Source organism: Coenobita brevimanus, chromosome 111, assembly GCF_032717465.1.
Source record: "Coenobita brevimanus isolate Jiangsu-jjx chromosome 111, ASM3271746v2, whole genome shotgun sequence".
Classification (NCBI taxonomy): Eukaryota; Metazoa; Arthropoda; class Malacostraca; order Decapoda; family Coenobitidae; genus Coenobita; species Coenobita brevimanus.
In genome coordinates this window covers 25,749,143-25,821,231 of record NC_137064.1, presented here as the reverse complement: position 1 = coordinate 25,821,231, position 72,089 = coordinate 25,749,143, and the positions used below count along the sequence as shown (strand labels likewise).

Genomic DNA, 72,089 nt, shown 5'->3' with positions numbered 1-72,089 from the left:
TTCCCCTGCCTGAAAGAAAATATGCATAGAAATAATATAGACCGCTTTTAATGATTCATATTATGTTAGTTCCTAGTCTCAAAACTGAGACCCAAGGAGTATGAAAGACCTCAATTTTTGACGGTCACTAATGGGAGACGTGTGCCTCAGATACCCAAGCCAGAATGCAACATACTGAGTTCTTAATTAAAATATCACACATGTCTATCTATCTATATATAGCCAGACGCCATAATCCCGAAAAGGATGGCCATTTGTCTTCAGTCAGTGGTTTTACTGGGAGGGAAACAAACCCTCAGCCAACCCACTTGTTGACAAGTAGGGAACATGTGCGGGTTGGTTATATGGTTACCACCCAGTGTTGTAGATGGATTCTTGACTTACAGAAAACCGTTAGACATGTCACTCAATGCAAAAGCACCGGAACTGGAAAGAAGAGTAACAAATATGACAGGAAAGATGGAAGAAATAGGAAGAGGGGATGGCAGACACAGAAAAATTAATGATAAAGATGAAGGAGGAAGCAGACACCAACTACATCGTGAGTGGATGATGGTCGCCACCACCTACCACAATCATACACGTACAATCTATAAATGACATCAAAACAGTGCATTAATATTTGGTTTTACGTTTTCCTTTAAATTCCTTACTTCTTCAGGACCATGACGCCTTTCTATTTTATTTTTCTTGACACACTCTGATGATTATAGTTGGCTTAGGAGTAAATCCAGTAGGTAAATGGATTGTAAACAGTCCCCACTAAATTTATCAGCTACCAGAGATTTCTTCTAAGATGGATAAAACTTTACTGGATGGCTTACTCTTACGAACAGAGTTTTAGAAAAGTCAGAAGATGAGGCTGTGTGTGTGTGTGTGTGTGTGTGTGTGTGTGTGTGTGTGTGTCTGTGTCTGTGTCAGTATAAAGTGTAGTAATGTGTGGTACTGCGAAATGTGACAGTGTGAAGTGTGATAGTGTGAAGTTGCCTGTCTATCTAGTCATCCATCCAACCATCTGTCTATCCACCTCTCTCTCTCTCTCTCTCTCTCTCTCTAACTGCTATCTATTTGAGTACACCGCTTCCCGTCCGATCAGCGAAGTTAAGCAACGTTGGGTCTGGTTAGTACTTGGATGGGTGACCGCCTGGGAACACCAGATGCTGTTGGCATCCCTATGTGTCAGATGGGGTTGGTGGAGGATTAGTGCCCCTCCCTGTAAAACAATTAACTCTAAGCCGTTGGCCACCCCGTTTGGGATACATGGCGTCTGGCAATGAATGAATGAATTAATCAAACAGGAGAATGATAGTGACATTTTAGCTGACTGACTTACTGACTTTTTAACTTGCTCTCTTCCTGTCTTTTCATGTCTTTTTCCTGGCATTTTTACTGGCTTTTTCCATGGCTGTCTTCCTGCCTTTCTTCCTGGTTTTCTTCCTGGCTTTCTTTCTATCATTCTTCCTAGTTTTCATCCTGCCTTTCTTCCTGGTTTTCTTCCTGGCTTTCTTTCTGGTTTTCCTCCTGGCTTGCTGTGGATTTCCAGCAGTTCCGTACGTCTATGTCGACAAAGATCAGCATCATCATCGTCATCATCATCGTCATCATCATCATCATCATTATAATTATAATTATTATTATTATTTATCTATCTATCTATCTATATCTATTGCCAGACGCCTCAATCCCGTTTGGGGTGGCCACAAACAAATCGCCTCCAAGTCGCCCTGTCCCCCGCCATTTCACTCCCCTGCTCCCAACTCACACCCCCCTCTCTCATATACCTCTCCACCCCATCCCTCCATCTCACCCTCGGCCTCCCCCTCCCTCTTCCCCCCTCCACCTCACTCACATACACTCTCTTCGTCAGTCTTTCACCCTCCATCCTCTCCACATGACCAAACCACCTCAGTGTGTTCCTCATAACGCTTCCTATCACATCCACATCCACACCACAACGCTCCTTTATATCCTCATTCGTCAGCCTGTCTCTCCACGTGACTCCACAGGCTCCTCTTAAATAACTCATTTCCACTGCTCTCACTCTTGACTTGTGTCCTTCCAACAACGTTCAAGCTTCGCTTCCGTACGTTAGAGTTGGTATCACAATACTGTCATGTAGTAACTTTTTCACTTCCATGCTCACTTCCCTGTTTCTTATCACTGCTTTCAAGGAACCAGCAACCTTTCTTCCCTGCTGTACCCTTTCAAGCACTTCACCCTCCAAACCTCCATCCTTACTCATCACACTACCCAAATACTTAAACGTACTCACATTTTCCAATTCCTCACCATCCAACCTCGCTGTACATTCACTAACTTCACCTCTCTCAAAGACCATCACTTTACTCATCCCTACATTCACCTTTAGGTTCCGTTTCTTACACACTCTCTGAAACTCATCCACCAAGCCTTGCAGCTCCCCTTCGTCTTCACTCAACAACACAGTATCATCTGCAAACAACAGTACAGGGAGTTTCCAAACACTATCCTCTCTCACCAGGGCCACTCCAACATCCACTACCCTACCTTGTACCTCTTTTATTACCCCATCCATGTACAGATTGAACAACCATGGAGACATGACACATCCCTGTTTCAAACCAACTTTCAAAGAGAAAAATTCACTTAGTTCACCATCCACACGCACTGCAGCCTTCGCACCATCGTACATACTCTTCACAGCATTCAACAACTTCCCATCTACTCCATATATTCTTAACACTTTCCACAATCCTTGTCTATCCACCCTGTCATATGCTTTCTCCAAATCCATGAAAGCCGCATACAACTTCTTTCCCTTCTCTAGAAACTTTTCCACTAAAGATCTAAGAATGAATATCTGATCTACACAACCTCTTCCCTTCCTAAAGCCTCCCTGTTCTTCTCCAACTAATTTCTCTGTTCTTTCTCTAACTCTGTCTATAAGTATCCTACCATACACTTTTCCTATTATACTGAGAAGACAAATGCCCCTATGATTACCACACACTTCTTTTTCCCCTTTTCCTTTGTACAAGGGAATAATTATACCTGACTTCCAATCCTCCGGGACTCTACCTTCCTCCCAGGCCAATCTGCACATCTTCCACATCCATTCTACTACTATCTCTCCCCATGCTTCAGCATTTCACCACACACTCCATCAATTCCTGGGGCTTTCCCCGATTTAACTTTCTTCATTGCTTCCACAACTTCTATCCTACTGATTTCTTCCTGTCTTCTCACCTCCCTCCTTCTCCCAGCCATTCCCCAGCCACTTATACTCGCATTACTTCCATCCTCTACGTTCAACAATTCCATAAAGTGTTCTCTCCATCTGCTCACTTTTTCTCCCTTCTCCACTAGTAATCTACCATTTTTATCTTTCACTCCCCTGCTAACTTCACTTCCACCCTGTCCTACTCTTTTCACTTCTCTCCAGAACATTTTCTTACAGTCCCTCCACTTTACACTCAAATTCCTTCCAAATTCCTCATCCACTCTCTTCTTACTCTCTCTTACTAATCTTTTCACCTCTCTCTTCCTTTCCACATATAACTCTCTCTTCCGCCTCTCAACTTCTTCCACGCCCCTATTTCTCATCCATTCATTGTATGCTTTCTTCTTTTGTGCCACAGCCTGTTTTACCTCTTCAGTCCACCACGCTGTTCCTTGCACCCCCCTCCGTCTTCTCTTCCTTCCACACACCACATCACATGCTGCACATATTTCTTCTGTAAATATCTTACACATACCTTCCACGTCTCCCATCTGCTCCAATTCATATTATTTATATTATTATTATTATTATTATTATTATTATTATTACTGTTATTATTATTATCATCCATCATCCAATTCTATGTTGTCTTACGAGGAACGTAGGAGCCCGGGACAAAGCAAGTTGGTCCTGACATTTAAGATGAGAGTGACCGCCTCACTCATCCCTTAGTGGCATTACTTGAGCAATAAACCCCAACCATCCCTTGGATATAAACGTGCACAGGCCCAATCGGATTGGAGCACCTTAATTACCCAATAAACCACCAAGCGACATGATTTGGTTATATGTTTACTGCCCAACGTGGGAAATGGTTTCCTGGTGCACAGGAAACCATTTGGTTTGTCACTCAGTGTCGAGTCACCCACAGGCAGAAGGAAGAGGAAAAAATGAAGGAAAGAAAGACAGAAGAGGGAATGTAAAGTCACCTGTAGGCAGAAAGATGAGGAAAGAATGAAGGAAAGGAAGATAGACGAGGATGGAAGGAAGAGAGGACAGGGCAGACACCCAAAGCAGCACTACATCGAGTGAGTGGATGGCGAGTGCCCACGAATACCATTAAATTATTATTATTGTTATTATTATTATTATTATTACCATTGCCCTCTCTCCATCTTCAGTGCTGAGAAGTAACAATAGACTAATGCTAGAATATAATGCTAGTCACGAAGAATTGCTATAAAAGATTAATTCTCGTTATCACTCTCCCATTGATTAGAAGGAAAGGTTCCCAACAGAAGGAACCATAACAGTAAATCAATAAAAGAGGAGTAGACTGTAGCACCAGTCGAACAGGGCAGTACTCCCGAGGTTGATGGCAAGCTGGTGATAGGGAGAGCTGGAGCTCCCGTTTCACCAGCCCTCAGGACTTGATCCTGACCATCTCCCTTTTCTGAACATTTTCAGTGCATTCATTTACACTGAGAGTAGGCAAGCATGCTCTCATAATACCTCTACCTTCAACTGTCTACACCACACTACATGCACATAACATATCACACCTTCTATTCACATCTTTAGTAATGGCCGCTGCAACCTTAATATCAAATGAGGTGGTACCTCGGATTGCCACCACCGGCAGGGTAGGGCTGGAGGCACAGGGTCGTCCCGGTCGCCATCAAGCGACTGTGCCGGCAGCGACTGTTGCTATTTCCGGGAATGCTCGTCGGCGAAGAGGCGACGGTGCGGCCTTATTTTTTACCAACATCCGCGGCCTTACCACAAATTTAAACTCGGTTCATTTTTTCCTTCAGTCCATATCCCCTTTGGCCCTTTTCCTCACAGAACCACAAATCTCGCCTTCTACCGATATATCTCCATTTTGTTTTCCCGGTTACCATCTCCTTACAAACTTTCGTAACAAGGGCGGCACCTGTTGTTATATCAAATCCCAATATGCAGTTGACACTATTTTAAACTTCACTTCATCCAGTTTTGATTACTCATTATATAAATTAAATTGCCAAAACATTACCAAATATATCTGTGTAGTTTATCGTTCCCCCAATGCTTCTTCGGAACCCAGTGTATTTGATTCCATATCCACCCAGTTGAGTAACCTTGACCTTGCCCTTGGCAATGAAATTACCATTTTGGGTGATTTTAACATACACAATGTTGAATGGTTATTGCATTCTGCCCGGACTGACGACGCTGGTCTAGAATGCGAGCTGTTTGCGGAATCATTTAACCTCACCCAGTTGGTAAAGCAACCAACCAGAATACCTGATAATCCTGACCATAATGCCCATCTCTTGGATTTATTCTTGACAAATAATCCAGATCAGTACAGGATAGAGGTACTGTCACCACTTGGATCCTCTGACCACAATCTCATCAAAGCCTCATTAGTTAACCCTCCTACACCTCCCCATTCTGAACCTGTCACGGTGACCCGATGGCACTTTGACAGGGCAGACTGGGATGGATTTAGAAATTATCTTGCTGATATTCCATGGCAATCTTTCTTCTCTAGTGATCCCAATTCTACCCAGTCCCACATCTGCGACTTAATACTAGCTGGTATGGATTTATTCATACCAAGTCAACAATTCACTAAAAGATCAAACTCTCCAAAATGGTTTGATTGCAATTGTGCCAGAGCAACAACCCAAAAGTCATTAGCATATAACTCTTACTTAAAATCAAAAACATCTGAATCACTCTCCCAATTTAAAATTGCTAGAAATCATGCAAAAGCTGTAATAAATCTATCTAAATCAAACTTTCTTCAAAAGCAAGCATCAAAACTACTTAACAACCCTAATGACAATAGAATATTCTGGTCAACTCTTAATTCTTTCAATAATAACTTTAACAAGTCAGCTTCCATTCCCCCACTAAAATCTTCAGATGGCAATATTACAAATGACCCACGTGGGAAAGCAGATATCTTTGCTAGTACCTTTGCCAGAAACTCTACCATAGATGATACCAGCCAGAATGTCTCAGTACTGGAACTTGATTCTCCCGAAATTGCCCCTCTTAAAATACAGACAAGATATGTAAAATCCATCCTAGACAATTTACCTACCAACAAAGCTCCAGGCCCAGATGGAATTCCACCAATTGTTTTGAAAAAGTGTTCCCCTGAACTTGCCTCTGTCCTAGCTAAATTATTCAGACTATGCATACGTACTTCTTTATTCCCAAATTCATGGAAAGAAGCCAATATCCACCCAGTTCCGAAGAAAGGAAGTTCGTCTGACCCCTCCAATTACAGACCAATAGCTGTCACATCTTCTCTTGGTAAGGTATTTGAAACTTTAATTAATAATCATATTGTTAAACATCTTGAATCCAACAACTTAATTAGTGATAGACAATACGGTTTTCGCCACGAAAGATCCACCATTGACATACTCAATCTCTTAACTCATACCATCCATCAATCAATTGATCTTTTTGGAGAAACTCATGCAGTAGCTCTTGATATCTCTAAAGCTTTCTGAATGGGGACAAAACAACCTTGTCTCTTTTAATGCTAGTAAAACTAAATATATACAGTTTACTAATAGACAGATATTGCCAGATTCGTACATTACATTCAGTGCTACTAATATTCCCATCTCCAAAAGTATTGAAATTCTTGGTGTCCCACTTAACAGTGCCCTCAGCTGGACCTCTCATGTCAGATCACTTGCTAAAACCGCCTCAAAGAAACTTGGATTATTGTACAGAGTCCGTAACTTCTTCGCCGATGAGCAGTTAGCTATAATTTATAAGAGTCATGTGCGCTCTCAGCTTGAATATTGCTCACCCTTGTGGAATGGTTGTGGAGAGGTTGCATTAAGACAACTAGACAAAATTCAGAATAAAGCTGTTAGAATCATTAACAACCCTGCCATTACATATAAACTACCTCCCCTGCAAGTAAGAAGGAATGTTGCCTCCCTTGCATTATTTTACAGATATTTTTTTGGCAAATGCTCAGACGAAGTTGCGTCCATGGTGCCACCTCTCTATGCCTTCCCTCGTGCTACACGGGCATCTGGTAGCGCTCATGACTGGAATGTCGCTCAACCATATTGCAGAACTTCTGCCTATCAGAATTCTTTCATTCCCCGAACTGCATCTCTCTGGAACTCGCTTCCCCAGAGTTGTTTTCCTCCAAATTTCAACCCACAACTGTTCAAGTCTAATTGTTACAGATATTTTATGAACAGAGGACACCAGTAACCTGGTGTATGGATTATTTTTTTTTTTACCCATTTGTTTTTCCTTCCTCCGTTCTGTTATTTATAAAAAAAAAAATATATGGCTTTAATCAACTGTTGACGTAAAATATATATATATATATATATATATATATATATATATATATATATATATATATATATATATATATATATATATATGTATGTATTGCCAGACGCCTTAACATCGGAAGGAGTAGCCACAAACAAACTGCTTCCATATCATCTTGTCCTCCAGCATCAGTCTTTCCTCCCTCCAGCTCACAATCGTCATTCATACACCTCTCCGCCACATCCCTTCACCTCTTCCTTGGTCTCACTCTCCCCCTCTCACGCTTCATCTCACTAACATACAGTCTCCTTTTCAGTCTCTCATTCTCCATTATCTCCACATGGACAAATCATCTCAAGGTACTTCTCCCAGTACTTTCCAGCAGATCCACATCAACCTCACAACGCATCTTCACTTCCTCGTATGCCTGTCTGTTTGTCTCTCTATGTAACTCCACATCCACATCAACACCACAACGCTCCCTCACTTTCTCGCTTATCTGTCTCTTTCAATGTAACTCCACGTCCATATCAACACCACAGCACATCTTTACTTCCAGTTCTTCATTTGTCTGTCTCTCCACGTAACTCTACGTCCACATCAACACCACAACACTCCTTCACTTACTCATTTGTCTGTCTGTCTCTGTGCCTAACTTCACATATTCCATATCCACATCAACACCAGAACGCTCCTTCACTTCCTCATATATCTGTCTGCTTCTCCATGTAACTACATCTCCACATCATCACCACAACGCTCCTTTACTTCCTCATTTGTCTGTTTCCACGTAACTCCGTATCCACATCAACACCACAACGCTACTTCTCTTCCTCGTTTACCTGTCTGTCTCTTCACGTAACTCCACTTCTGCATCAGTACTACAACGCTCCTTTACTTCCTCGTTTGCCAGTCTGTCTCTCCCAGCAACTCCGCGTCCACATCAGCACCACAACGCTCCTTCACTTCCTCGTTTATCTGTCTGTCTCTCCAAGTAACTCCACATCCACATCAACACCACAAAGCTCCTTTATTTCCTTATTTGTCTGTCTTTCTCTTCACGTAACTCTAAATCCACGTCAACACCACAATGCCCCATCACTTTCTCATTTGTTTGTCTGTCTCTAAGTAACTCCTTATGCTTCACATCCACATCTGCATCACAACGCTCCTTCACTTCCCCATTTATATGTCTGCCCCTCCACATAACTCCACATCCAAATCAAAACCACAACTTTCCTTTACTTCCTCATTTGCCTGTCTCCACGTAACTCCGCATCCACATCAACACCACAACGCTCCTCCACATCCTCATTTATCTGTTTGTCTCTCCACTTAGCTCCACACTTCCCACAGTAACCTATTTCCACACTACTTTTCACACTAATACAGAATATTTGGCTCAACTAAAGGAACTGGCAGCTATCAAAGAACTGATGAACAATATCCTCGTTTACCTTTCCTCGTCTCGGCAAGATGGGGAAGCTATTTTAAATACCATTAACAGTGAAACAATATACCGGTAGACGCAGCTCCAGCGTCCTCCTCCTCGCACGATTAGAGGGTGACTGGTGCGATTCGAAGCTTCTATGTTTCACTGAGCTCCAGTCCGAGACCAGACTCGTTTTTATCATGCTGAGTAATATTTATCTTTAATATCATTCCAACACTACTTTCTTCATTTTAACTTGGCCTAAAATTGACTTCTCTCCTTCCTAAATGCCGAGCTGTACCAGTGGACTAGAATATGATGCTAGCCACGATGAAATGCTTTTGAATGGATAGAGAGCCGTCTTTTCTTTTTTCTAGTTATCTATTTGTCACTGAGCGGCATGAATGAAGTTACAAAGACGAAAATCTGGACCAAGTTAAGGTGAAGTGAGTAGGATTATGCTAACCTTACCTTCGCCATGATTTGCCCCCTGGACATTAAATTTTCAGCTTTGGCTAGATTTCTTCAAGTTACTCATTTCGGTTCCAACTTGATTATTAAATTCCAGTGCCTTTACTCCAACCTCTTATATTTCCGTCATTCTTGCTGCTTCCAGGCGATTTTATTCAGCTTAGGACAACCCTCCCTCGTAGTAGAATGGTTAATGAAGGCCGTATGTAACCCCTCCAGTTTCGAAAAATCTGTCGAGAAAAGAAATTTCAGTACGAAAAAAAGTTAAAGTGAAAAATTTGTCTCAAGAAGAAAAAATATCTAGAAACAGAATTTAAAATGAAGTCATTGGAGATAAGAACGTAATTTTAAGATCAATATATACTCTACTCAAAAAATGTAGTTGCAGATTTTAGTGTTCAAAAAATCTATAAGTGACAGACAACGAACCAAAATTTACTTTTTATTTATTGATGTCGCACCAAAATTTTCAGATCTTCTCTTTTTCAATCTTCAGTTCATTGATTTTTTTTTTTTTTCTAATATCAAAGTTACTGGAGCCAGGCGGTTAGGAATAATCTCTCGTAGGGGAAGGGCCCATGAAGAAGTATTTAATATGTTCAGTTCAAAACGCCTCTTCAAAGCTTACTAAAATCTCCTGAAGCAAGAATAATAGAAAATATTAAAACATACAAAAAATAAAATACGGCACATAATTGAAGTGAAGAGCTTACTAATATCATGTAGTTTTACCTGTCTTTACTGCCCCCTCCCCCTCTCCTTACTAGGTTTTACTGAATGCCATATGCCCTGCCCTCTCCAGTAACAACAACTAATTCCAGGAGCAAATGCATTCACTTCCCGGCTTTCCAAAACTTTCATTTTTTTTTTCTAAGTATCTTTGTATCCTCTGTCAGAGGTCTTACAATATATTGATTCTGTACTACTGGAAGAAAATATTATTATGAAGTAGGGAGTCCACCATCTATTCACTTGATGTTGTCCTACCTTCCAGTGACTCTGCACTGAGTGACCTGTAAACTGGTTTCTTTTGGTCCGGGAAACCTTTTACAGTGCAACGCTGGGCAGTAAGCACATAACCAAATGAATGCCTGGTGGGCGAGGGATTAAAGCAACTCAACCTGTGGCTTTTATGAACCTAAGTGTAAAGAATGGTTGGTGTTTATTGCTTACATAGTACCATACAGCGGCAGGCAGTAAGTCACTCGCCTTGAATGCATACAGTAAGTAGTTGAGCCCCGTGCCCTTACTTGCTGATGGACATACCAGTTTGTGTTGGTGTAACTTTAAAACACAGGAAAAAATGTATACAAACTTTATTACAAAAACTATATACACATCACAGAAGTAATGTATGTCATCCTACCTGTAAATAATAATACAGAGTTTAGCACCTTGATAATATTTTGTTGCCTTCATCTTTGACGATGCCCCATAATTCCTTTCTTTTCTCTCAGTCCTTTCTCTCTTAACCTACTTTCTGCCTTTGCCTTCCCTCTCTCCCTCTCCTCCCTCACTCCCCTCTGTCCCTCTTTTCCCTTGCCTTTCATACCTCTGTCTTCCCACTCTCTCTCCTCTACCTTTGTTTTCTCATCCCACTTCCCTTTCTACCTCTCTTCCTTCACCTCCCTCTCCCTCCTCACTCACCTCTCTTCAACTTCACCTTCTCTACCTCTGTTCCTGAATCCCACCTCTCTCTTCCCTCGCCGCCCTCTCTTCATCCTTCACTTCTCTCTCTACCTATCTTCCCACACACTCCTCTCTACCTCTCACATCCTTTCCCCCCTCTCTATCTCTCTTCACCTGCTTTACCCCCCTCTTCCTTTTCCTGTATATCCCCTCTCTCTGTCTCTCTCCCTTCAACCCCACCACTGTACCTCTTTCTTCCTTGACTCTGCTTTCTACCTCTCTTTCCTCACTCTTTCATTTACCTCTCACTCTTCTTGCTTTCCCCTTCCTCACACACCACACTCCTCTATCTCTCTTCCCTCACTCCTCTCTCTACTTTTCCTTTGCCTTCCTTTTCACTTCCAGTAATTCTCTCTCTCTCTCTCTCTCTCTCTCTCTCTCTCTCTCTCTCTCATCTCAAACTTGGTTCAACTTTTCCCACTACTCCTGCACTTTTTTCCTCTATTTTTCCTAACCTTTTTCCTCTCCTCCCTCCCTTCCCTCTACCTTTCCTACCCATCCATCCTCTCTCTCTCTCCCTCTTCTCTTCTCCCACTCCCCTTTTCCTCTCCTCCATCTTCTCCCTTCCTTCCTTCCTTCCTACCTCTCTTCTCCCTTTCTCGCTTTCCTCCTTCCTAACGCCTTGCCTGACTCCCTCACTCTCATTACTTCTTCTTTCACACCTTTTCCCCTCCACACTTTTATCTTCCTCCCATCTTCCTTGTCATTCACACCTTGTCTTTTCTCATCATCAGTAAAATTCCCATCTCTTGTTCCCTCCTTTTCTCTCCTTTATTTCTTTGTCTCAAGCTCTCCTCAGACATTCTTGATTTTTATTTATTCCATCTTTTCCTTGTTCGTCAGTACGCTTTTTTAAAAATATCTGACACCTGTGTTTCTGGATTTTCCCCATGCATTTGTTTTCCCCCATTCATCATTCGTACTTTCATTGTTCGTTCATCTTGACTCATTCGCACTGATTTATTGCGTCTTTTTACAGTGTTCATTCCTGCACACTTCGTTTCATTATTATGTGTATTTTCTGCGCTCTTTCTCTCTCTCTCTCTCTCACATAAACATACACGCACACATTATCAGCTTCCTTTCCTTATTCCCCTCTCCACCTTTGTTCATTCACTCTTCCTCCATCTTTGCCACCTCAGTTCACAAGTTTCTAATCTATTAAAGTTCCAGTTCCTACCTTATCTTTCTGAACCTCTAGCCTTCTCTCCCGTGCCTTCAGTTCTCTCCTTTCAGCCTTCTATCCCCTTGTCCTCTTTCCTCACCTCCCTCTACCTCTATTCCTCCTCTTCCCTGCCCTCTACCCTTACCTTTAGCCCGTATTCCTTACCTTAAAATTAAGTCTTCAGTCCTCATCTCCTGCCCCTCTATCTCCACTTCTAGCCCCTCCTCCCTCCCTTCAGTCCCATTTCCCAGCCCACAGTCACGACCTTGAACCCCTATCCCTACCCTTAACATCAGGATTTAATGGCCGTAGTCTTAAACTGTGGGAAAGCGTTCACCTTGCCCTATCCGCCTCTTTTGGTAGTCTTAAAGCACGAAAGGGAGAGCGTTCCCCGGTGAACTGGAGAGGATTACCACAGTGTAGTACTGGAATCCGCGGGGGGTCTCGTAGCACCCCTCCGCATGCCCCTTCGTCATATTATAGCAGCCTTGTGCAAAGAAAACTATGTAGAATTTGAAGGACCCTATGGTGCGTGTGATAGGAATTTTAATTTAATGATAAAAACATCGTGTAAAGAAAAAATAAGCGTTTAATATTTTTATCATTTTAAAAGACTTCACCACTTCTCCGGGGATGGTTAATTTACGACGAGACGAAAAAAAAGATGAGATACTGTATCCACTTCCATTTTATTTCTCAATATTTCTACCAAGTTGTTTATCAGATATGATGCATGATACTTTTATAGTTAGCTTGATTAGAACGTGAAATAATTCCTACAGTACAGAATGGCCGTGTACTACGTAAACAGACCACTATACTCCGTTTTTTTTATCGAGGCGAAGATGAACTTGACAGATTGGTGATTATTGGCTGAATGCAACATTACTTCACAATCTAGCATTATTAACTGACAACAAATATCTGAGGGGAAAACTGGGGCTAGTAAATATTTTTTGGACATGTTGCATTCAGCCAGTCATCATCAACCTGTCAAGTGCATCTTTGCCTCAATAAAAAAAAAAAATGGAGTATAGTGCACAGCCAGTTGGTTTGAATTACGAAGTCTCATGTTTGCGTTCGGTGTGCTTTTACAAGTCCGCACTATTTTGTTTTGGTTAATATATTTTTCTGGTGTATTTTGGTGTGATCTGAACGAATTTGGCTTTTATTTTCGGTGTTCATGATTGGTTTTCAAATTAACCCCCCCACCCCGCCTCTTGGGGGGTGGGATTGCGGGGTTCTGGGTAAGATGAATGGCAAAAACAAGCATTTGGGGCAGAAATATAGTCAAAAGCGGTATGACCAGCCAAGGTGTATTCGTAGGGTTATTACTGACCGCATGAACCCCTTTGAAGCTATGTCTGACGCCGAATTTTTCCTGCGGCACAGAATCTCCAAATCCTGTATGCATACTCCTATACAGAGTATTTAAGAACAAATGCCAGTCTTTAATAAGTGAAGAGGTAAGACTTGCAATCACTAACAGATTATATTGTGGGTGAATCTTAGAAACTGTCATATGTATTGTTTTTATTTTAAGATTTTGAATTTTAAAATTAATCAATGTTACCAACTCTTTGCCGCGCCTACCCACACGAAGGGGTGCGCTCTCCCGCTTTCAAGATTACCACTGACGTTGAAGGTGTGAGCTTCCACCTCGAGTGGGGTGCGGGAAGGGTAACCCCTGCCCTCAGTTTCAAGACTACGGGCGTAAGTCCCCTCACCTCAACCCTCGAACTTAGCCCCTGTCCGTCCCCTGACAGTCCTCAGTTCCTACCCCCCACCCTTCAGCCCATACCCCTGCCCTTAAAACTGTATGTCCCCTCCCCCCAACCCTTTATCCTAATCCCTATCCCCTATCCCCGGCCATTAGAGACCCTTCCCCCTGTCCTGAAAAATGTATGTCCCCTCCTCCCAGCCCTTTATCCCAATCCCTGTCCCCAATCCCCGACCATTACAGGCCCTTCCCCATCCCTCCAGTCCCCTTTTCCTATCCTCTTGTCTCAGACGGGTCCCCAGAGTGCGACTAGAGCAGGTGAGAGAAGGGATCCAGCAACCAGGCCAACCCCCAGTACAGCCACCATGATAGCGCCACCAACCTCTCTCTCACCACTCTCTACCAACCTGCGGGGAAGATAACGGGGCAGGTGAGGCTGGTTAGGTTAAATTACGCTACACTGGATTAGGTTAGGTTAGGTTAGGTTTGGTTTGATTTGATCAGGTTAGGTTAGGCTGAGTTGGGTTAGGTTGGGCTGGGTTAGGTTAGGTTAGCTTGGTTTAGAATAGACTGATTTAGGTCAGGGTAAGTTGCAACACAAGGAGCAGCAGTATCACAGTGGATGTAAACAGCATCTTTACCTTGGAAGATATACGGGTTACCTGCATATCCATGTTAGTGTTGAAATACCCGCTAAAACATCGATTTCGTTGATTCCCTACAAGCACTCCTAAATTTTACTCTGGGGTTACAGTAATGACATTAAATAATAGCAATCCTGGAGCAATTAGGTTGTGTGTGTGTTAGGATGGTGGTGGGCTGGTCCTTTACCAAAGTGTGTCTTGAGCGACCACTGTTTCCCATGGCTCATTTTCTAAGCTTTCACTTCCCCCTACTTTCACATACTTATGTGGCCTGTAATTCTTTTGCCCTTTCAAATGACTTCCCATAGCTCATTTCCTAAGCTTTCTCTTCTCCCTAGTTTCACATACTTCTGTGGCCTGTTATTCTTTTGCCCTTTCAAATGACTTCTTTTTTTTTATATATATATTTTAGCTAATGACAGAAAATAGTACCGTATTCAGTTTTACAAAACTCATCTCCTATTGAAAGTGCATTTAATATAGTACTGTATGCAATTTCAAAAACTGTTGTGATGATTTATAAGGTATGTTGCATTTCAATGGATAGCTTACCGGATGTAAATTATATTTACGCATGGTTTTTCCTTGTGACTGAGTTTAGATTAAAAAACTTACAATTTTTAACCTGCATATTTTTGCATGTATTTTTATGGTATATTTTTAGTCGGGTGGGTACTTTTTTCAGGTTTTAATTTAATTTCGAAAGCAACATATTTCGAGTATTCAATATTTAAATCCTTTTAAAATAATTTATGACAGGTTTAAATTTTATTTCGAAAGCAACATATTTCGAGTTTTCAATATTTAAATCCTTTAAAATAATTTATGACTCAACAGCTATATTTTCATTTGCTGTTTGGAGACATGTCCTTTTTTCTAGATACTGTATACTGTGGATCCTAGTACTATGCACATAATTTTGTACTTTTCGCAGATTTTTAGTTTAATGGTGCAATCAGTAGGAGGTAATTACCATGTTACACTGTACAGTACATTGTAAAGTAATATGATTAACCGATACTACTTGTACACTACTATGTTTACCATTTTACTGCCACCACCACCACTATTACAGTACTGTTATCACCCATGCTACTATCACCACTGGTACCACTATCACTTCCACTGTCATTACCACTACCATTACTACACCTGCTCCCACCGCCACTACCACCACCAATACTCACATGGGGTAGTAGATGAAGGTGAGGGTGATGATGTACCCGTTGGTGAAAGAGAAGAGCGTGTTGATGATGATGTAGTATGCGTCGTGGTTGAAGATGGTGGGGAAGGTCTTGTTGTCGCCATAACAGAGCAACAGCAGCGGTATGAACACTATACGCGCAAAACCAAGGATGTGAAGCAGCCAACCTTCTGGACCAGGCTGTATGGGAGCAGTGGTAGAGGTTAGAGGTGGTAGAGACAGAGGGTAGAGTTGTAGAGACAGAAGAAGTGGCATAGAGAGAGGTTAGAGGTGGTAAATATAGAGGTTCGAGGTGGAAGAAAAAAAGTCAGAGTTGGTAGCAACAGGTGGGTTAGATAGAGGTTAGAGGTGATAGAAACAGAGATTAGAGGTGGTAGAGATAAAAGCTTCGATGACAGGAAGGGGGAATAGATGCCTACAATACACTCACTAAGGTTAGATGTTTACAATACACTCGTTAAGGTTAGATGTTTACAACACGCTCGTTACAATCACGCAGATGGAGAGAAGAAATAGGAGTTTGGGGTGTTATAATAGAGGTTAGACACGGTGCAGAGAGAGGTGGTAGAAACAGGGGTTAGACGTGGTAGAAATAAGGGTTTGGGAGGTGGTACAAATAAGGGTCAGACGAGGTAGAAATAAGGGTTTAATGTGTACACTACCAAAAAACCGTCAGAAACACGCTGCATGGGATTAGAAATAGAGGTTAGAGGTGTTAGACGTTGGAGATGGTAGAGATAAGAGTTAGAGGAGCCAAGGGAAAGGTTAGAGGTGGCTGGCTTAGGAGGAGGAGAGGAGGTGCAAACTGTAAATTACCTGAGCAATGATAATCAGCTCAAGGTCAATGGATCTGCAGCAGTTCACATGGATTTTACTGGGACACCACATACCGAAAATGAGCATGGCATTTGAAACGTTTTACTCATTTATTTATTTCAGATATATAGTCAACAAAAAATTATGTGCTCTTAACAGTCCTGCACTAAATGGCCGGGAATAAGTTGACGAAGTAAGGTTACATGTCGCAATCACCAACGAATTCTTATGCTTAATCTGCGTTTTCTTTCTGTATACTTGATGTCTCTTGTGCCCGAGACGATAAGTTACCAGGCAGTGATACGTTTGATGCGGAAAGGAAACTTGGTAAGTATGATGAACACGTAGAGACTGCTGTTTGTTCCTTTCACAGTGACCCCACACGAGAACAAACCTGTCTACATCAGGGTCATCTGTACCCCAGTAAGGGATAGAAAATGGGGGTCCACGAGCCAGCTTAGTGACCAAAAAATTAAGGATCACTTTACTAGAGGTAAGGTGGAAGTTAGAAGTGGCACTGGTAGAAGTTTTATTTCTCCCCAGTACCTCCTACTTCGCTAAATTATTCTTTCCTCCCCCCCTCCTCTCTCTCTCTCTCTCTCTCTCTCTCTCTCTCTCTCTCTCTCACAAATTCTCCACTTTTAAGGAGACCGCAGTACACACATTTCCTCAATTTTTCCCTTGTCTCCCATAACTTAACCTGGAGCCCGCGAACCGAGCCCCCTAATTCAATACTATGCCGGCACCAATAACTCTCACAGTATCCCATTGCTTTTTATTTCCACGTGACTTTTTCATGTTATATCGAGGCAACTGCAGAAACTTACGCGGGGTGAAGGCAGCTTTTTTTTTTTTTTTAAATCTTATTTTATTTTTGTTTTGACAGTTTTCTGGGAGTAAGATTTTTCCAGTTCTGCTTCTTCACTGGTTTATTTTTGCTTATGATGCTTGATTATCTTGATGAAATTTCCGAAGGTGTCACCTTTTCATCTTTTGCTGTATGAGGTCGTTTTATCAGTGGCTTTGGAATTCCGTCACAGCAACTTCTTTTCGATTTATTTTGCACACAGTGCGTCAGTATCATCTTATATGTTATTGGTGCAAACTTTGTCAATATTAAAATGATATAAAGAGGGTAAAAGTGAATATTAAGGTGAAATATGGTAACAAAATCGATAAGAATGAGGTCCTACAAAGTTCCCTCTACCACCTGGACTTCGGTTCACTGATTATCACGCCACCATTTCCTTGACGTCGAATAGGAAGCCTAGGTGGAAGATATTATGCACATGGCTATGACTGGCACACTAATTTCAAACTCAATTAGTGCTTACGCTTAAAAAGGCTAAATTTTTCTTAGAAAGTCAATATGGAAGCAAAACGTGTGGAATGAGTGATGAGTCGGCTGGATGGATTACAACGGTGTGGTGTCGGTGGGGAAATTTAAACCACAGATTTATACTAGATATTGACGGGGTGAGGATAACGGGAGGCGGGCTAGACTAAGCTGTAGGTTCGCAAAGATAACTTCAGAGGTAGTACGCCCTTTGTAGATGGTTGTTGAAGGTTTGACGGCTTGAACGTGGTTAAAGTCTTAATGTAAGTATTCCCAGAAGTACGACAGTAAGAAAGTCAGCATGTGCCACTCGCATATACACAGCCTTTTAAGGCTTGGGTAAAAATATCTAAACTTTTAAAAAATCTGGCTGCAGTGACTTAGTAAAAAGGTGACATTAGCCTGGCCATGGAAGGGTTAATAAGAAAGTGAGATTAGCTTGGTCGTGGGAGGGCTAACACCGACAGAATTAAGACCCAGGTTCCTGTTGTTTACTCTCAGCCGAATAAAATCACCTGGCGTCAGCTGAAGGAGAATACTAGAGTTGTCCCGAACTTGAGAATGTTAACAGCGTACCGTTAACTCACCCACTTAATCCACCGAGGCACCTCCCGTCCGACCCAATCCCCGACGTTGAAGAGCAGGAAGGTGATGGTGGGCTGGAAGTACACTTTGGTCCAGGTCGACTCCGGTAGCGTGGAGGTGATGTACACGACCACAGCGGGGAACACAGCCAGAGTCACCAGCAGCACGAACGCCACTGTCATACCCATCAGGCGGATCTGAGGGTGTAGGTGGGTTAGCTGGGTGTATGGTGGAGGAAGTAGATGTTTAGATGGGTGTGTAATATAGGACACAGCGGGGAACATGGCCAGGCACTAGTAGGACAGGTATGAACGCCACATTCATGCCCATCAATCGCATCTCTCCCACCTACTTCCTCTATCCCCCTCTACTTTCTCCCCTTGCCCTTCTACCTCATCCCCCTTCCTTTAGCCTCGTGCTCTCTCTCTCTCCCTTCTCTAACCCTCATTCCCTCTCTTATCCCTTCCCTTCTCCCTACCTTCGTTTCTTCGGGCTTCCTATCTATCCTTTCTTTACTATTGTTTCACTCTCCCACTAACTCTCCTTTTCCTTCCATCTACCCCTCACCCCAGGTCTTCCTACAGAGCTCTCCCTTATCTCACTGCTCCTCTTCTCCCCTTTCACTTTGAATCCGTTGCTTCTGGTCTTCCTGCCTCTCCTCTCCTCATCTTTCTTTCACCTCCCCATACCACTCCTCTCCCTTCCCTTGCCTCCCCTCCGCCTCTTTCTCTCCTGATCTCACTCGCATCGTCCACCCACTTGTTCACCCTTCTTTCATCCTCTCGCTATCTTTCCCTTCTCCCTCCTCTCACCCTCTTACTACCTCTCCTCTACCATTACCATCCCTCTTCTTTCCCTTCCCTGTCCTCCGCCTTCATCTCTTCTCCCTTACCTTCTCTACCTTTTTTCTATGGCTGTCTCCACCATTAACCTTTCCCCTTCCTTCAGCTTCCCAGTGCCTCTTTTTTTGCCTCTCGTCTCCTTTCCTATTGCCTCCTCCTGTATGTCCTTTGGCTTTACCCTCATGATCCACCCACCGTCACCTACGCTTGTCTCTCTCCCCTCCCTCTCTCACTCATTCACCACCCATTCTCTGCCTTTCCATCCCCTTCACATACATCTTTGCTGGTCTTCTACCTCTCCCCTCCCTTTCCTCTCCTATTCTTCAGCCTCTCTCTCCCTCTCCCTTCTCCCTCTCCTATCCTCTACCTCTTCCTTCCTTTCCCTCCACCTATCCTCTCCTTTCTACCTCTCCTTTCCCTCCTCAGTCCTCTATCTCTTCTCTCTCTTCCCTTCATCTCTCCTCTCCCTTCCCTCTATCTCTCTCCTTTGATCACTCTCCTCTCCCTTTCCTCCATCTTCCATCCCTCAGGCCTCACCCCGACCTCCACCCACCTTCTGGAGCACCTCCCAGTACACCTTGAAGTCGCTCTTGGCCTCCAGGTTTTCCTCAGGAGCTTTTTTGGCAAGTTCCCCCTTCACCTTGGCGTAGAAGTCCTGTTGGGGGGATAGGGAGGTTAGTGAGCCTTAATGTTTGGTGTGTGTGTGTGTGTGTGTGTGTGTGTGTGTGTGTGTGATGACATGGTTGGACACTAGTATGTATTTCCCATTAATTATCTTTTATGTATTTACTTATTAACTTTTACTGAGAGGGGAAACAATGGACTGATGCCAAACGAATAGTGCAAAGGAGCGCAGGTTATTGCCCTCTCTCTCTCTCTCTCTCTCTCGACTCTTGGAAGTGGAAGTATTAGACACAGCCTTCATTAAGCCCCTCCTTACCAGGGAATTCTCGTATCGTAAATACAACTGTTTGTAATACGTGAATAAAATCGAACCAGAGAGGAAAAATTTGTGGGAAAAATGCACATCCTTTCCCAGCATTTCCTTCTGGCATAACGTCCGGTTATTAGCTACTTTATCCTTTTTCTCTCATAGATGTACGAGTATAACAGGCTTGAGGGCACGTTCGAACGAAGCTCAACTCGTACTGTAACTGTTCAAGGTCGAATAGGAAGACGTGCCTTTATTGGGGATGTTGTTTTAGTGTCTGGTTATTCTGCACCCGTCTTAGCAGTTCCAGGTTCGTCTTTTTACACTTGGGGGGTTGTTAAGTAATTTGTTAGATGCCTGAATCGAAACTCTAACAAAATTGTTTCAGCATACCAGGCATAGTAAGCATCACGCAAGTAGGCCCAGAAATAAAATGGTGATGCTGTGGCAACGAGAACTAGTTACAAAACACTGATACCAGAACCAAGAAGAATCTGATAAAAAAGGTAATAAATCCTTTGGGAAATGGAAAAACACGCCATGGTAGAGAAGAGGTTAACTTTAGAATATCAAAGTCCCTGTTCACCGTTCTAGTGAGGTAGAAGTAGCTGGCAATGGTGATGATCAGGAAGACGTCAGCGATGAGGAAGTAGATGAGTCCGCTCCTGATGGGTTCCTCGCCCACCGCCAGGGACACGATGCGAGCCAGGGAGGAAAACACACCCGCAATGGCCTGACCCGACACCATGCTGGTCATGCACGTGGCGGGGAACATGCCGGCCAGTCCTGAGCTTGACCCCTGCACCACCGCCATGCACACTGGTGGGGGAGGCAGGAGAGGGAGATATAGAACCGTATAACACTCTTTTTACTCAAACTTGGTCATGCACACTGATGGGGGAGGAAAGAGAGGAAGATTTTAGTCTAGCTTCGCCATTAACAGTGGTGGAGGAGGGGGGGAGAGCAAGATACAGATATTGGACCGAATAATATTTTTTTTACCTAGATTTTCGTCTTCTTGTAGCGTATTTGTTGTAGCTCAGTAGCAGAATAAGACCTTAATATGGTTTTGCATTTATTGTTATTGTTGTTGCTGTTATTATTATTATTATTATTATTATTATTATTATTATTATTATTATTATTAGTGATGTTGTTACTGTTGTTGTTGTTGCTGTATTTCCAGACCATTTTTTTTTTTTTTTTAACTTCAGAAACCCCTCCCGCGACGCATAAGTTAATGAAGGCTATATATACAGTAACTCCTCAGGATCAAAGAGTATCTCCTAGGATAAGTAAAATCGTCTTGAAAGGGCAAGAATAAACTAAAAAAGAAAAAAAAAAGGTCACCGAATTCAAGGCATTAAATTAGCATAAAGTAAATCAGAAGTTAGTTAGGTTGAAATAACAGGTAGGGTACATTAACCCAGCATCATCGGCGGTCTTAGGCTGGTATTCTAAGTGGCTTTGGAGATTTCGCAACACCTCCTTCCTAGCGATTTATTCCGCAACACCTCCTTCCTAACGATTTATTCTGCAACACTTCCTTCCTAGCTATTTATTCCGCAAGAACTCCTTCCTAGCGATTTATTCCGTAACATCTCCATCCTAGAGATTTATTCCGCAACATCTCCCTTTCTCGCACTTTATTCCGCAACACCTCCTTCCTAGCGATTTATTCCGCAACACCTCCTTCCTAGCGATTCATTCTGCAACATCTCCTTCCTAGCGATTCCGCAACACCTTCCTAGCGATTTATTCCGCAACATCTCCTTCCTGGCGATTTATTCCGCAGTAACTCCTTTCTAGCGACTTATTCTGTGCATCTACACCGCAGTATCCCCTTTGCATGTTGTTGAAGTAAATGTCCCTGTCAAAACGATTTAAATAACAAGCAAGATAATGGTAAGGTGTTATATGCAGAATAAATCGCTAGGGAAGAGGTGTTACGAAGCCTTGTCACCTAGAATACGACCCCTTTTCGCTGGCATAAAGGAATTCGCAAAATTTTTTCCTAGGCGACTTATTTTGTATATTGCATCTTACTGGCTTCACTCCGATGACGTTTTGTGTTACTTACCTTTATCCAAAAACAAACTACGAAATTAAAAATATATATATATCGGAGAGAGAGAGAGAGAGAGAGAGAGAGAGAGAGAGAGAGAGAGAGAGAGAGAGAGATTTTTCCCGAAACATCCATTTACAATCTTTCATCGAGGCGCCTCTTAACCAACAGGCCTCCTCCTCCACTACACCTCTTCCATCCTCTCCACTTTCCCCTCCACCCTACCACTCCAAGCCACACTTCTTCATGTCCACCTTCAATCTTCCTCTCATGGTTCTCAAGCCTCCACTATTTTTTTTTTTTACTTCACTTTTCTACTTTTTTTTTTTTTTTCATTTCTCCCTCCACTTGTTTCTCTCTCTTCCTCCACTATTAACTCATCCACTTCGTAAATCTTTCCCCCATCCCCCTGCAGCTGACTCCTATTCCTTTACGTATTCCACTTCCTTTACCTCCTCCACTCCCTTTACTCCTTCCATTACCTCCTCCACTCCCTTTACTCCTTCCATTACCTCCTCCACTCCCTTTACTCCTTCCATTACCTCCTCCACTCCCTTTACTCCTTCCATTACCTCCTTCACTCCCTTTACTCCTTCCATTACCTCCTCCACTCCCTTTACTCCTTCCATTACCTCCTCCACTCCCTTTACTCCTTCCATTACCTCCTCCACTCCCTTTACTCCTTCCATTACCTCCTCCACTCCCTTTACTCCTTCCATTACCTCCTCCACTCCCTTTACTCCTTCCATTACCTCCTCCACTCCCTTTACTCCTTCCATTACCTCCTCCACTCCCTTTACTCCTTCCATTACCTCCTCCACTCCCTTTACTCCTTCCATTACCTCCTCCACTCCCTTTACTCCTTCCATTACCTCCTCCACTCCCTTTACCTCCTCCACTCCCTTTACTCCTCCCACTTCCATTACCTCTTCCACTTCTTTACGTATTTTTTTTTTTTTGTCACTTCCATTCCTCCACTTAATCCATATTCCCCCTTCACTTGGTTCCACCTCTTTTACCTCTTCTACTTCCTTACCTCTTCCACCTTCTCTTCCACCCGCCTCCACTTACTGTTAAGAAGAGCCACGATGACCATAGTGATTACGAAGAAAGCCGCCTGCCCTGTTGAGGAAGAGAAATGTTCCTTTTAGTTACTTTTTGGTATATTTGTGCATTTCTTCTTTTTCATTTTTTGTGTTTAGTTGTATGTTTTCCTGTTTCTATAAGGGAATCCATCAATCTCGATTATTAGTGGGAATTATGATGATAGTTTCCGCTGCGTTTTGGCGGGTATGATGATGAAGATGGTAGTAGTAGTAGTAGTTGTTCCCTAGGCAGTCTGGCCGAACAGCCTCGTCCCTTAGGAAGGCCATGGCCGAGACCGGGCTTTCCCACAGAGCTCTCAAAGAGTGTATGTAGTGTTGTTGGCGTAGGTGATTGTGTGCATTGCAGTCTTCCATAATGTGCTTAATAGTATGGGGTGCTGTGTTGCATCCTGGACAGGCATCAGGGACGGAGTCATCCAGCCTCTTCGGTAGCTTAAGAGGGTTGGATGGTGCTCACGTCTCAGCCTGGCCAGGTGGACCCTGTCCTCACGAGGAAGATAGGATTCAGAAGGGTGGATGTCAGGAGGCCTTGCATGCAGCTGCGTGTTGTCTTTAAATGACTGAAGGGAGCGGCGAGTGATCTGAGTGTGGATATGCTTCCGGAAGCTGGTCTGAGGTGGGCGAGGGGGGACAGATGACAGTATTTGTGTATGGTATCGTGTACTGGGTGTTGTTTTGATGTTCCGTGGTGTGGGTGGATGTGCTGCCATGTACTGTAGTGGATGTTGTGGGTTTGTGGAGGCTGCAGCAAGAAACTGGGTGCCTCTCATGTCTAAGCGATCCTTGACTTTGAGGACTTTGGTTTCTTGATGTAGGTGGTCTGTGGGTGTAGTAGCTGTGCAGCCTGTGATTATTTTTAGGGCCTTGTTCTGTATGGTCTGTAGAGTGTTGTAGTGTGTTTTGGTGAGGTTAGAAGCCCAGCCAGGGCTTGCATAATTCATCACTGAACGTATGTATTGTTTGTATACTGTGATGGTGGTTTCTTTGTTGTGTCCGAATGTTGTATTGGTAAGTGACCTCAAAGCATTAAGTCTTGGTGTTATTTTATTTTTAATGTCTGTGATGTGTTGTTTAAATGACATTGATGTGTTGTATGTTACACCTAGGATTTTGTGTGTGTGTGTGTGTGTGTGTGTGTGTGTGTGTGTGTGTGTGTGTGTGTTGTAGGGGAGTGTTGTTTATGGTGAGGTGTGGGATGTGACTGTGTTCTGCTGTCCAGTTTGTGAGAAGAGTCACTGTAGATTTGGCTGGGGCTATTTTGAGCCTGTTTGTGGTGAACCATTCGTGTAGTGTGTTGAGGTAAGGTTGAATGATGTGTGCAGCTGTGTTTGCGTTTTGGTGCGTACAAGTAAGTGTTATATCATCTGAATGGGAAGCTATGTGTATCTGTGGTGTGTGGGGTGTGGGTACGTCGTGCATGTATAGGTTAAAGAGTGTCGGGGACAAAACAGATCCTTGGGGGACGCCGTTTGTGAAGTTTCTGATGTTAGAACACTGACCGGCAAATGTTACGTGTGCATATCTGCCTGCTAGGTAGTTTGCCAGCCATCTTTTTGTGTTACTGTGCATGTTTGTGTTGAGTATTCTGTTTGTGAGGTTGTGGCGGGGGATGGCATCAAAAGCTTTGCTAATGTCTAGTGTGATTAGGAGTGTTCTGTGTGGTGGCCTAACTGATTTCACTCCATCGAAAACTCTCTGTGTAAGGTCTGTAAGAAGGGTGTTTGTGGAGTGTAGTGGCCTAAAGCCATGTTGTGACTGGGCTTGGGGAATGTGAAGTGTGACTAGTTGTAGTACCAGTCGTTCAGTGACTTTAGAGGGGGTGCAGAGGAGTGTGATGGGGCGATGTGAGGAGGGTAACGTGGGGTCTTTGTTGGGTTTAGGGATAGTGATGATATTGCCATGCTTCCAGATGTTGGGTATTATATTGTGAGAGTAGCTGTAGTTTGATAAATTGGTGAGTGCTTGTATGCCTTGTGGTCCTAGGTGTTTAAGGTGAATGTTGCTTATGTTGTCTGGTCCACAGGCAGATGAGTGCTTGAGCTTGTTAATGATGTGCTTCGTCTGGTTGTAAGTGAAAGGTGCGTAATCTGGGTCTGTGGGGAACTGTCTCTTACGTTGGATGATACGTCGGTCTTCGGGATGGGGGTTTAGATAGCTGACTTGTGAAAAGTGATTGATGAGAGTGTTTGCTTGTTGTTTGTTTGAGGGTATTGTGTCTGTTGTTGTGATGGCAGCGTATGATTGTGTGGTGTTGCTGTTGGAAAGTGTGATGCTGTTTAATGTTTTGTTGAGTATGCTGATTTTTGTTTTGTGGTCAAGTGTTTGGAGGTAATTTTTCCAGTTTAGTGTTTGCTGTTCTGATATTTCATTGTTTATTTGAGTGTTGGGTTCTTGTATTTGTTGTACGGTGTCTTGTGTATGGGGTGTTGGGGAGTGTCGCAGTGTGTCCCGTTGTCTGACGAGGCCTTGAATTTCTGGTGTGAAGTTGGGATTGTGTCTCTTTCTGTTGCCTCTAGGGATGTGTCTTTTGTCTACGTTTTGTATAATTGTATTGAAAGTGTGCACAGCGGTGTTGATGTTTGTGATGGGTGTACTGTTTAGTGTTTCGAAATGTTGTTCTGTTTCAGTTACAAAGGCCTCCCAGTTGGCTCTCTTATAATTAGTGTATGTGTGTTTGTGGCCAGCTGGGGTGATTCTGGTTTTGGTTGTGATGATGATTGGGAGGTAATCGGAACCTAGGGGTTTGACCACTCTCCATGATGTAGTGGGGGCGAGGTTTGGGGAGCAGAAGGTGATGTCTGGAGATGATGGGAGGAAAAGGGCTTGGTGTGGGATATGGGTATGTTGGTCTAGAATGTTCAGTATGAAAACATGATCTGTCTGGGATTGTAGTACCAGCCCTCTGTCTGTGTCAGGGTTGCTGACATGCCAGGCCGACGACTTGGCGTTGAAATCACCACCCAGGATGATGTTGGGTATGTTAGTGATGTGGTATCTGTGGAGAGTAATTGTGTGGTACTGTGGGGGTCGATTGGGGGGGAATGTATGTGTTAGCGATTGTTATGTGTGATCTGTTACCAGTGCGTATTTTAATTTATTGTATTTCTGTTGTGGTGTCATGTGGGAGGAGAAGTGACTTTGTGTGTGCACTGGTATCAGCAAAGTTGATGGATTTGTGTACCAGGGTGATGAGTCCACCGCCACCGCCGTCGGCCCGGTCTTGTCGAATGGTGGTGAAGTTTTGGAATGTAGGTGTTTTCTGTGCTCTGTGTAGTTTTGTTTCTTGTAAGATGGCAATGTGTATGTTCTGTTGTTTGATGAATTGTGTGAGTTCTTCTTTTTTGGTGTTTATGCCATCTGTGTTTAACTGACGATGGTTGATGGTAGTGGTGATGGTGATAATGGTGGTGATGACTGTGTGTGTGTGTGTGTGTGTGTGTGTGTGTGTGTGTGTGTGTGTGTGTGTGTGTGTGTGTGTGTGTGTGTGTGTGTGTGTGTGTGTGTGCGCGTGCGTGGGTGCGAGCCTGTGATGCCTGAGAGAATACTGACGTACCTAACAAAATCTTGGCATCAGTGACGGAGTCTGTAAAGCAAATGTCAGTTCTGGTCCATAAACGAACGTAGCTAAGAACCCAGATTCACAGATATTCTTACGATCAATCCTCGGTCGTAACTAGCCTTTCTATTTGCAGGAACGGGAAGGGATGGAGAGGGCTTAAATATCACCATGCCTCGTTCATCCTGGGATCTCAGTTCTTAGTTACGAGAGAATGATTGTCGTAAGTTATTTAGTGATAGGACAGGGGAAGATGAGGGTGAATTTTACTCCGTGACTGTGAGAGGATCTTCTTGAAGTGAATATTTACTTCCGGTGATAACGAAAATACAGGAAAGATATTACAAACGGTAAAGATAATTTCGAATATTATTGGACCACTTATGACTCTCTCTCTCTCTCTCTCTCTCTCTCTCTCTCTCTCTCTCTCTCTCATTTATCGACTGTGTATATCAATTAAGAATACGTAGCCTACTTGTTAAAATTTACGTACATTCGTCAGAGTCGATGAAGGTGAGGACTGTGACTATGAGCATGGCCAGCAGAGACAGCGCCATGGACCCGTACAGTCGCACCTTCTCTGTCACCCTACCGGAAAACAAAATAAATAAATAAATAAATACTAATAACAAACAAATAAATACTGGTAAACAACGCAAAATGATGTGTAATACAAAATAGATCAGTAATTACAATGGATCACAAATTTAAACAACCAAGAAAATAATAATAATAAAAATAATAATAAAAATAACAATAATAATAATAATAATAATAATAATCTATCTATCTATCTATCTATAGCCCGACGCCCTAATCCCGCAAAGGGTGGCCGCAGACAAAACGCCTCCAAGTCGCTCTGTCACCCACCATTTGACTACCTTCCCCCCCAACTCAACCCCCCCTCCCTCATATACCTCTCAACTCCATCCCTCCACCTCATCCTCGGTCTGCCCCTCCCTCTCCCTCCATCCACCTCACCTACATACACCCTCTAGTCAGTCTTTCATTCTCCATTCTCTTCACATGTCCAAACCACCTCAGTGTATTTCTCCTAATCTTCTCAACCACATCCACATCCACCCCACAACGTTCCTTCACTTCTTCATTCTTCAACCTGTCCCTCCACGTCACTCCACATGCTCCTCTCAAGTAACGCATTTCCACTGCTCTCACTCTTGACTTGTTCCCCTCTTGCAAGGTCCACGCCTCGCTTCCATACGTCAGGGTAGGGATCACAGTACTATCATGCAGTGACTTCTTAACTTCCATACTCACCTCCCTATTTCTCATCACTGCTTTCAGTGTACCAACAACCTTCATTCCCTGCTGTACCCTTTCACGCACTTCATCCCCCAAAGTTCCATCCTTACTCGTCACACTACCCAAGTACTTGAATGCACTCACATTCTCCATATCCTCACCATCCAACCTCACTGCACACTCTGTGACTTCATTCCTCTCAAACACCATAACTTTACTTTTGTTTACATTAACTTTCAGCTTCCTCCTCCTACACACTGTCCCAAATTCATTCACCAAACCTTGCAACTCCCATTCATCTTCACTCAACAATACTGTATCATCAGCAAACAGCAACACCGGAATCTTCCAAATCTCACCCTCATTCATTACAGCCACCCCCACATCCACTGCCCTACCTTGCACCTCCTTTACAACCCCATCCATGTATATATTAAACAGCTATGGAGACATCACACAACCCTGTTTCAGTCCCACATTGAGATAAAAAAACTCACTCAGCTCACCATCCACTCGCACCGTAGCCCTAGCTCCCTCGTACATACTCTTCACAGCACTCAACAATTTCCCCTCCACTCCATATATTCTTAATACCTTCCACATACCTTGTCTATCTATTCTGTCATAAGCTTTCTCCAAGTCCAAGAAGGCAGCATACACTTTCCTTCCCTTCTCTAGATACTTCTCCACTAAACATCTTAGAACAAATATCTGATCTACATACCCTTTTCCCTTCCTAAATCCCCCTTGTTCTTCTCCAACTAACTCCTCTGTCATATGCCTAACCCTATCAATGAGTATTCTACCATATATTTTACCAGTCACACTAAGAAGGCAAATACCCCTATGGTTATCACATACTTCTCTCTCCCTTTTTCCTTTGTATAAAGGAACAATTATACCTGATATCCAGTCCTCTGGAACCCTTCCCTCTTGCCAAGCCAATCTACACAACTTCCATATCCACTCCACAACAATCTCACCCCCATACCTAAGCATTTCACCACACACTCCATCAATTCCTGGGGCTTTTCCCAACTTAATCTTCATCGATTCCACTACTTCCGCCCTACTGATCTCTTCCTCCCTCCTCTCATCTCTTCTTCTCCCAGCCATTCCCCAACCACTGCTCTCACTCTCTACATTCAACAAATCTTCAAAGTGCCCCTTCCATCTCCTCAATTTCTCTCTCTTCTCCACCAGCAATCTATTATTCCTATCTTTCACTCCCCTACTATTTCCCCTTTCACACTGCCTTTCTTTACCTCCTTCCAAAACAATTTCTTACTCTTCCTCCATTTCACACTCAGATTCCTCCCAAACTCTTCATCCACTTTCTTCTTACTCTCCTTCACCAGTCCCTTAACCTCCCTTCTCCTGCTCACATATACCTCTCTCTTCTCTCTCTCTCATCTTCTCCCCTACCTCTACTCGCTAGCCATTCACTATATGCCTTCTTCTTTTGTTCCACCGTTCGTTTCACCTCATCATTCCACCATGCTGTCCCTTGCACACCCTTGCATCTCCTCCTCACTCCACAAACCGCCTCACATCTCTTCCGTGAATATCTTACATAAGTCTTCCACCCCTTCCATCTGTTCTAGCTCATACCTTCCCAATCTTTCTTCCACTATGCTCTTATACTCTGTCATTTTCTCACTATTTTCTCCATTCTTCTCACAGGAGCTGCTTCCTCCTGTCTTCCCCTTCGTCTCCTCAACCACTTTCTTTGCAGCTCTACCTTGGCCATCACTAAGTGATGGTCCGAGACTCCATTCCCCCACCCTCTCCACACTCTTGCATCCAACACTTGTCTTCTCATTCGCTCATCCACACACACGTAGTCTATCATTGCCTTTCGTTCAACAAGTTCACCATCCATCCTCCTCATTACTCTCCATGTATACCGGTAGATCATCTTATGACGAAAGTAGGTGTTGGCTACTGCCAACCCCTTACAAGCACAGATGTCCACCAAAGCACAACCATTCCCATCTACATCAGCTGGCACCCACTGACCAACCACCCCATCCACTCGTACATTCCCAACTTTGTCATTCATGTCTCCAATCAACAGCACTCTCTCCCTCCTCTCAAACTTGTCCATACATGCTTCTACTCTCACCCAAAACTCATCTTTCACTCCTGCCACTCGATCCTCTGTCGGGGCATATACACATACAATCGCCCACGCTTGTATACCTACTTTCATCCTCACCCATACAATCCTTGCACCCACTGTTCCATACTCTCTTATATTCTCCTTCCACTTCTTGCTTATCATCAGACATACTCCCTCTCTTGCCCTCTCATTCTCATTGACTCCTGCACATATACCTAAACCATATTCCCATTCTCTCACCCTTTCACCTTCCCATTTAGTTTCAGTCAATCCACATATATCCACTTTTGCATCCTCAAGCACCTGAACAATCTCTCTCTCACTTCATCATTCACTCCTCTCACATTCCATGTTCCCACCCTAAGAATGTCCTTTGTCCGTTCCTTAGTCGTCAACGTATGGTCCGTCCGGGTCCGAGGCGCTTTATTCGCTTGTTTAGTTAGTTCTTTTTACGGGGTGGGGCACTAACCCACCACCAACCCTTTTAGTCGCCTTGTACGACAAGCAGGGATACTGGGGGAGTATTCTTGAAACCCCCCTACCCCCAGGGGGTAGCAATATCATCATCATCATCACAATCATCCTGGTCATTTTCCCCACTCAAGGATGGATCTCCCCCCCCCTCTCTCTCTCTCTCTCTCTCTCTCTCTCTCTCTCTCTCTCTCTCTCTCTCGCTCTCTCTGCGAAAACAGTGAAATTGCAAAACCGAAAGAAATATATGTAAAAAAAAAAATGACCAGTGAAATGGGCCACACATTCATTCACATATCATTCAAGCCCCCGGAATCCTGGGTGTTCCTCACAGGGCTACCCATTTGTCCATATTTCGAGGGGTATTTTGTTAAATGCTAGAGAGAGAGAGAGAGAGAGAGAGAGAGAGAGAGAAAGCAGATAACAAAAAAAAAAAAAAGTGCCAACCCCATTCCTTGTGCTCCTTCATACGTCATTCACCTAACCAGCTCAGTTCTCTGCCAGTTCCTTCTACATTATCAACTAAATACACAAAACAGCACATAAGCAACGCACAAACCAACTACTGATTCAAACATCAAACATAAAAAGGTAACAAAAACAAAACAGCAAACGAGAAAAACAAATATACACATAACAAGTGCATACAAATACACCAACAGCTACAAATACAATAACAAATATACAAACACAAGGCAACACACACACACACACACACACACACACACACACACACACACACACACACACACACACACACACACACACATTCTCTCTCTCTCTCTCTCTCTCTCTCTCCTTCTGATGACGGCTGAAGTGATGACGAAAGGGAGGGTAGCCACAAGGTTGGAGATAATAACGAGGATTGGAGTATCTATCTTTCTATCTATCTATCTGTCTATCTATCCACCCATCTCCTTACCTCCTGATGATGGCTGAAGTGATGACGAAGGAGAGGGTAGCCACAACGTTGGAGATAATGACGAGGGTTGGAGTAAAGGATAATTGGAGAGCTGTGAGGGTAGCGTTGGAGGAGTCCCAGTCGTCTCCTAGGGTGGTGTTGCGGAGCTTGTATTGCCAGTACTGTGAGGAGATAGATAGAGTGGTAGATAGATGAATAGATAGACAGATAGATAGGTAGATGCAGAGACACATAATTATTGTATACTGCGTCCTAATCGTCTACAAGTGTGGTGTTGAGGATTGTTGGTAGATAGCTAGATAGGTAGATAGATAGGTAGGTAGGTAGGTAGGTAGGTAGAGAGAGAGAGAGAGAGAGAGAGAGAGAGAGAGAGAGAGAGAGCGTAGACAGTTGGTGACGATGAGAGAAGTAAATGAGCAGGTAGTAAGGGGTAGGTAACAGGTGTAGTTGAAAGGTGACAGGGAAGATGACAGGTGAGGGGGTAGAAATAAGAAGATAGAGTCGTCGTCGTCATCATCATCATCATCATTATCCTCTTATCATTAGTATGGACATTATTAAGTAAACAAGTAAAGCATCAGTAAAAAAAATTGAAATAATAATGATGTTAGATAAAAAAAAAAAAAAAACAATGACGGAGTAAGGGAAAAGTTTAAAGCATTACCATTAAGTAGCAGAGTAAAGGAGAATGAAGGAACAATTTAAAGTAGCACAGGAGTCGTAACGTAACAGCATTTACACCTTCACTACGAGGACTTTTCTCACTTATTCTTATCCCCAGACGTTGTTAATTAGGGGTGAGATTCTCGAAAAACATTTATACCGAATTCCCTGTCGCAGTTTAGATTTTTAGTTGTAGGAAGACCTTGAGACACTGAAAAATTATCTCTTCCTTTTTCTTCCTCCTTCCTGTTAAAAGAAATATGCAAACCTGCGACAAGATTTACTTATGCAGGAGGAACAAGAGATGTGATAAGACTCTGCTTGTCCTTCCTGGGAACATAAATCACAGTTACGACACGAAATTGATCGTAAATATCTTCGACAGTCTCACTCTAGCTTAGGAGAGGCATATCGAAGTAGAGGGGTTGAAAGAAGCCCTCATTTACCTCCTGACTACTAGCATGTCTCCTAAGTTGACTAGAATCGTCTGGAAGTAGCAAGAATAAGACTCAAACGACGTCCCAGGGAGGTACTATAGTCCTTTCACCTTAACTTGGCCCAGATTTCTTCCCTTCGTAAATTCACGTAATTCAGTGGCAGAAAAAATATAATACCAAGGCCCTATATCATTTCCAAAGCACTTCTTCGTGACTAGCACCATATTCTAGTGTTCATTTACTGTTGCAGCTCAATGTTCAGGATGGAAGGATGATAATTTTAAGTCAAGTTAAAGTGAAAAGAGTATACCTAATGAGGTCCTTCAATACCTTCCCTCCCCAACTTCATTCTTTTTTTTCTTTTTTTTTTATTTTCCCTCTCGATTGCCTTTCACTGGCCAGACTCAAATCAAGTGGAAAGAGAGAGAGAGAGAGAGAGAGAGAGAGAGAGAGAGAGAGAGAGAGAGAGAGAGGGATGGGGAGGGGGAAGGAAGGAAGGGAGAGAGGCACAGGAAAAGGGAGACAGGGACTGGATAGAGAGGGGAAGGAAGGGAGAGGAGTATGTGTAGTGGGAGGAGGAGACGGGAAGGGGAAGAGGAAAGGAGAGGGAGAATGGAGGTGAGGGTAAAACGTATGGACTGAGGGAGAAAAAGGAAGATCGGAGGGATGCCGAGATAAAGAAATGGGGAGAAAGAAAGGGAGAGGGGAAAAAAAGGGAGAGGGGAAAAAAAAGGGAGAGGAATGAAAGAGATTGAACGTTAGAGGGAGAAAGAAAAGGGGAAAAGGAAAGACAGGGAGTAAGGAAAGAGGAGAGAAAAAGAAAGGGTGAGTAAGGAAGGGGGGAAATGAATGGGAGAGAAAGGAAAGAGGGAGAAATGATAGGGAGAGAGGAAAGGGAGCAGGAGATCGAAAGAGAGAGGAAGCAAATGAAGGGGAAAGAAAAGGTGTAGGAAGGAAAGGGGAAGGAAGAGGGAGAAACAGAGAGAGGTGAGGAGGTCAGTCGAAGTATAATTATTCCGTTCGGTCGAGTGGAAATTAGGGTAAAAGGAGACCGTAAGAGGCAGACGGAGGAGAGGACGGGTGGATAAGATAGGAGATAGTACTGTGAACGTGAAATAGTGAGAGGAGATATGGATATAGAATGCGGTAAAGATAAGGAGGAGAGCTAGGGTGTATGGGATGGAGAGGGAAAGATAAGGAGAGACAGCGGAGACGGTAAAAGGATGGAGAATTTGTGCATGGACTGAGGGAGAGAGAGAGAGAGGCTGAAGGGTTAAAAGGATGTGTCTCCATAAATGCCATCCCTCATAACACAAGGTATTTTTCTAATCTAAATAAAATTGCCCGATAATGGGAGGAATAAAAAATAAACATTGCGTCATCTTACGGAATGCCTTAGAGAGAGAGAGAGAGAGAGAGAGAGAGAGAGAGTGCGTGTGTCCCATTCTCGCTGGCTTAGGAGAGTCGTAGCACCTCATATACTGTATAGCGATTTTTTTTTTTCCATAATACATTATTTCCTTTCACGTATTAACTATTATTTTATTAGTTTCGATACAGTTTTTATCGGTAAAATGTGAGACACATAGATAATGAAGCGTAATGGTTAAATAAATCGCCGAGGAAGAGGCGATGGAACAAAAAACAAACAAGTGAATCAGATATTGCCATGCAGTACAAAGTCCCCTACCGGATGATAACCATACATTATGTAATTGACCTTGGGGGTAAATGGCTGGATGTTCCGGCCGACACACCGTCATGGCGTGGGGAACAATTGTATGAAGTTATATCAAAATCTGTCCATGCATGTGGAAGTTACAGGGCGGACACGAATGTAGGTATGGCTGTTAAGTATGACAGCGCCTTACCTTGTTTGAGCCCCACATGTGACCTTGACCTTGGGAGTAGATGGCTGGTTGTTGCGCGCGACACGCCGTCATGGTATGGGAAACAATTGTGTGAAGTAATATCAAAATCTGTCCATGCATGTGGAAGTTACGGAGCGGACACGAAATTGCGGACGGACTGACGGACGTACTGACGTATGGACGTAACCGCGCAAACCTATAATCCCCGACTGGTTTGACCGGTAGGGAAAAAATAAATAAATAAATAAATAAAGGATAGTGGAGATGATGGAGAGTGAGAGACTGACGAGGAGAGAGTATGTGAGTGAGGTGGAAGGGGAGAGAAGGAGGGGAAGGCCAAGGATTAGATGGAGGGATGGAGTGGAGAGGTATTTGAGAGACGGGGGGGGGGTGAATTGGGAGCAGGGCAGTGAAATGGCGGGGGACAGGGTGACGTGGAGGCGATTTGTTTGTGGCCACCCCGTATAAGGGATTAAGACGTCTGGCAATAGATAGATAGATAAGTAACTAAAATAAAATAAGTGATAAACATGAAAAAAATAAATGATATAGTGGTCATCGCGGTGCAAGGTTTACACAAGGGATGATGCAACTGGCCCCACTTTAACAATAGACGTGATGGTGTTACTGCTCCTACTTCTCCACAAGGGACAGTGTGCTCGTCAGCGTAAGAAAGTTTATGGCAACTCCTCTTGACCGATCTGTTTGAGAGTTTGGGCTTTGTATGCTGTATATTTATTTTTTAGTTTCGTCATTGGTTGGATTAATATTATAAAGGTGAATGAAAGCCGCGAAATGATTATATGTACTGCATTTGGGTAAAACGTTATGTGTGTAACAAATATGGTATGGACGGCGAGCTAGGTTTGGCCAACACTCTCTCTCTCTCTCTCTCTCTCTCTCTCTCTCTCTCTCTCGAAAATAAAGAGACCCTCCTTACACAAACTCAAAAACACAGCCACAATTAAGCCAAGAGCGCCTGTGAGTGCAACTTTGAATTATGTAAATGTGGTTTATGGGGGAAAAATGTGTGTAGGAGAATAAGAGAGGAAACAGGAGAAACACCACTACCAAATTACAGCACATCTAATTATACCACTGCTTAATAATACCACTCAAATTATACCACATCTGTTTTTACCACAACCAAATTATGCTACCTAATTATACTACTACCTAATTATACCACTACCTCATTATACCATCAGTTAATTATACCACTACCTAATTATACCACTAGCAAATTATACCACAACCTCATTATACCACTACCTAATTAACTGCCTATGATACCACTACCTAGTTATGCCATTTCCAAGCTATATCACTAACAAATTATTTACTGACAAATAACACCACTAACAAATGATACCAACAGAAAATTATTCTACTAACAATTAATACTACTTCCATAATTATCTTACTAAATTATAACAAAACTAAATTACACCACCTCCAGATTATATCACTTACTGTAATCTTACCCTCTCATTCTCCCTTTCAGCATTAGCATTCCCGTCTTCCTAATTACATACATTTCCTCTGCTCCTCCCAAACATTCATCCTTTACCACAGACTTCCCCTTTTCCTCCCCCTTATCCTCTCCTACTTCCACATACTGCACCGCCAACCCCTCCCCTTCTCTTTCCCATCTCCCTTCCCCTTCCCCTATCATCCTCTCACATACCATCCCCTACCCTCCTCATCCTACTCCTCACCTCTACCACATACATTCCTTCACCCCTCCACTTTGCTTTCCTCATACTGCATACGTACCCCTTACCCTCCCCCTACCACATGCTTAGCTCCCATCCCTCCATCTATCACAATTTCTCCCCCTCCTATTTACACCAGGTAGATACTCATACTTTCCCTCTACTGCCTTCTAAATACTTTCCTCATCTCCTCCCCCTTTGTCCCCTTCCTTCTATACGTTTTCCTTCACCCTTTCCCTCAGCCATCCCTTTCCCCCAAGTCGTTCCTCCCTCCCTTTGCCTTCCTCCCTCACCTTCTCCCCACTCTCCTCCTCCTCTCTCCCCACCTGAACCCCTTCCCCCTTTACAAGCTCAACTTCCTCTCTGCTACATAATCATTGTCATCATGTTCCCACGACTCGCAGCCTGGGAGGAGGAGGAGGAAGAGGAGGAGGAGAAGAAAAATATTTGGAAAAGGAAGAACATTAGTGAGGAGAAAAAGCAGAATGGAAGAGGAAAGAACAAAGTGGACGACAGGCAAAGGAAGAAAAAGAGAAAAGTGGTTGAGGGACAGGAGGATAAGGAAGAAAATTAGAGGTGAAATGAAAAAACAAGTAGAGGAAAGATATGAGGAAGAGGAAGAGGGGAAAGAAGCAGATTATGCGAAGTAAGAGGAAGAGCGGAGGAACACAATAAAATGAGAAGCAAAAGGAAGAATAGAAAAAAAGTGGGGGGAACGAATCGGAGAAAGTGAGACATGAGAAAAAAAAAAGAAGAAGGAAGAAGAACAAGTGGTGAAGAGCATGAGGAAGAATGAAAGGAAGCTTAAGAGCAGTAGGGATGGAGAATGAAGAGGAAGCGGAAATTTCAGCCTTCCACTGTGATTGAGTTAGAATTTCTAGCCTTTATTTTATTCTGGCCACACACAGACGATTTCATTCAGCTTAGGGAGGACATAACACAGTGAGGAGGTTACAAGCCATAACTAATTCATTTTACCTTCATGATTTTTTTCTACAGTCCTTTACCATAACTTGACCCAGATTTTCAACCTTTTACATCTTATTTCGTGTAGTTCAGTTGCAGGAAAAGACAGAACTATGGCTCTACGTCCTTTCCATAGCATTTTTTTTTCTTGACTAGTACCAGAATTTAGTGTTAATCTATTGTTACAACTCGGCATTCAAGATGGAGAGATGGCAAGTGAGGCCAAGTTAAAGTAAAATGAGTAAAACAGTATTCTGGCTACACATTTTTTTTATTCTAATGAAAGACCTCCCTTAATGACGTAGTTAATTACCTTCCCTACTCAGTAACGACCTTTCTTCCTACAATACAACCTCCTCCTTCATATATCCCCACTTTGTCTGTCCGTCTTGTTTTCTGCTTATTTTTTCATATGTATTAGTATAGTCTAATGTCTGTTTTCTATCGCCGCATATTTTTCTGTCCCTACGCAGCAACGACCCCTATTTCCACGACACATCATCCTCCCTCATATACTCTCCACCTTTACCCTCCACACTGATCTTGGTCTACCTCCTCCTCTTATGCTAAATTTAAAGTATGTGTCTATTGCTAAGTGCCCTATCCTTTGCAGGGCGTTCTCGACAAAAGGATCGTGTCCCTATTCAGTTCATATCCAGTGTCCCTACGCTGTTCAGACTATGGCCTGCACAATGAATCAGTGTCACCTGGAGGCATTCCTTAGGACCCCAGTATGGAAACTAGAATCAGGGGTTGATCTAGGATGACCAAAGATGACCTTTCTCCGTCTTCTGCCTATCCCCCTTGCCAAAGGCTGAGCAGAGGCTATTGACAGGTAAGGATAATCACCATCACGGCTCTGACATTGTCGCATACAGTCACACGGCCACAGAAACCCTTGTTTTGGGTGTCGCAGCTCTGACAGCAACAGCTCCACGCGGTAACCTTGCTAGGATCCAATTTCCTCCTTGGAGACAATGTTTTCTAGCACACACCTCGCCTTGGGTATGCAGTCAAACACCACTACAGACAGAGGCAAACTGGAGACAGACTTCCCAGACAGAGAGCACTTTCTCCATTCTGACATATCCAGCCAGTGCCGTTCGAGGAGTCCATCAGACACCCAGAAGAATTATTTGTACGCTTGCTTTATCTTAATTGAGTCACCCACTGAATACCAAGGGACAATATTTCCCATATAGTACTGACTCGCCACTAAGTCATAATTTGTCTTAGAGTCAGCTCTTACCCTTACCATCACCCTGATCTTCACCAGATTAGGTGTTTTTTTGTCACCAACACTTACCTACTACCACCCTCTCACAAACGCCGGCACCTTGACCAACACTGACACCTTCCCCCACCGCCACCGCCACCACTATACTTAAACCGTCAAGAACGTGCGTGTACATATATCTTTCTTTATACATTATGTTCTAGTTCTGAGGCCAAAAAAGATACATAACTGTCAGGGAAACCCCCTCTTTAGAGTTATAACTTGACTTAAACTGGCATCCTCTTTTGTGTTATATATATACCGACACCAAACTGCACATACCGCTGTGAATAAAATAATGCAGTTCTGGCCAGAGTCGATAAACCTTGAAAACAGCTTAAACTGTTGGCATACGTGCGTCTAGATAGTTTATAAAATGCCCCAATAAAGCCAATGTATACAAGTGTGTATTCAATGAAGAGCGTGCTGTGCGAGTATTATCATTCGTGTGTGTGTGTGTGTGTGTGTGTGTGTGTGTGTGTGTGTGTGTGTGTGTGTGTGTGTGTGTGTAGAGGGCTCAGCGTGTGTACTGGGATAAACGGGTCAATATGTCTGTGTTGACATCGTCCACACAGCGGCGGCCACAACATAAACAATGCCAAACACCGACTTCATGGCGGAGGCTTACATGGGGACAGGGAATGTATCTCTCTCTCTCTCTCTCTCTCTCTCTCTCCATTTGTGCCGTGTTCGTTGACTTATCTGTCTCCTTGTCTGCCTGTCTCAATTTGTTTTTATTCAGTCTGTCTGTCTGTTAGTGTATCTGTAGTGTTGTCTAGACCTAACCTGCTTGTCCACTTATTTACATATTTCTCTGTCTGTCTGTCTGTCTGTCTCTCTCTCTCTCTCTCTCTCTCTCTCTCTCTCTTTTACTGTATCTGCCTGTCCCTGTCTGTATCTTTCCTGTCCGTTTGTTTGTGTCTAAGCCTATATATCTATCACGTGTATATCAATTTATCTGTACATCCATCTTTCTTTTTCTCTTCTGTTTGTCTTCGTCTGACCTCTGGCCCATGAAATGATGCGGGACGATGGTGGTGGTGGTGGGGGGGGGAACAAAACGCCTCCAAGTCGCAGTTCATTACCACTCCTTCTACCACTCCAAGCCGCCCTCCCCCATACACTTATCCACTTTACCCCACCACCTCGTCCTCGGTCATCCTCTCCATCTTTTCGCAAACACAGAAGGTCTTGGGTCACTGGCTGTACTGTTATATTTTGTACCACTGTATCTTATCAATATATCAATACTCTCTGCCTCCACTTCAAGTCTTCCTCCCTCATGCACTCCTCTACCCTACGTGGCCACCTGGTCCTCGGTCTTCCTTTCCACCTTCTCCCATCCTTAATCTTCCTCCTCCTCCTCCTCCTTATCATCATCATCATCATCATCATCATCATCATCATCATCATCCCACCTCTTATTTTCAACCTGTACGTGGAATGAGGTGGGATTTAGACAGCACAGAGTATATATATATATATATATATATATATATATATATATATATATATATATATATATATATATATATATATATATATATATATATATATATATATATATACATACACACACACACACACACACACACATATGACAGAGGAAGAACTAGCTAATCTAAAAATCTAAATTTTAGAAAACTGGCAGTGCACACGGAGAAATGAGTTCTTCCCAAAGTCTGAAGAACACACAGCGAAAAAATAGAACCTTCTGATATACATGCAAGTAGAGACAGTTGCCAGTTGCAGATTTCTTTCAGGTGGAAATGGGAGAAGAATGTATCTCTGACTGTACACGCGCCACCGTATCTCCTCAACACTTGTCGTTTCCTGTCCTCGAGGCCTCAGGGCGGGGGTCGGTAACCTTTGGCAGGCAGTGTGCTCGTCTGCCATTGATGCCAACATTTTTACGGCCATGCTTGTCAACAATAATTTTCATGTTCATTTTTCGTACGGCGGTCCGATTCGATATAGATGTTTCTCGTGTCAGCCCTTTCACTCCGCTGACGTATTGTTTTAGATCACTTAATTCTTACAGCTCCAGACGGGTTTACTCAGAGGAAAGAATTTAGGAACTAGAGGAGTTAGACATAGCTTTCATAATCCCTTTCACTTCAAGATGTCCCTCGCAAATCAAGTTATATCGTCTAAAGTGGCCATAGTAGGCTACATTTCTCATGGGCGCCACAGGGTAATTTCATGTACTTAGACTTTCATTAGCAGTTTCCTCAGAAAGTATGCTTTTCTGTCAACCATTTCGTGCAGAGCAACCACGCAACAATGGAAGATGCATGTCTGGAACCTCAAAGCGATTTGTTTGACAAAGCCATCCGGAGAGTGTGCTTGATTGGGCTTTTGATAAGGATAGGACGCTATCGCATTATCGTTAAATTCACTGTTTGGATGTTTCTAGTATTTCCGTCTACCTATCTCGGCAAATCGAGATATTTCATGTACTTCGTCATCTGATAGCAACAACATCATTGTTTCCACGTGGAAGATGATCTATCCCGTGTACTTGTTATATCACTTCTACAAATACCGTACTTGGCAGCAGATGAGTAATAAGACAAAACCACAAATTATACACATTTGAAATCTATATAAGAAAAATAATGTTAAAGACGCGTAGTCGGATCATTATGCAGTTAAAATATAAAACTTTACAGAAAACAAACACACGAGACTTAAGTATGGGTGGGAGGGAGGAGAGGCCACTTGGGACCTTCTAAGCAACAGTTTCTATGGATTTTAAACACATTCCCCCATTTCGAATCCTTAACCTCACTTCACCCCTTCAACTGAAGGAATTCTAATTGCATTCTTGTCAACTCCGGATAATTTTATTCAGAATAGGAAGAACCTCGTACTGAAGGGGTTAATGAGGGCCATAATTAACCAGCAGGTCGACAAGTTTCTCTCAAGATGAAGAGACATGATGGAGATGTTGAATAAAATAAAGGTATCCCGTTGAAGGAGTAAGATATAATACACATGGAGATCAACACCACACTCCTCTCACACGCTAAGTTTATATCCAAACCAAACCTACCCTAACAATCTACTGTAACCTTACTTAACCTAGTCTAACTTAAACTAACCAAACCTCTCCTATTCTAAGCTATCCAAATCTGACCTATCATGACCCAATCTAACCTCACCTAGCCTACCCAAGCCTAACCTAACTACCTCTTCTCCTCCCCACCGCCATTTCAACCTCTAAGCTAACCTAACTGAACCTAACCTAACCTAACCTAACTTAACCTAACCTAACTTAACCTAACCTCACCTGATCTGAACTAACTTAACCCTTACTCACCGTTTCTGCCGTGATGAAGAAATTCCACGGCAGCAGAGTGGCCACCCCGAGGATGTAGAAGACCACCGACACACTCAGGGGGCTACGGGAGACAGACAGACAATATATAAATACCTGGACCACAGAAATGAAGCTAAAACAAACTATATTAATCATCATCATCATCATCATCATCATCATCATCATCATCATCATCATCCTGCCAATGTGATAATCTTTCTTATTTTCGTTGATGTTAAGAATCCATTTTTAGCTCTACATTTTTTTTTTACTCTGTCTTGACCCAAAATTCCCATCGCTCCATCTTGAATGCTGAAATCCGAATACAAGGTAACACTAATTAGGAGTCATTAAAAATCAAAAATACACCGTGAAACTCGGGAAATACACTACAATATACACCCTCCAAATCCTTCATCCCAGTGTAATGTATAGCAGGCAAGATTAAAGAACACACACACACACACACACACACACACACACACACACACGAGCGGGAAAAGGAAACATCTGCATACATTTTTCAGTCAGTCATACATCCATCGACTCACCATTTAAGTCTTCAGAGATATACGTAAATGCAAATACACATAAAGAAGGAACAGTGAAGCCTATACAGCTTATCTAAATTATGTGAGAGAATGCATTTATGGAGGGAATGATTCTTACATAGGCCCTTTGCATAAATTAACTTCCTCATTCCACCTCCCCCCGCACTCTCTCTCTCTCTCTCTCTCTCTCTCTCTCTCTCTCTCACACACACACACACACACACACACACACACACACAAGGGTATTTATTTAGGGCGATCGTGCGGCTGCCAGACCCCGAATAATTTATGGCGCCTTAACACTGACGGTCTGAGCACACCCAGACCCTTTTGACTCATTCTCAGCTTAATAAAATCGTCTGGTGTGAGCTGGATAAGATAACAAGAGCTCTCCTAACGATGAGGGGGCTAACCATTTCACACTGATGACCTACAAGCATTTTTCCATCATATTTTTGCTACTTCCAGACCATTTTCATCAGTTTACAAAAGACTTCTCGTAGTGATGAGGTTGGTTAATGATGTATCCAACACCTCAAGCTCCATAAATCTCTCCTAGACAACATAAAACCGTCTGGACAGAAAATATATAAAATACTTCCATTGTCTCACGAATTTATTATGCATGATATTTTTCTCTTATTTTACATCACCATACGATTTTTTATAGTTTTATTTTTTTTACTTTTTTTCATTATTTGGGGGTCGCCTTTGCTAATGCTGGGATTATAAACAGTCTTCCTTGACCTCTTCACTACGAGAGATTTCCCGAGAGCTGAATGAAATCGTCTGGTTGGGGCAAGAATAAAACAGAAAAGAAAATGATGTCATCTGTAGGGAAATAATATTGATTTTGACTTGTACGGAATTGTCACTACGGTCCGATGATGTGATTGGGCAAAACCCACACACACACACACACACACACACACACAATGGCGTAATTTGGAAAGTAGCAAAACACACACACACACACACACACACACACACACACACACACACACACAATGGCGTAATTTGGAAAGTAGCAAAACACACACACACACACACACACACACACACACACACACACACACAATGGCGTAATTTGGAAAGTAGCAAAACACACAAACACACACACACACACACACACACACACACACACACACACACACACACACACACAGACCATTGCAGAGAGGCCCGAGATATTATGTTATCGTACAGTTAGGAACAAAAGTATGCATACTATTCCACTGCATCCAAAAATAAATCGCTAAGGAGGAGGTGGTAGGGAATTTCTTACCCACTGAGAAGAGAATGTGGCTTGGAGAGAATCATCTGTTGGCAAAGAGTCATACCAAGCCTCTCACCTTAGGAATATCAGAGAGAGAGAGAGAGAGAGAGAGAGAGAGAGAGAGAGGTGAAAAAAAAAAAGAAGAAGAACGTAATCGAAGCAATATGAATGAAGAAATGCGAGGAAACGAAGAAATTAAAAATGAGAAAAAAAATAAAGCACTAATGATGATGATGATAATAATCATCATCATCATCATCATCATCATCGTCATCATCATTATGTCATTACTGAATGTGAGTTACTAAAAAAATGAGGATAAGTGCTCACAAGTGGTAAAATGAGAGAGAGAGAGAGAGAGAGAGAATCACTGCCTACTTATGTTTACTGAGATAAGGAACAGCTACTCGGTATTAACTATCAGTGTCTTAGCTGATAAGACTCTCGTTGTGTTTCCAGACTGATGTGTGGGGAATTGTTGTGGTGGGGTAAGAAGAATAAAGACAACAGTAATAATAACAGTGATGTATCTATTATTATTATTATTATTATTATTATTATTGGTAGGTAGGTGGGGGCGCCCACCATCCACTCACTCAATGTAGTGCTGCTCTTGGGTGTCTGCCCTGTCCTCTCCTCCATCCTTGTTTCCTTCCATCTTCTGTCTTTTTTTCCTTCGTTCTTTTCTCGCCCTTCTGCCTACGGGTGACTTAACACTCCCTCTTCTGTCTTTCATTCCTTCATTCTTTCCTCTCCCTTCTGCCTGCGGGTGACTCTACACTGAGTGACAAGCCAAATGGTTTCCTGTACACCAGGAAACCATTTACTACGCTGGGTGGTAACCATATAACCAAATTTTGGCGCCTGGTGGTTTAGTGGGTAATTATTGTGCTCCGGTCTGATAGAACCGGTGAAGGTTTATATCCAAGGGGTGATTGGGGTTTATTGCTCATGTAATGCCACTTAGGGATGAGTGAGGCTGGTCACTCTCATCTTAAATGTCTGGACCAACTGGCTAGCCCCGGGCTTCTACGCTCCTCATGGGGCAACGTAGGATTGGATGATGGATGGATGAATTATTATTATTATTATTATGATTATGATTATTTGTGCCTTCTGATCTCTTCTATTTTCATCTAACCCCTTCTCTTTATGACGTACTAACAATGCATAATTCCTCCCACCAAACTAATAATTCGGCTGTGGAGAGACAACCGGAATGGAGGAGGAAGATATTACCTTATTTACCTCCCTCCCTGGTATGTATCCGTCTCAGGCTGATGTAAATCGTCTGTAATTTAGTTAAGAATAAGGAAGAAAAATACGTCAGCGGTCTCAAAGTATTTATACCCCCTTCAGTACCGTGACATTTTTTTTTTTTTTTGCAGTTTATTCTAGCTACCTCCAGACGGTTTTACTCAGCTTGGGAGAGATTAATGATAGGATTAATGAAGGTTGTAGAATACTCAAACATTTCTTGAGATAGTCTTTGGCCCTTCATCCCGAGGACGTACCATCGATTAAAAAAAGTATCGGTACCCTGGGGTCGGATAAGATGTGAAATACTTCGTCTCTGGTTCAATCGGTAGTGCTGGCATGGCTGTATAACTCACAAAAATGGTTGAGTTACCACGTAGTACAATGTTACTCTGACTAATCCAGCTATATATCTGTAAACTATATGATAACAACACAAATGCAGGATACAAAGCTACATAAACGTGTCATTTCCCGCAAATCATTGTCCGTGTATCATAATGTCTGACAATGAAAGGGTGGCGATACTTTTTTTATCGATAGTACATTTCTCTCTCTCTCTCTCTCTCTCTCTCTCTCTCTCTCTCTCTCTCTCTCTCTCTCTCTCTCTCTCTCTCTCTCTCTCCCTCCCTCTCTCTCTCTCTCTCTCTCTCTCTCTCTCTCTCTCTCTCTCTCTCTCTCTCTCTGCTCGTTCTTACTGCCTTCAAGGGTTTTTATTCAGCTTGAGAGAGAGACTTTTTAAACTGGTGGTGCTTAGCTTTTTCCCCTCACTATCTTCTTACGAACAGACTCTCTCTCTCTCTCTCTCTCTCTCTCTCTCTCTCTCTCAGAATTAGTAAAATCGCCCGCAAGTAGCAAATATAAAGTAAAACAGCCTAATACACCATCGGAATTAAGAGGTTAACGACGTATCTCACTTCTCCGGTTCCAATCTCCTCCCCAGAGCTGAATAAAATCGTCTGGGAGCAGTGAGAAGAAAACAGAAATAATGTTGGGTTGAAGGCGTTAGAAAGATATAAAGTTTGGCCGAGTCTAAAGCAAGCTTTTTCCTATTTCGTGATGGTGTGGGATTGCAACACACACACACACACACACACACACACACACAACTAAGTACAGGAAGACGTGCGCTCGCGCGCGCGTCTTCCTGTCCTTAGTTATGAGTACGTGCGTGTTCATTAACTTTGTGTGTGTGTGTGTGTGTGTGTGTGTGTGTGTGTGTGTGTGTGTGTGTGTGTGTGTGTGTGTGTGTGTGTCCTTTACCTTTTCTCTCTCTCTCTCTCTCTCTCTCTCTCTCTCTCTCTGTATTGTTTGGAGTGCGTATGTATATATCTATTTATATATGGTTAGGAATACGTCAGTCACCCTCCCAGTTCGCGGGAAGCCTCAGGGATGAGTTTGTCGCTACCACCAAACGTTTTTATTCTGCTTAAGTGTGGTTTCCCGTGAAGGATTTGAATCTCTCTCTCTCTCTCTCTCTCTCTCTCTCTCTCTCTCTCTCTCTCTCTCTCTCTAACCCGTTTAATCCAATGACGTGTTATATTAGTTTTCTTTTTCATTTACAAACGATTTTATTCAGATTAGAAAAATCCCCTAGCCGTGAAAGGGTTAATCAAGGCTATATCTAACCTCTCCAGTTCGAAATACCTATCCTGAGGCGAATAAAAATCTTGTTGATAGGCAGATTGGAGGGGTTTCAGGAAGCGTCGTAACCCCTTTAGTGCAAGAGGTTAAGTTAAAAGTCTCCTGGTGGAAGGAAGAATGAGATACAACTAGAGGGCCACCCAAGAGATGACACACCAGCCTTGAGCCGATACATATCATGTAGCGCGGCTTCGAATATGACCCTAACCTTGACCTAATTTCACCAATTTCGAAATTGTGGATATTCATCCCTACTACACATCTGTAAAATTTTGTGACGATATCTTGAGCGGTTGCGAAGATCTAGTGGTGACAGACACACAAACCTTGACCTACTTTCACCAATTTCGAACTCGTGATCCATTTTTTCCTACTACACACCTGTAAAATTTTGTGATGATATCTTGAGCGGTAGCGATTTTATTGTGCTAACACTCACACACACACACACACACTGAAAACAATACCAGCTTCGCTATCGCAGCTGGTAATTAACATCATCGAATTGATGTTGGTAAGCAGGATTAAGGGAAGGGAGAGAACAATAGATCTTGTTATTTTTGGGTTAAAGCTTATGTTCGGTCATAGAGGGAGCTATTTTTATAGGCGCTTGTTGTTATTGGTGTATGTGTTCAAGGTCTGAGAGAGAGAGAGAGAGAGAGAGACACACACACACACACACACACACACACACACACAGACGTAAAATCATCAAAACACGAAACATCTGCTGTGACATGTGCCGTATTTCAATGATAGTTTTGATCTCTCATATACACACATTTTTCTCATATATGATGTATTTATGTACTGAATGTGGCATAAGGTAAAAATATACAGATAACCGGGAAAAAGTGTTGTATGCCGAGTGTCAGTGATTGTCAAGATATTCATTTCGCGAAGCTGTCCACTTTCTTATTGGTCGTGTGTCTGTTGGTGTGCTATGACGCAACTACAGGTATATTACAGGTTAATCTTCGCAGCATTTATCATTTTTTTTTTTTATCATCCTTGCCCCACTGACAAGGGAGAAATGGGGGTAGAATGAGATTGATGTTAATTAGCTGTAAAAAAGTGAGAACATATTGGAGAAAATTTAGGCGAGGTTGTTAATGAAGTTTGATGACTATGTACCGTCGTGTTTATATATAGGTACCGGTACCGGTTTGGCGTCTCCATTAAGCCCAAGCAAACGTCCAAGCATCTACTTACGTCTTCCCCACAACTTTCTCGTCCATGGCTGCTATTCTCCTGTATCTCCAAGCTCCTCAGACACTACCACTGCCCTCACACTTCCACAACACGCGTACATGCAGTGATTGTACAGCAGCAGGTGACCACGGGACGATATGAGAGGTGCGGGAGTGGGTATGTGCCAGATATCTCCACGCTCACTAAGTCCCACTTATCTTATCAATAGCACTTAAATTCACACATCTACGTGTTCTTCCACTATTTTAAAAACCATAACTTGATTGTAGGCTAATGTTTCCGCGCGCAAATCATGTTTCGCTTCATTGGTGGTCGCAGATAACCACAATATGGCTACCTATGACAACCACAGGCGGCGCGGATAGATGCCAAGAACCTCCCACGGTGGAGCTCTCACGTGGTGGACTTTTTCTAGGGGGACGGTACGACAGCGACTGCATGACCTTCCGATTGGTTGGCCATGCAACACGTACGCACTCTGATATAAATATCGGTTCACTGCATTACGATACAGGGGCTTATTTTAGGTGGCATTTTATGAAGTTCGTAACATCCTTGTCTCGGCGATATATTAAGTATACTACACTTTAATATTCTCTTTTAAGTTATGTTGTATATAGGGAGGCCCATATACTGTATGATGCTCCACTTCCCCTCCGCTATGGGATATCTCGTGTGTTGTGGGGACGGCTCAGTGTTATCAGCATCTACTCTACAATTAGTCCTTTCCACTCGCACTACCACGTCCACGCCCAAACTAGCCGACTGAGCCGTCCCCATAACATCACGAACCGTCATAATTTGCTTCAGAAAAGTACAGCAGGATAAGGTGTAACATGCAAAATAAATCGCCAAGGAAGGGGTGTTACGAAGCCTCCGGTGCACTGAACGGGACGGGAAAACCAGCAATACAGTCTTGGGTGCACAACAGATTTTCAAGAATATTGCGTACAAGTAAAAGGTGGGGCGAGATTCCTGTCTGCGAGTGTACGTTGCGAGTCAGGTTATGGCAGGTGTGTGGAGATAGACGCGCCTCATTAATAGTGATCACTAACGAGATTCAGGTGTACGGGTGTGTCCATGATTAGCCAAGCCACGAATCCTCGAAACCCACTTGTGTACAGTGTTACGTTATATTCTTATGTATGCAGGGAGGCTTAGTAGCACCTTTTCCTTAGCGATTTGTTTTGCGTCTTTCACCGTAACATTTTTCCCTTCGTTGTTTAGATTTTTGTGATATAGACATACTTTGCATCAGTAACACATACTTCAGTGTAATTGGTGAAATGAATCGCTAAGCCAGAAATGTTACGAAATCACAGAAGGCACATAGAATAATATCCCTTTCTGCTAAACCCAGACGATTAGTAACTAGAGAGAGAGAGAGGGGGGAGGGAGAAGAAAAAAGAAAATCACATGCAGCAATGGACCCTTTAAAATATTCTTTGGTAAGGTGGGAATATTAGTCAGCCGAGGGAGCAACTAATGAGGGAGGCGTTACTGGCCACGTGTCTGCCCCTGACATGTGTGGGTGTTAAGTACTGGCGTGATTTGGATGCTGGAACATTTGGTGGTTAGGTGTAGGGATTGATGTGCATGTTATCTTCTTCAGAATAACACTTGCGCTGCGGTTGAGACATATAATCTATCCAGGCGGAGAGAGAGAGAAAGAGAGAATTGGGGAGTAAAATCAATATTATTTCCTCATGGGATCGCTGTAGTCCAGATCATTTAAGCTGGAGGGGGCCACACTATGCGCTGTGCAGTTTTACTTGATGAAATTTTAGAAATTGATTTGGACTGGACAGTTAAGTAGGGCCCAAGTGGATGTGGAGGCCAAGAATGAACTTTGCTGAAGCTGAATGCTCGGAAGTGAGCTAACAGTCTTCAGCGACGTTGTTGCTGTTGCTGTTGATGTTGCTTAACTCTAGTCTGTCTGGCGAAGCTGACCAGATGACCACAGATAAGCAATGCTTCTTAAGGGGCTGTCCTACAGGTACAGTACAATAAATACTCCGTGTAGGGATCTGTCGCTCACAATCCTTTGTGGCAGACTGTCTCACCAGGGTTGGACCACGCACGGCTGGGTGCAAGGAAATATAAGGAGGTTTGGCTCCCGGGTGGATTCCGCAGCTGCTTCACCCAGGGAGTGCAGAGCCACCAGGTGTAGACTCCTCACTGTATAGAAGAGAAGGATCTGGATGGACCTACATGGTTTTAATGGGGCTAATCGACCCTGAATAAGTTCAGATCTTCCTAAAATTACCAAACTGAACCAAAAGGGTTGTTAAGGGCCTAAGTGGACTTAAAGTGGCATTGCTGAACCTGATTGGACCAATATAGACCTGACTGGCCTTAAAATTAGCTGTCTCAGCCGGAATGATTGAGAGGGGCATGAATGGACCTAAAATGCGTTGCATGTTCCAGTAACCTAACTGATCAAAAATATGCCTTAACTAGCTTGACGGAAATCCCAGTTAGTACGACCTCCTTTGATGATAACTTTCCTGGATCAAATGATAATGAACATGATAGAGAGGAAATATTTGAGGAGGGAGATAATGAAACTTAACCCAAATCCAGTAATTTTGAAAAAAAAAAATATAGAACCTGTAAAAAAAGAAAAGCAAAAATAAATAACGAAGGAAATGCAGAAAACTGACGGGGAAAAAAAGAAATGGGGAAAAAAACTTAAAATAATGGATAGTATGAAATATGAAGGAAACTCTGAAGGAAAAGCTTAGTGAACTTGGATAGAAGTGAGGAAAATGCAGATATGGAGAAAAACTGCCGAAAAAGAAAGGAAATCTGTAAAAATAAAGGAATATTTAGGAAAGTCTGGGAAATATAGACATATATGGAAATGTGCAAACATTAACTAAGGAAAATATAGAAAATAGAAGAAAATAATTTGCATATGAGGGAGGAAAATAATAAAAATAGTAACTTTCAGGCTCGGAAACACTTGACGATTTTATTTGGCTGAGAGTTAGTCATGAGGGCTTGAGACCATTAACCCCTTCAGTTCGATTACATATTACTTGTTTTTCCTCATGCTACCTCCAAACAGTTTTATATCGATTTAGAGAGACTTCGAACAGGAGGGACTGAATTTATCCTTCCTTAACCCCTTCAGATTACCTACGCCGAATAAAATCGTCTGATACTAGCAATAATAAAAGGGAAATAAGTAATCGCGGTGAATGAATTAATCCCTCTCAGTATATTGGCGTCTTATATATTTTTTCTCTTGCCTCCAGATGATTTTCTTCAGCTATGATAGATTTATTCCCCTCGTGATGCAGGTGGCAAGGATAAGTGGTTACGTGGAGGGCGTACCGAAGCTAATTTTACCTTGAGCGATGTATACGTTTCGGGGAACCGGTGAGGTGTTGTGCTTACCATACCTCTCTCCGCTCCTCTCCTCTCCTCTCCTCTCTCTCTTACACACACACACACACACACACACACACACACACACACACACACACACACACACGCCTCATCCATGACTTACTAAACCCTCCCATTATCTGGCAAGTGTTGAATGGCACCCTAGGGAATGGCAGGGATGCTAAAGGGAGAATACAAATGGAGAATGGGGTAAGGAGAGAGGTAAGAGGGTGGGGAGGAGGGTAAGGAGAGAGGTGAGAGGGTGGGGAGGAGGGTAAGGATAGGGGTGAGAGGGTGGGGAGGAGGGTAAGGATAGTGGTGAGAAGGTGAGGAGGAGGGTAAGCATGTGGGGAGGATGGTACTGACGAAGGATGGGGGATAGGGAAAGGAATGGGAGTCGGTGAAGAAGTTAAGAGGTGGGGAAAGCAAGGTAGTATAGTTCTTTCACCTTAACTTGGCCCAAAGCTTTGTACCTTTGCAGCTAATTTTTCGTAGATCAAAGGCATAGTGAACAGTAGTGCGACCCTACATCCTTACCATAACACTTCTTCGTGACTAGAACCATTTTGTAGTTTTAATTTATTGTTACAGGTCAGTAATTAAGATGGAGAGGTGGCACTTTTAAGCCAAATTAAAGTGAAAGGGGTATAGGCTAGAGAAGATGAATGAAGGATGAATTACAAAAAATATTCAAGAAGAGAGGCGGTTGGGGATGAGAAGGGAGGGTATGAATGAAGGAGAAGAGATGGGGAATGAAAAGAGGATATTAGGAATGAGGTAAGAATAAAAATACCTGAGAAAAGGGAGGTTAAGAATGAAGTAGGAACGAGATATGAGAAAATCGGGAATAACTGAAGAGAACAGAAAAGAAAGCAGAGAGAGTATTAATGAAGGCTACGGAACAGAGAGGGAAGATAGGAGGTTAGGAATGAGGTATGCATAAAAGACAGTAGAGGAGAAGGAGGTTACGAATGAGATGAGAGTGAAGCATGAGGAAATGTGGGGCAATGGAGGAGTGACGAAAGAATGTAGAGAAGATAGAGAGGAAAATAAGTAGGAATGAGGTATATTTAGAAGAGGAGGTGAAGGATGAGGGAAAGGTTACGTAATGTTAAGAATGAATGCTCACTTGGAGAATGACAGAGGAAGATAAGGGAATGTGCCTAGGAACGATAGAGGTTAGGCGTCTAGTCTTAGTTTAACATCCCTTCGTGAGAGTGTTGTCGTCGTCAGTACATCTGGCTCTGATAAACGGTAATCACTTCCAGAGCCCGGCACTTTTATTTCCCATATGTTCCTGGTCACTACCCTGCTTCGTTCTTGTAGATTAATAGCAGTACAACTTATATATTTTAATTGATATTAGTAATTCCTGCAAAATTTTTACGTAAATGTAAATCATTATTGTATGTTTTAGTTACTGTAAGCCATCTTTTATTAGCAGAGTGTGCACCGATAACACACACACACACACACACACACACACACACACACAGACTGACTCAACCCATTTTATCCCTATGACGTGGCAACAGGGGTGGGGTGGGGGAGTAGGAAGGGAGTAAGCCATCGATGACTAAGCCACTAAACACACCAAAGCCGAAGTCAGCATTCCTAACCCCATCACTATACCCTGTTTACTCTTACTTGGCCTAAAACTGCCCTCTTTCCATCTTCATTGCTGAGTTGTGCGAATGAATTAGCTTTAGAATACGTTCCTAGTCACGAAGAAGTACTATGGAAATGACGTAGAACCACAACATTGTCTTGTTCTGCCACTGAGATACGTGAAATAAACTTGAAATAAATCCGAGCCAGCTTAAAGTGAAAGGACTATAGGTAGAGTCTTTCCCTAAGCTGAATAAAATCGTCTGGTGGTAACAAGAATTAAAGACGTCATCGTACTGAATGGGTTGATGAGCAAATATACGGTAATTTAATGGGATCGACTTCTAAGTGGCCCAGGAGACTTCGGTGCACCTCTTCCTTAGCGATTTATTTTCGATCCTACATCTTGGTATGCTTTTGTTATGGTGAAATCGTTTTAATACCGATACAGCTTGCATCAGCGACTTAAACTGAAGATAATGAAAGGTAATGGAGAGAATAATTCGCTTAAGAGAGGCATTACGAAATCTCCACAGCCAGTTAATTGGGGAGTGAATGAGTGTCTGGTGCAATACACGAGGCACGCTGTTGATTGCTCTCCCTTTGTCATTCTTTCTCTTGCCTCTCCTCGTCCTTAGTTCACGATGATGATGATGATGATGATGATGATGATGATGATGATGATGACGATGATTATGATTATGTACAATAGGAAGCAAAAAGTCGCCTAATACTTCTCGTCTCCCACGTCTCACTTTTCTGTGGTGGTTCGTATTCTCAAGCTGAAAGAAGCTCCGTATGTTTTTTCTCCCCACATATCAGGGATTCACACATTCTTTTAGTTGTTTGAGCCTCGTCGCTAAACTAATTTGTATGTGAGGGTCGCAAGGTTTATGGGGCGCTGTTATAAAAGGTGCTATAATTAGTGTGTGTGTGTGTGTGTGTGTGTACTCACACACACACACACACACACACACACACACACACACACACACACACAGTTAAACTACAATTTCAGTCAGATATAGTTCCTTTATTTGATAGATTCTTTCATTCATAATCATCTGTCAATCTACTGTTCATATTTATCCATCCATCTATCTATCTATCCATCTACCTACAAGACGCCTTCATCCAGAAGTGGCCACAAACGAATCGCTTCCATGTCACTCTGCCCTCCGTCATCAGGATGCCCTTTCTCCAACTCACACACCCCTCATTCATATACTTCACTCTATCCCTCCTTCTCATCCTCGGTCTCCCTATGACAATTCAGTAACCTATATTTAATTACATCCCTGTTATGTCCAGACGATTTTGATAAGCTCCGGGAGGGGGTGATTTGCAGTGAAAAGGCAAAACAAAGGACACATCTTACATCAGCAGTTTAGAAAGTATCTCATGAGTTAAATAAAATCAAGTGAGAACAAGACTGATACAAAAAACGAAAAATGCACATAAGTCATCGGATTGAACGAGTAATAAATCCTAGCACTACACAAATTTATTAAGCTAAAAAAGAAATACCACACGTAATTAATGGACTAGAAACATTAGGCCATTAAAAAAATGCTAATGAATTTTTTGTTGATTTTGTAATTAGTGTGGAGATAGCGGGAAGAGAGCAGAGAGCAGCTCTTTTTCGTCTTTTTATCTGTAATCGAGGCATGGTGATAAGGGATGGAAATAGCTGAGGGAGAGAGAGAGAGAGAGAGAGATTACGACCATGATGGGGTTAATAGTGCAAATATTATCAGTCTCAGGCTCTTAGGTTCGCCGTTAGCTAAATAAAATCGTCTGGTGTCTGTCCTCCCCCCCCCTCTCTCTCTCTCTCTCTCTCTCACACACACACACACACACACACACACACACACACACACACACACACACACACACACACACACACACACACACACACACACACACATACACACACACACACACAACCAGCATAATCTTCTCTCAAATGCTCTCACACGCTCTAGTACCCTGGTCACCCATTCAAACGCACACACACACACACACACACACACACACACACACACACACACACACACACACACACACCTGCCAGCTCACGTCTCGATAAGGCTAGTATCACTTCCATCACTATCAAGTCCTTATAATCACTCTGCCATCACTTGACCCTCTCACTCCTCGTTTTCCTTATCACCTGTGAGTGCATATCAAAGTGCCTGGTTTGTTTACACGTCTATTTTTCAGTCTGTCCATCGTCCTGGTGACAGATTTCCTTCCTTTATAGTATTTTTGCTTTCTACAGTAAGTTTGATTTTTCCATGGATGATCATTGTTCCATTTTTCTTTCTACTTTTCGTAATCTAACTTCACCTGTTCTAACCCACCTAACCTGACAGATTACCTTAACTAACAAGCTAACCTAACCTGATACTAAGAAATGAAACCTAATCTAACTTAGGCTTTCCTGGAAAAAACTGTATGTTACACAGAACGGAAGTCATCCTTCAAGGCCCATATTCCCGTCAGTTGAGGTACCTTCCTAACACCTTTTCCTATGCGATTTATTTTGTTTATTACACCTTACTGTCCTCTTCTTTGTTACATAAATCCCTACAGCACCACCATACTCTGCATAAATAACGTACAAAAGGATTTTAATCATCTATATCCAAAAATAAATCGACAAGGAGGAGGTGTAGTTGACTTTTTTATATTTTGACTTTCACTCACCGTCGTCGTGAGAGAGAGAGAGAGAGAGAGAGAGAGAGAGAGAGAGAGAGAGAGAGAGAGAGAGAGAAACGAACACTATTACCATATGTGACAATTAACTTTGGGGATTTGGATACTGTAAACCAGCTACGAGAAATTACCGTGAGATGATTTGGCCATGTAGAGAGATTGGGGAACGAGAGACTGACTAGGAGTGTGTATGTAAGTGAGGTGGAGGTGGAGAGGGAAAGAGGGAGAACGAGGATGAGGTGGAGTGAGTATGAATGAAAGAGGCGTGAGTTGAAGGGAGGGCGACCTAATGACGAGGGGTAGGACGATATGGAGGCGTTTGGCTTGTGGTCACCCCCTCCGAGATTAAGGCGTCCGGCGAAGGATAAGCAGACGGGTAGATAGATAGATAAAATAAGACAGATATGGATACATAGATAGATAGGTAGATAGCCTGACAGACAGACAGATCAATTGATAGACAGAGAGCCAGACAGCCAAAGAGATAGACTAGTAGAAAGTATCCTTTATCAGTACTAAGCGTGGTTTCATTTAATTCCCCAGATTCCTTCAGTAGACGGGGTTGTGGCAGATCGAACACTGACAACTTCTTAAAGACTCTCCAGTCACTTCAACCCTGACGTATTAAGGATGACGGGACAAGTTTCCTCCTTTCTTCGTTCAAGTTTTCTCTTTTCTTCGTCAAAGTTTTCTCTTTCCTTCGTCCTTCCAATCTGGGGGAATCTGAAGGCTGAGATGGGCAACGATGTCTTCTATACTCGTTTCACTCTAACTTGATCTAGAATTGTCATCTGTCCATCCTGAATGCTGAGCTGTGGTAAGAAAGACACGATGCTAGTCATGAAAAAGTGCCATGGAAAAGATAGTCAGTTACGATGCTAGTCACGAAAACGGCTGTGGAAAAGCTATAGCGCTAGAGTTACGATGCTAGTCACAAAAAAGTGCTATGGAAAAGACATGGAGCCATAGTTACAATGCTAGTCACGAAAAAGAGCAATGGAAGAGACATTAGAACCACAGTACTGTCTGTTTCTGCCACAGAGATACGTGAAATAAGTTGCAAAGATAAAAAAAAAAATGGGCCAAGTTAAGGTAAAAGGAGTATAGTTGCAAGGAGTCATTCAGTCCATTATACTTAAGCCCGAATTTTTAAAGATGATATTGTGAAGGTGTTAAGAAGACCCTGGTTTTTGACGGACATTTTGTTACAGTGAGCCGTTCATGTTACGAACCTACTTCATCCATCCATCCATCCATCATCCAATCCTACGTTGCCCCATGAGAAGCGTATCTGGAGACGCAAGCATTCAAAGTGGTTTGTCCCCTTCCTCAGTAAATCTCTCTTGCAGTTTAATGTTATCTATTATCTTGTTTAGGGAAACCGAAAACAAGGATTAAGATGAGAAAATAATTTAATCTGGAGGTGAGGTTCTATGAGAGAGAGAGAGAGAGAGAGAGAGAGAGAGAGAGAGAGAGAGAGAGAGAGTTGCAAGTAAGATTTATTTTTGTGTCGTGTTGCTGCGTCAACTTGGTCGTCAGCTGTGATTTACCCATGTAAGCTCTCTCTCTCTCTCTCTCTCTCTCTCTCTCTCTCTCTCTCTCTCTCTCTCTCTCTCTCTCTCTCTCTCCGTAGTATTGACTTTTTCTGCAACTGGAGCTGTGTGAAATAAGCTGCAGAAGGACGAACATCTGGACCAAATTACAAGATGAAAGAACAATGGTATATGACTCCCTTACTCATTAATACTGTTTTTACTCTAACCTGGCCTGAATGGCCATCCCTTCATCTCGAATGCTGAGTCGTAGCAGTACATTAACACTATAACTTAATGCCAGTCACGGCGAAGTGCAGTGGAAAAGATGAAGGACCATAGTTTTTTTTTATTTCGTCAATGAGCTACGAGAAACAAGTTGCAAAAGGAAGAAAAGCTGGGCCAGGTTAAGGTGAAAAGAGTATAGTATCGCCTACAAATTTTAGGTTAAGCTCCGACACCTGTTCTTTCTCAAAAACTTACCTCATCACCATCTGAGTCTTCCTTTGTCCCCTCCTTCCTATTTGTAGAATTAGTATGCTCGAATTGTCTTGACTGTGAGAGGCTAGTCTTTTTTATTTTCTGTTTGTTTTTTATAATCCTTTTTTTCCATTAGCCAAAGAATAACTGCACCATCGAAGTACAGAAGCTAAATGAAAAGTAAAAAATAAAATTCCGATTTCTTTTAACTCAGAAAAATAAAAATTGAAGAAATGTTCAGGCTTTAAAATAGGGATGACCTACTCTCGAAACTCCTGACCAAATTACGCTCCTTTCAACACAGGGGAGGAAATGGACGAGAGAGAGAGAGAGAGAGAGAGAGAGAGAGAGAGAGAGAGAGGAGGGAGAAAATACATACTGCAACTTATCTGTATTTGTTTATCGATGCATTTGCTTGTCTATCTATATGTTTATCAATTTATCCACATGTCTGTCTATGTATATCAAATCAAGAAGTTTATCAGACGAAAAAGGAGACTCAGTGCCGCAAAGAACATTATTTATTTACATATATTGGAAGACATTTCCGAGATTTAAACTTTCTTTATATTCAGTACCCACAAAAGGAAAAGAAAAAACATTCGCTACCAGTTGTATTAATTATCAGAGAATTCCACCATTAAAAAAAAAAAAATAAGCCAGAGTTTAATAGTTACCCATTTAGAGAAGAAAAATAGGACTCAAGAACTATCACGAACTGTGCATCTGGAGACTAAGATTTCCCAACAGTTAAAGGGAAAATAAATGTCATACTTTAAGACGTACATAATATGCACAAGAGGAAAATGTGTAACGATTGCAGGTCAGTAGTTAGTGTACAGAGGAGGGTGTTAGTGTGCAACGACTTAAAATTTCAGGAACTGGAGTCACGATGATGATGATGATGATAATGAGGACGCTTATGATGATGATGATGATGATGATGATGATGATGATGATGATGATGACAATTATCTACAACAATTATGATGATGATAATGATGATGACGACGACGATTATGATGATGATGATGATGATGAAAAAGATAACGACGATGATTAAGATGATGATGATGATAATGATGAAGATGACCACGATTAGGATGATGATGATGATATTAAGTTAGTAGGTACCCCACATCGGAGGTGCAACCCAAAATAGAAGAGAAACTGAAACTAAACACAGAATGTAGAAAAGTAAAAATACCAAGAAAAGCTGAAACTGGAGAGAGAGAGTAAAAGTGGGTCAATCAGGAGGGTAGTGGCGAGAGTGGTCGAGTGTGCTGATTTGTCGAACCCTCCCTGTTGACATGGCCAGATTGGTGCAGAGAGAGAGAGAGAGAGAGAGAGAGAGAGAGAGAGAAAAAAGAGAGAGAGAGAGAGAGAATGTGGGGAGGTAGTGGGGAAGATTTGAAGGTACGGTGAGGTGGAGAAAGGAGTGGAAGATGGTAGAGAGTAGGAACGAAGGAAGGGAGGGATGGTAGGAGGCAGAGAAGAGATATAAGAAAGAGGAGAGGAGAAAAAGTGAGACGGGGAAGGGGAGAAAGGGAGGGGGATATAGTAGAATGGAGAGAGAGAGAGAGAGAGAGAGAGAGAGAGAGGGAGGGAGAGAGAGAGGGAGGGAGGGAGGGAGGGAGGGAGGGAGAGAGAAAGAGATGGAGGCAGTCATTGGTCCTCTCATTCTTTTCCTCTGTTTTCTTCCACTGTTTTTTGTTTTTCTCCTTCTTGTACAAACTATACTTCTTTTCTTTTCCTCTAATGGCTATTTTGACTTCCTCTTCACGGTTACGATTCATTACATTTGAGAGAGAGAGAGAGAGAGAGAGAGAGAGAGAGAGAGAGAGAGACTGTCTATTGGCTTTCAATTTATCTCGACTATAAAAATAACTCAGACTGAAGTTTACGTCCATTATACATAAAAGCATTTTCATTACGTTCCTTAAGTCTCACAGTTCCCCGCGCTTTACGATTTTCTGTTCCAGCAACCCCTTCAGCTTAGTTTTCTCAGTTTGCGATTTTATTTGTTAAAGCCACACGATTTAATGCCACTTGATGGGAGTCACTGCTATATACTCCTTTATCGAGATTAGATTCTCTCTCTCTCTCTCTCTCTCTCTCTGGATCACTGTCATTGGTTTAATTTCTGTGTTTTAAGAGCCGAATTTTCAACATCCTTGGAAAGAAAGCCAGGAGAGGCGACAGGACTCTTGATACCGACTGTAGAGTGCCAAAATGGGATAAAATTGCAAAAAATATAAAAAAAGTGGCAACTATTCTTTTACTACGCTGTTGGGGGAGGGAAGGACAACCTCATTTCAACCACATACACACAAACTCCATGCTAAAAATACTGCCACACGCATATTCTTCCAACATAGCCGATTCGATTCTTTAAGGATAAGGAAAAAAAAAAATCTACCCACGTATTCTCTGGGTGTCGTAAAGGCGATTCAAACGGGAAAGAACTGGAGGCCGGAAACCCTGGCCTTCTTGTGGGATACCATAAAAAAAAGTAAAGAAGGAAAGTTAGGTGGAGATTTTTTTTTTTTTTTAGTCAAACTGGGATGCGTAAATGTGTGACGACGAGGTGTGAGGTACGTCATTTGTTTAATCAAAGAAACTTTATGTAATTGTTGTGGGTAAAACAAAGCTGAGAGAGAGAGAGAGAGAGAGTCGTTGAATATGTGTCTGCGTCAGCGTTTACATCTGCGTCTGTGTCAGGATCTAGACTACTTCAGTGTCAGCAAAGCATGCCTAGAAGCCATGCCCTCAACGCTTTCTCCGCAGCATCACAGTAAGTTATGACTGTGATGGTGTTACTAAGGGACGTTGGGTAAGTGTAGGTGTAGAAAGAAGTGTGACAGTGTGAAGTGTGGCTTGACGTGTGTAAGGTGTGGGTGTAGGTGTGTGTAAAATGTGGCTAGAGAAGTGTGTGTGTGTGTGTGTGTGTGTGTGTGTGTGTGTGTGTGTGTGTGTGTGTGTGTGTGTGTGTGTGTGTGTGTGTGTGTGTGCGTGTGTGTGTGTGTGTGTGTGTGTGTGTGTGTGTTGGCAAGAGGAATGCATGGTCAGGTGGCAGTTATTGTCTGGCTGTCTCCCCTTCGGCTGAAAACGAAGAACACAGCAAAACATATCCTTGTGGGCTTAGGAGACTCTCTAACCTCTCGTCTTGGTGAGGTTCGTATTCTGAGCAGCATCAAAGGCTTCGTAATGCTTTTTTCTTAGCGATTTATGTTGCTGATTTTAACTATAGTATTTTAAAATCGTATAAATAACACTTCAGATAATATTATTGTGTACTAAAAATAGATCGCTTACACAGAGATACCACGAAGCCTCCGAATCGTATTTCAAGCGGTATAGGATGTTTCTTAGCATCCATTCCTTTGCGACTTATTCTACACGTTACATTTCGGTATATCTGTATCTTTTCGTGAACACTGTATCGGTACTAAAGCAACATAAACAAAATGGAAGAGAGTGTTAATCTTGCCAATCGGTCTATTCTTCTTTCTCCATGTCTGTCTATCCTTCTGTCTGCTGTCAGTTTTCTTTTATGAGAGAGAGAGAGAGAGAGAGAGAGAGAGAGAGAGAGAGAGAGAGAGAGAGAGAGAACGTTAAGGGGTTAGATGCACAATAAGTCGCCAAGGAAAAGGCGTCACGAAATACCCTTGTTCACTTTAGGACCTTTGTGCCGTACGTTCCATCTCACTCAGGCTGCCACAGAACTTTGGAAAATTTCTTACTAGTAATAAAAAAAAAATAAAAAAAAAGAAAAAGGTGGACGTAGGCTAATTTTAAAAAATGTGAAAATAATATAAACCTCTTGACTTAGGTGATTATTATTTTTACTTTATGCTCTCTCTCTCTCTCTCTCTCCATACTATTTTATTCAGCCCGAGAGAGATTATTTAAGCTGTAAGGGCGAGATATAGCCTTCTTTTACCCCTTCACTACGAGAGGCCGTTCCTTAGATGCAGAAAATCGTCTGGGGGAAGGACGAATACACTAAGATATAACGGGATTTACTGAAAGGATTGATAGTGAGGTTGTCTCTAGCAAGATTAAAATTACCGTGTATATTTCTTGCTGATCTTTATAGTTATCACATTTTTATATACTGTACATTTGTGATATTATACAACTAACTTCATCTGTATATCTATTGTATATAAATGCACAATATATTTACCCTATCTATCTGTTCATCTATCTACCTCTATCTAAATTTATGTTTTGTATGCACTATATTTACCCGCCTATCTATCTAAATTTATGTAATGTATACATAATATTTACCCTTCTATTTATCTGTCTACTGCATATCTATCTATACCTAGCTAGCTATCTAAACCAGTATATGTACAGTTAAACTTATGAAAATACATATAAACAACAACCACAAGGAAGTTTAATAATACATATCGGCAGGGCCGTTTCTTGCTATAGGCGAAGTATGCGGTTGCCTAGGGCCCCCGATGCCACTAGGGGGCCCCCAAGCTGCCAATATTAGCTTTTTAAGAAATTAAAATATGTGTAAAGTGACTCGAGGTTGTGGTGCTTGGCTATTTCTTGGCTCTCTTGGCTTTTGTTCGCGCCTTTTCGTCTGGCATCCCATAGTTTCATAAGATAGGGGCCCCCAAACAGCATTCTGCCTAGGGCCCCCAAAAGGCTAGAAACAGCCCTGCATATCGGTATCTGTATAGCTATGTTAATTGTTCATACATACATACATACATACATACATACATACTTACATACATACATGCTTACATACATACATGCATACATACATACATGCATACATACATACATGCATACATACATACATGCATACATACATACATATACACACATACATAAGTATATATATACATGCATACAAATACATACATACACATACATGCATACATACATACACCTACATACTGTACGTACATACATACATACATACACATACATACATACACACATACATACATATACACACATACATACATACACATATCTGTGCAATACATTTGGAATACATTTAAACTAACCACAGGGTGATATTTAACTGAAATACATGTTTTTGTGTGATAGTTAAGAGGAATAATTATACATACATACATACACATACATACACATACATACATACATGCTTACATACATACATACATACACTCATTCTTTTATTCAGCTGTACCTGATTACATTTGCATACATGCACAGAAGTATATCTTGGTTTACACATAATTATACATATAATTTCCTTTTCAGTTGGCTTCTGTTGTTTCATTCTTGTTTTGTACCCCCAGGAGTGTAGGGCTCCGGGGCTAGGCTAGGGCGAGAGTAATCAGTTGCTAAGCTATGTGGGACATTGGTCAGTCTTCTCATCGGTTCAGAGGTTCCCTAACGCCATTTCGTAATAGATTTATTTTGCATATTACATCTTTTTTTTCCTCCCCTGTGTTACATAAATCCTTTTAATATCAATGCGTAACGCATCTTCTTAGCCGATTTATACTGTATATTACACCTTACTATCCTCTTCTGTGCTATATAAATCTTTCTAATATTGCAATACTCTAAAAAAATAACGTACGGAAGGATATTAATCAGCAATATCCAGAAATAAACCGCCAAGGAAGAGATGTTAGGGAGCCTCATTATCCGACTATACCACATTGGTTTGGAGCGCCTTAACCCACTTGACCACCAGGCACCTTTTCATGTATTATTATTTTTATTTTTATGGGTGAAAATGTTGAGGATTAGCGGGCATCCGTCTTCACTTCCGATTCCCCTGAACTATCGCTCAATTTCCACTTCCGCTTCCGCTTCCGAAGCCCGCACTAGAGCTTCGGTGTGTGTGTGTGTGTGTGTGTGTGTGTGTGTGTATGAGAGAGAGAGAGAGAGAGAGAGAGAGAGAGAGAGAGGAGGAGGAGGAGGAGGAGGAGGATGGGGGTAAGACTGCCTCTCCCTACCGTTTCCAGATAAGCAACGCCGGATGTGGGAAATCGGTTTTTTTTTTTTTTTCACACCAAATAGAGTGCGTCTGTTCTAACCTGATAAGATCCCTATCTCTTTCAGTTCAGTACATGGCCAAGTGTAGTCAGAATGGAGGGGCGATTTGGCTATAATTCAATCACTTTAACTTGGCCCAAATATTCATCCTTTCACAACTTATTTCACGTAGCTTAGAGGCAGAAAAAGACAATCCTGTGGTCCTACATCCTTTCTTTAGAAGTTTTTCATGAGTAGCATCATATTCTAGTGTTTATTAATTGCCATAACCCAGCATACAAGATGGAGGGAAGGCAATTCTAGGCCATGGTGAAGTGAACTGCGTATTAGTAACCAGGGAGCATTTTTACTTAGCTCACTAATAAGGCTCATCGAATTTCATACAGTTATGATTTTGTATTGGTGTAGGAGTGACCCAGTACCGTCGGGTGATAGCATACCCACTGTAACATTATTCATACGGTCTATACTTCACCTTTAACTATTCATTTAGCTTCCAGTACGATTTTTGTACATGCATTTCGTTCCCCATTATTTAGTCTCTAGAGTGAATTTTTGCCTTTAATTTAGCCTTTTACCGCAGTTTTTTTTTTTTTTATCTTCTTTTTTTTCTTGTAATTTTCACCGCTGAATTTTTACACTCCTTAAAACTTTCATTTTGTTGTGTTTTCCGCAGCAGCTTTCGACATTAATACTGCCTTCTACTACATTGTTTACCTCTTTTCTCTTTCATTATTTTTTATTCTATTTTTCATGTCCTCTGCTGCAACATTCACTACCATTCATTTTCCATTACTTCCCAACCTCTCAACATTCATTATTCATTTTGCCTTCTGTTTCAACATCTCGTTTCCTCTTAAATTTAGGACAGCTCCTTGCAGACTAATCTCGCTGTGCTTCACCGACCCCATCTGCTGTTTGGGGTTGTGGCCAAGAGCAGGAAGATTCTAACAGACCACTTTCAATTTGCTTCTTATTGCAGCTTTCACCATTTGTTTTGCCATGTTATTGCAATGTTTCTCTTTTAACTTTAGCCTTCATAATAGTTCTCATCTTTCCTTTTGACTTTGTTGCTTATTCACTGACCAGCGTCATAATGCAGCTTTGAACTTGCATTTTCCTTCACACATAATAATCCAGCTTTCATCTCTCATTTCTCTTCACATCGCAAAATGCAACTATCAGTTCGAATTTTCCCTCTAACTTCATAATGCAACTTTTTTTTCCCCATATTTACCCACACCTCACAATGCAATTTTCAACATTTATTTAGCCCTCGCGCCTGTAATGCAACTTTCAACTCCCATTTTCTCTTACACTGAAATTAAGGGTGACTATAACAATCAGTTCGGTCCGATGACAGCTCCGTACAGACTGTTTTCGCTGTAATGCACTGACCCCCTTTGCTGTTTGGCGTTGTAGTAGTAGTAGGGGGGTGAGGAGGGGGTAGGTGGAATGGGTGGAAGGCGTGGGGGGAGAGGAGCGTAGGGGGGTGGATGTGGAGGGGTGTAGGTGGGGTCAGGGGATGGAGTGGTGGTGATGGCGGTATCCCTTTGCTTGGCTGTGGAAGAAAATGTGGATTAATCCATGAGAAAAATCGTCTAGAGGTAATAAAAATTAAACACACACACACACACACACACACACACACACACACACACACACACACACACACACACACACAATTATATATCATAAGTTGTCCTTGAGTGACATAATCCAGATTTATGAAGAATGAAGTGAGGAGTGTATCCTGGTTGGAATTGCTATGATTATGCTGCTAGAGAGAGAGAGAGAGAGAGAGAGAGAGAGATCAGAAATAGAATACGAAACCACCTTGAAGTGATGATGATGTATTCTTGTTATACCACCAGACGATTTTCGTTTATTTCTCTCTCTCTCTCTCTCTCTCTCTCTCTCTCTCTCTCTCTCTCTCTCTCACCTTTTGGTCTCCTGGAGGTGCGGCAGAGACAGACGGCCAGGACAACCGTGGTGATCAGAAGCCCCACACACACCACACCCAGCCCAGGGACCAGTGCGGTGGTGATGGTTATGGTGGAGGAGGCAGGTGGGATGATGGTGGTAGTTGTGGTTGGGAGTGTGGTGGTGGTTGTGGTGGCGGGAGTTGCAGTTGTCGTTGTTGTTGTTGTTGTTGTTGGTGGTGGTGGTGGTGGTGGGAGGGGAAGAGCTGCAAAAGGATATTTTTTAAATTATTAAACTGATTAATCCAGGGGCCTTGAAGTTAGTGATGTACAGTTCCTTGCAATAGTTCCGTTCCTTCTCCTGACCCTCTGTAACCAATAACAACATACTGGTGTGGATATAAGTTGCATCTAGTCACCATAATGTGCTGGGATTGGTAGACAGTTGTTTTTACCGAAACGTTATTGTATTTACCAAAATTGATAGTGTTATGAGCTCCTGAGGTAAAGGAAGAGGAACGGAACTTTAGCAGGCAACTCAATGTATACTCTGATAATATTTTTTGGTGCTTATTTATTTACACGGCTATATACAATGCCAAGCTGAATGGTAAAGGGGAAATAAGTGGTATGTAAAACTACAGTTTCTGACGATAATTTCTGAACCACATGACAAAGATGGATCGTACTTAGCTTTCCATTTTCGTTGCCGACTGCATTCTGTAGTGAAGGATGCAGTTTGACCACAAATGTTCAATAAATGGCTGTCAGAGATTAGAGACTTGCATTCCACCTTGCTATTAAAGTTTTAAACATACGACCCATAGAAACACAACCATTGCAACATTTCACTTCGACATTCACATTCGTCACTATCACAACAGACACTTCTTCCCCATTCATACTTCGCTAGCATGGAGAGGGGTTACTTCTGGCTACCACTAGGGGATGTTCTTTCCTGCTTCACATAGACTGTTATAGACGGAGCTATGCCTGAAGCGGGAGTACGAGATCGAACAATCTCTAATGTGCCTTAGGGATTCGAACTGTGGCCTAAAACACCTGCCATTCACCCCGATTGGCGCCGTAGACCACTAGACCACCAGCAGGGAAGATTCTGTCATCCTAACCTTTACGAATTCATCAGGAGCAGAGGTTCCTGAGGCTAGGCTGCTTAATGTGGGCAATAAATCACAACCAACTCTAGGGTATTAACTCAGTGTGGCAGATCCAGCTGGAACACCTTAATTAAATTTTCAACCTACTTGGTGAACGGTTAGCCGAGCTAAAAGAAGCAGTATCCCTTGTCACTCAGTGTAGAGTCAACTGAAGGTAGCACTACACCAAATGAGTAAATGGTTAGCGTCCCACCTACCAACACGATAAAACGAATCATATAATCTTTACAGGTATTGTTTAAAATACTGTCTGATTCTGTAAAATGCTTTCTCTAGTATGTCAGCATTTACATTCTATAAATCTCTGCCTTTGCAAGAAGATATTTTCTCCACACACACACACACACACACACACACACACACACACACACACACACACACACACACACACACAATCACTTAATAAACGCCACTTCCTCTTTATGTTACGCTCTTTTTCTCACGTGAGGGAGATTTGTACGTACGGTAGTGACCCAAGAGTGAAGGGAGGAGATAAGATTTTTTTTATATTCTCGCTATCGCCAGACGATTTTTTAAAATTAGGGAGAGACAAAACGAATTGAAGCACGTGGATAACAGACTTCATTAATCACTAAACTAATGATGTCTCTCGAACAGAAGTATTTTCAGGTGATGTTCTCACTTTAATGGGATGGAGACAATTTTTAACCCATTCATTTGCATCTCCTAAGCTGAAGAAAAGCATCTGGTGATAGAATACTGTATGAGAGGTTTCTATGGGTAATTGTTCTAAACGTCCCGAAAAACAGAAGGCTAATAAAAGAGAAATAACAACATTAGAATTACGGATAAATTAAAGATTCATCATCTGAATAATGGAAAGACTCCGCACACGAACTAATGATAAAAGAGTAAAGTAAAGACTCATGAAATGAACTATGGATAAAAGAGTGAATTAGAGACTCATCACACGAACTATGGAAAGATTCTCCACACCAATTGTATGCATATGCCTTAATGTACAACTAGTTGTATGAAGATGTATATGCCTTAATGTGTAGCTGGTTGTATGAAAATGTATATGCCTTAATGTATAGCTGGTTGTATGAAAATGTATATGCCTTAATGTATGGCTGGTTGTATGATGATGTATATGCCTTAATGTATTGATGGTTGTATGATGATGTATACGCCTTAATATATAGCTGGTTGTGTGCTGTGGTTGTAGGAATGCAAAGAGTAGCTGCATGGGAGTCTGTTATGGCTAGATCAGAGTACTTGCAGTCTCACTGAAACGTGAGCGAAGCGTGATCAGTGACCGACTCTCGTTGCTGCCTCTCTAAAAGCCAGTAGTGTATGAGACAGCACTAGCATGTATTCAGTATGGACGGTGGGTGTTAGCACCGAAGTGGTAACATGTGGAGGTGTATGGTACGTAGGAGGACTACTAGGCCTTGGGAGCAAGCTGTGAAGCCTATGCCCAGAGTCGGACACATTAGAAAAAAGTTTAGTAAATTAAGAAGCCGTCGTGTACGGAGTTTCACTTTCACACCTGCACGTGCTGCTTTAAATTAGTCCCGTTATAGAGTTATGGATAAAGGAGTGAAGTTGACTTACCACACGAATTATGGAACGACTCATCCTACGAATATGAATAAGAGAATAAAAAAGAAAATGACTCAGCACATGAATTAAGGCTCAAAAAAGTAAAATAGACTCACTACACGAATTATGGAAAGACTCATTTCAAGAAGTATGAATAAGACAGCAAAGTAAAGACTCAGCACATGAGTTAAGGCTAGAAGAGTGAAGCAAAGACTCACCACACGTGCTGAGCCCCACACACAACACCCAGCTGACGGGCCTCTCACTCTGTACCCTCAGGAGAGTGATGCCTTCCACACGTAGAGTTTTATGTAGAGACTCCACTGATAACTGTGATACACGTCTTCCTCTAACCTGGAACAAAGAACGTTCTCTCTCTCTCTCTCTCTCTCTCTCTCTCTCTCTCTCTCTTTATATATATATATATATATACATATATATATATATATATATATATATATATATATATATATATATATATATATATATATATATATATATATATATTACTGAATATGCCCCGCGAGCTTGACAGTCGATCAGGTGTTCTTAAAATGAACTACGTCATCTTTGCCCGACTGTCAACACATCCCCCAGATCTGGCCATAACTGGATCACATTAGTTTAAGCTGACCTTGACCTCTGATTTTTTGTTCTCTAAAATAAGTCAATCCTTGAAAGGACCCTCAACCAACCAAGTTTTGTTGGGATGTGATCAAATCAATTTGAATATATTTGTTAAAATACACAGACACAGACACACACACACACACACACACACACACACACACACACACACACACACACACACACACACACACACACACACACACAAATTATCACAGACTGAGATACAGTTTAAAGGAAAACAAAGACCTATATACCTTCTAGGTAGTGAGAATATGTTTTGTGCATGTATTATAGTCTATATTTTATATATTGTAGTTACATTTATACCTGGTATTCATTTATCTAATAAAAACTACATACTGTATTTCTTACCACCTTGATAGGTTAAATGAGTTTTTTTATTCTGGTAGAGTGTTAATTATGAGAGTTAGAGACGGTACAGAGGGAGTGATTGGTGAAGAGCAGTATGGCTTTAGGAGAGGGAGGGGATGCGTGGATCAGGTGTTTGCTGTGAGACAAGTGTGTGAAAAGTATTTAGCGAAAGGCAAGGATGTGTTTTGGGCATTCATGGATTTAGAGAAAGCGTATGATAGAATTGATAGGGAGGCTTTGTGGACTGTTTTAAGATTGTATGGACTTGATGGTAGGTTACTAAAAGGGGTGAAAAGTTTTTATGTAAATAGTAGAGCGTGTGTAAGAGTGGGAAATGCTGTGAGTGACTGGTTTCCTGTGAGAGTGGGGCTGCGACAGGGATGTGTGATGTCGCCTTGGTTGTTTAATATTTACATGGATGGTGCTGTAAGGGAGGTGAATGCAAGAGTTTTAGGTGGAGGTCTGAGTCTGGTGAATGTTGATGGCGGAGAGTGGAATCTGAAGCAGCTGCTGTTTGCAGATGATACTGCACTGGTGGCTGATTCAGAGGAGAGATTGAGACAGTTGGTAGAGGAGTTTGGAAGGGTGTGTGAAAGGAGGAAATTGAAAGTTAATGAGAATAAGAGTAAAGTGATGAAGTGTACGAGGTTGGTAGATGGTAGGGGGATGAATATAGCTTTGAATGGCGAGTTGCTTGAGGAGGTAGAGTGTTTTAAATATCTAGGGTCACATGTTGCTGTAGATGGAAGAATAGATGCAGAAGTGAAGTTTAGAATAAATGAAGTAGGAAAGGTGCTGGGAGGAATGAAAAAAGTGTTTAGATGTCGTTCGCTTAGAATGGATGTAAAGAGAAGGTTGTATGAGGGTGTTGTGGTACCGACTGCGTTATATGGGGCTGAAACATGGAATATGGGTGTAGCAGAGAGGAAAAGTTTGAATGTAATGGAGATGAGGTGTCTGAGGAGTATGTGTGGAGTGACGCGTATGGATCGAGTGCGAAATGATGAAATGCGAAGGAGAACTGGAGTTGTTTGGGAGATGGCTGGTAGAGTTGAGCAGAGGGTGTTGCGATGGTTTGGGCATATGGAGAGAATGGATAATGAGCGATTGGTGAAAAAGATAACTAGATCTGATGTGAGAGGTGTAAGGCTGAGAGGAAGACCACGAATAGGATGGATGGACAGTGTGAAGAGAGCACTGGATGCGAGAGGGATGTCTGTTGAGCAAGGAAGAGTGGCTGTGCTTGACAGAAATAAATGGAGAGAAATTGTGAATGAATAGTTGATGACGCAGCTCTGAGGGGATATTCTCCCGCATTTGGTCTGATTAGCTAGTCAGGTCAGGTGCGGGTAAGGGGATGGGTCTGTTATGATGTGGCAGGGGTAAACCAGCTCTGCTGTCGGGCTCTGCTGCGGATGCCACTGATTGCATTGCGCAGTTGACCTTTGTGCGGTGTGGTGCGGTGAGGATCTGTCCGTTCTCCCCTTGGGGCTAAGATGCGAATGAATGTGTATGAATGGATGAGTAAATGGGGAGTGTGTCGTCCTGTCTCGGCTACCTCCCTTTCTTTGCGGGAAGCAGCCTAGGTATATAGATAGATAGATAGAAATATTTAAGTATCGTGTACTGATGAGTGCATATGTGTATGTACATGTATGCATTATTTGTATGTGCACTTATGCGTGCATCTAGATGTACTGTGTGTTTTCTTGCACGAATATGGAAAATATATTCATGTCAGCTAAGGAGTCATTGCGGTTCAGCAGACTAGGCCACACATAATAGCATTAGTTATTTAATAACGTATGTATACAACATTATGGTAATAAAGGCTATATACTTGTAAACTCAGACCCCAAGAAAAAAACAGAACCCAACTTCCTCAATCCGGTGACGCGTATAATAATATGAAAAGACAATTTTTACCGTGACTGGCAGGATCGTAAGGATATAGAAGACGTCATTTCTGAAGATGGTGATATCGACTTGACCAGCGAAAGTATTGCCTGCAAACGCCTCAATGGTGGCGCGGGTGTTGGGCTGGGCAGCACGGAACAGCACAAGTGAGTAGTTTGGAATACCAGCTCGCACCCACTTACTCCCCCACTGATCTGTAATGACTGTGGGTGTGGGAAAAGATGCTGGTTACTGTGGGTGTACGAGGGGTTATTGTGGGTGAGTTTTAGTATGTGTGTGGGTGTGGGAGGTACTGCGAATGTCGGTGTTAATGTGGGTGTGGATGTTCCTGTGAGTGTTATTGTGATTATGGATTTTAATGTGGGTGTGAGTGTTACTGTGGGTGAAAGTGTTAATGTGGATGTGGATGTTATTATGAGTGTATGTGACAGAGGGTGTGAGTGTTACTGTCAATGTGGATGCTACTGTGGGCGTGGATGTTTTGTTAGTCTGGGTGTTACTGTGGGCATGGATGTTACTGTAAGATGTACTGTGGTTGTGGATGTTACTGAGTCTGGGTGTTACTGTGGGAGTGGGTGTTACTGTAGGTTTTACTGTAGGTGTGTATGTTACTGTGGGCGTGGGTGTTACAGAGGGTGTGGGTGTTACTGTAGATTTTACTGTGGGTGTGTATGCTACTTGTGGGTGTGGGTGTTACTATGAGTGTGGGTGTTACTATGAGTGTGGGTGT

The 72,089-nt window shown here is 42.3% G+C and overlaps 2 protein-coding genes and 1 pseudogene across 2 annotated transcripts in view; 1 reads left to right on the top strand and 2 right to left on the bottom strand.

The window, feature by feature from the left end:
- Nucleotides 1–1,052: 1,052 nt before the first annotated feature.
- On the top strand, nt 1,053–1,169 carry LOC145417900 (5S ribosomal RNA; annotated as a pseudogene).
- Nucleotides 1,170–14,211: 13,042 nt separating this feature from the next.
- LOC145417728 (equilibrative nucleoside transporter 1-like) lies at nt 14,212–48,134 on the bottom strand. The gene is made up of 10 exons (XM_080286328.1): nt 48,038–48,134; nt 42,098–42,179; nt 31,848–32,008; nt 27,563–27,657; nt 23,479–23,529; nt 20,929–21,161; nt 19,965–20,066; nt 18,572–18,766; nt 15,816–16,012; nt 14,212–14,391 (listed from the first exon to the last, which is right to left on the bottom strand). The coding sequence occupies exons 1-10, from the start codon at nt 48,061–48,063 to the stop codon at nt 14,271–14,273; spliced, it is 1,263 nt and encodes a 420-aa protein (XP_080142454.1). The 5' UTR covers nt 48,064–48,134; the 3' UTR covers nt 14,212–14,270.
- A 14,074-nt stretch (nt 48,135–62,208) lies between these two features.
- LOC145417849 (uncharacterized) overlaps nt 62,209–72,089 on the bottom strand; it is a 13,185-nt gene continuing 3,304 nt past the window's right edge. The window contains exons 2-3 of the mRNA XM_080286470.1: nt 71,369–71,562; nt 62,209–62,265 (exon numbers count right to left, since the gene is read on the bottom strand). Of these exons, the coding sequence (XP_080142596.1) occupies nt 62,209–62,265; nt 71,369–71,562 (251 nt within the window). The remainder of the gene's footprint in view (nt 62,266–71,368; nt 71,563–72,089) is intronic.

Bases quoted from the DNA above. Each gene is read 5' to 3' on its own strand.
- LOC145417728 (XM_080286328.1), bottom strand. From the start codon at position 48,063: ATGGACGAGAAAGTTGTGGGGAAGAC. The intron at 27,658-31,847 runs GTAAGGAGATGG...GTTTTCCGGTAG, and splicing joins ACTTCAGCCATCATCAGGAG to GGTGACAGAGAAGGTGCGAC. The intron at 20,067-20,928 runs GTGAACAGGGAC...TCCCCCCAACAG, and splicing joins ACTTCTACCTCACTAGAACG to GACTTCTACGCCAAGGTGAA.